The sequence below is a fragment of the Pseudophryne corroboree genome, chromosome 3, assembly GCF_028390025.1.
Source record: "Pseudophryne corroboree isolate aPseCor3 chromosome 3, aPseCor3.hap2, whole genome shotgun sequence".
Lineage (NCBI taxonomy): Eukaryota > Metazoa > Chordata > Amphibia > Anura > Myobatrachidae > Pseudophryne > Pseudophryne corroboree.
Window position 1 is genome coordinate 727,072,199 of NC_086446.1, and position 72,089 is coordinate 727,144,287.

General features: G+C 47.5%; 1 non-coding gene across 1 annotated transcript; it reads left to right on the plus strand.

Annotated features, from left to right (window-relative positions):
• Positions 1–23,714: 23,714 nt before the first annotated feature.
• On the plus strand, positions 23,715–23,835 carry LOC134899926 (U5 spliceosomal RNA). The gene has a single exon (XR_010173469.1). It is a non-coding gene; the product is annotated as a U5 spliceosomal RNA (small nuclear RNA).
• Positions 23,836–72,089: the final 48,254 nt, after the last annotated feature.

The window sequence follows — 72,089 nt, forward strand, 5'->3', positions numbered from 1 at the left end:
TCCAAGTTGTCGTGGTCACGCCTTCGGGCAGTTATTATTCATGTTACTTACATGTCCAGGGGTCTGATACAACCTCCCAGGTTCCGGTACATCTCAGCCCCTACAACTGAGGCTGCCTCCCGTCAGCTCAGGCCCTCAGTTGTGACAGTGCAAACTCGATGAACACACCAAATGACCATTACGGAACTATGATTTTTTTTTTTTTTTAAGGAAGCATAGATAAATTACACAGGATACAAATATACTATACCTACCCTGGGGAGGGGTTTGGTAACTTTTAAATTTAGTGTCAAACACAGGTAAGTGGCAAAGACACTTTTAGAAGCAACTTGAAAATGGTCAAGGTCAATAAGTGGTCAAAGCTTCTCTTAGGTGGACACAGTTCTATGCAGCCAATTATTGCAATGCTGACACTTTTCTGGGGTCCACTATGCAATGCAGGCCCCACATCTCTGATGGCTTTATAATACAGGCCACTGAAATATGTTTTGGTGTTACAGTGCAGACCCCTAAAAGGGAAACATACGATATCCTGGCTGATGGTCATATGAGTAAGTATGTAAGTAAGTATGGTTACCCTCCCCCTTAACCCGCTAACCCTAACCCTCCCTTCCTGCAGCCTAACCCTAACCCTCACTGGCAGTGCCTAAACCTAACACTCCCTTCCACACAGCCTAACCCTAACCCTCCCGTGGGGGTGCCTTAGCCTAATCCCCTCTCCCTGATGCCTAGCCTTAACCCTACCTACCCCACAGCCTATACCTACCCTCCCCACCCCAGCTTACCAATATGGAGTCCCGGCAGAGGTTGTCGGGATTCCGGCGTTCTGGATCCCGGCATTTCTATCCATGTCAGGATGACCGGCATTGGCATTCCGAGCAGTTTCGGTATTCCGGCGTCAGCATTCCGACAGCCGGAATGCCAAACGCCGGTATCCTGAATGGATCCCCTAAAATCAAATTGGATTTACAAAGCATACTGTTGTATGGGAGGTTTCTGTCCTACTTGAGGCCACCTTGGACACCGACATTATGGTTTGATAAGTGTACCACCAAGTACAATAACCCACCTGCAACTGTCCATGGAATGGGTGGTGGTTTTTAACGTAGACAATCCCAAATCTGGAACTTACAAAATATAGACCCTTTTCCTCTGGTAACTATACAATGCTGACAATATCCGGTGGCTATACAATGCAGACCCCAGGCTCCACCTCAATATCTCATAGCAACACAATGCATTCCCTAGATTTCTGGGGGTGCCACGATGTAGACACAATTTGCCAAGTCAGTTACTAGAGATCAAGTTGGTCCTGTGCCAGGGTGCCATCATACCCAGAGTGATCCTGGAACTGTAATTGTTACTTGGTTATGACCATTCACAATTCAGCATGTTTTGCTCTGGTGAATAAGCAGCACCATCCATCAGTCACTGGGCCTGGAGCCAATAAGGATGTCCTGCTTAAACCAGCTATTGGGCCAGATAGCAATAAGAAATACTTTGTGGTAGTGCTTTTCCCATGCACAAAACTCTGGTGCATGGCTTGTAACCTAGCTATAGTAGTTTGCTATTTACCAGTCCATGTCTTCCAGCGTATGACCTGGCTTGTTTCTGACCAACTTCCGCTTGCTTTCTGTTGCTTTGGATATCTCTCTGTAGGGGGAATGTTTCAAGCCCTGGAGAGAGAAAAAGTGGAGAAGTTGCCCAAATCAACTTCAGCTTCTATCTGTAATTTATTTAGCACATGCTATGAAATAAACCAAGATGATTGGTTGCTTAGGGCAACTTCTCCACTTTATCTCTCTCCAAGGCTTGATACATCTCCCATTGTGTATAACCCTTGGTTTGTTAGGTACCAATCTCAGATTGTTCCCTGTGGCCTCTGATATCCCTCCATGTATGACCCTTGGATTGCCAGTGATCAATTTCCTCTTGTTCCATGTGGTTTCCAATATCCCTCCAAGTATCTCACCTGGTTTCCCTCTGACCATCCTCTGATATTTCCCCGTGGCTTCCAAGATTGTCTTGTGTATGACTCAGGGACATCTTAATAGCACTGTAAGCCCTGGGCAAAGCAATATACTGGGGCCCATTCCCACCAACTCACAGGAATAAATAAAAAAATAACTTACCACCTTCTGTGGCCTCTCTCCATCTCTCCAGATGCTTCCATACAGTGAATGGCTGTCAGCACTCTGACTGGTGGATAGCTCCAGCCATCCACCAATCAGCCATATACTGTCTGGCTGCAGGCTGGGCGACAGGTAGAGATGGCTGCCTGGTCACTCTGCATAATTCACAATCAGAATGGCTGGCAGGTTTCTGTACCTGACTCTAAGAAGCTCCAGAGGCACCAGTCTGTGGGGACAGAGGCCCCACCCACCCCTGCTCAATGGTCCCTAGAATAGTGGGGTCCTGGGCCGCTGCCCAGTGTACCCATATGTTATGATGGCCCTGTATAACTTACAGCAGGCCTGACATGACTCTGCTCAGCTATTTACATGTGGCAATATCGTGGCGCTGACTTATTATTGCTTCTACGCATTGCTCCTTACAAGCCTATCACGCTAGTAACCAGTGCGCATAGCCGCAACCTGCATTCTGGTTACAGCAAAGACAGTACCTTCTTGTGGGGGTATACCTGGTGTAGAGCACTGGTGTGTTAGAGGCCACGCCCCTGCCTCTGGTAGTGCTAATCCTAGCTGATGGATCAATAACCCTGAGTCCTTCGCAGATTTTGGCAGCCATAATATGCTGCCCTATATGCAGGGGTAGGAACAATCCTTTGCTAACTATTACACTATGATAATAAAAAATGCACTTGAATTTTGAGGATTGCTTCTATTTAAAACCCACGGGATCTGGTGACAGTTTAAGGGTTATTGGTGCAGAGATTGAAAATCCCTTCAATACTGTGATGTTATAAAGGAGTTTACCTATGTTATGTAGAAACATTTAGGGGCCTATTTATCACCATCCACATCCATGCGGATGTGGTGTGATAAAAATCGTCCGAATCCGCACTGCGATAATTGATTGCATTGCACGGAGATATCAATTATCGCATGCAGGGACAGAGCTTGCGAGCGAGCTCTGTCCCTGCGATGACAATCTGCAGCATCGGGGTATTTTTCTGAAAATATACCCCGATGTTCTGCTGCGCATGCGCCGACATCGTGACCCCCCGGTAAATATACTTACCAGTCCACAGAGCCGGTTATCGCTACTCCTGCAGGGCTGCTGGGCACCGGATCCTGTGCACTGCTGTGACCCCCGGTGCTGTAAAGTGAGCTGCCGTTTTGCAGCGTCACTTTACTGCACAAGGGGTCACAGCGCAGCACATGGAGGACCCGGCACCCGGCAGCCTACATCGGGGCACCAATCGCCGGCTCCCTGGACTGGTAAGTATGGTTTGTTTGTTTTTTTACTTTTTTTGTTTTTGTTTTAACCAGTGATCAGCTTGTGTGACACACAGAGCTGACAACACTGGCCGGTCCCCACACAGCTTTCTCTGCCTGGGGGGCAGAGAAAACTGGGCAGAAGTAGTAATCTCGCAGTGCTGCCCTGTGACTTCGCCAGGCTGGGCTGGCGTTAATATCACAGGGCACACTGCAGTGTTTTTTTACACATTTTTTTTAGTAAATTTGTCCACATCGCATTTCCTATAATAAGTATGAGAAATGTGATGTGGGTTTCTTCAAAAAATGACAATAAAGGGTTTGGAGCAGACAGTTTTCAAGGGAAACTGCTCCAAAAGCCCTTTAATACATTTCAGTGATACTAAAATAATGTGAAAGGGGTGTGAAAACACCCTTTTTCCTAATTTGTTTGTGAAAATAATGTTAATAAATTGACCTCTTAAAGAGAAAAGATCTTTCAAAGTCTAACACTGTGACATTTTCTGCACAAATAAGATACATTCTTGTTTAATACAATTTGCAGAACAGACTTTCCCAATCTCTGCAAAAAGATTTGCAGTGAATATTGATCAGCGATGCTGGGGGTGAGGACCATCTGGTCATTCCTCTGGTGAAGACCCAGCGCACAGTCAGTAGGGTCGTTTCCTATGCAGCAGGCTGTGTCATTTTGATGTTTTCACAATCCCTCATCTCATTACCTAATTTATTACAGGAAATTGAAGGGTTCAGAAGCCTCTCTGGAATTAAAGTCAATTATGACAAGTCTAATATACCTATATAAATCTTTCTTTTCACAGAGGAAAGTGCATACAAATTAACATTGTCTATAAAATATCTAGGGATAAATAATATTAATCCTCAGCCCGCTTTATGTGGCACTAATTTCTGCCACTCTGTCATCACGCCTGGCAGGGAATTTCTGGAAGGTATAATTCTAGAACACTGAGGAATGAGACAGCAGGGTTTGGTTACATAGAATATTACAGATGTTTTATTTTGTTTTCTATATTTTTTATTTTTGTTAATATTGTTAATTAAATCATTGTTTATTTTGTTTTCTCTATTTTTTTGTTAATATTGTTAATTAAATAGTTGTAAAAGTCACTTAGTTATCTTGATGTATTCAGCTTTTTCAATAAATATTTTATTACTATAAATTAACTTTTGAAACGTCTAAATATTAATTAATATTGAAAGTTTAATAAAAATTATAGATATTAAAAAAGCAGTAAAATATAATACATTGTGGGGAATTCAATTAGCCCCACAAAAAATGTATGGCACGAAAAACTAGTGTTTTTTTTTTTAGATTTATTTATTTTATTACTTTATTTTTTTATTTTTTTCAGGTGAAAACAGAAGATAAATTCCTAGACCTATGTGTTTTTGTAAAAAAAAAAAAAAAAAAAGGGGTCTTGTAGGGCTGATTATTGGAGATTTCTGGCAGCACCGGGGACAAGTTGGCTAGTTTCACAGGAGTCTGGGGGTGGCTTAGAAGGAGTGTGATGCCTTATGCTGAGTCCTGGGTGCCACATGGGGGCAGATGTATTAAGCCTGGAGAAGTGATAAAGCAGTGATAAACCAGTGATAAGTGCAAGGTGATAACGCACCAGCAAATCAGCTCCAATACGTAAATTGACAGTCAGGAGCAGATTGACTGGTTCGTTATAACCTTGCACATATCACTGCTTTATCACTTCTCCAGGCTTAATATGATACATCTGCCCCCATGGTGACTTATGCACATAGTGCTGCCGGTCACCAGAGGAATCAGCCAGCACATATAATACATACATCAGAACATGTATGTTTGTATGTGCTAAGCGGTTCCCCCCTGCACTATATGGCCAGCGCTGTAGCCCAAGTGATGTGAACACTTGGATCACATCAGGCCACCTCCCAGTCACAGCCCAGCACCCCACCACCCTTAACTGTCCTGTCCCCGGCTCCCCTTCACCTGTATAGTGCTGGCCACAACATGTTGGGAGGTATGGTGCTGCATTATTCCAAGAATGAAGCATTAAAAAATATATATATGTTCTGATAACATACTGCACATGTGGATGGTGTTACCAGAACAAGACATACCACCTTGATGGTTGAAAGGGGCTACTTTAAGGATCGGCTGATTCTTATGGGCCATTGCTTTTTGCCCCCCTGGGCTAATATTTGCCAGCCAGCCCCTACCTGGAACACCAGTCACTTCATGAAGCGTCAGAACATAAAACCTTAAAACTTCCATTCCATTTATGTCTTGTCCAGGCAAATAATTCTGAATGCTGTGATCAGCTTCCCAGACTAAATGCATGATTCTTATACCCTGCATGAATCAATGGGTTCTATCTGTTTGAGGAAGACTCTTTTACATGCAGATGGATCTTGTGTTATATTATAACGAGTCCGAAAGTTCAGATGGCAGGTAACTATCCTTTATTTATATGGCGTCTTAAAGAGAGTGCATAAACAAACAGCAGAGCCGGCCATAGGCATAGGCAAACTAGGCAATTGCCTAGGGCATTTGATATGCCTAGGGGCATCATCGGCTTCTGCTGATTAACATGATATGCGGCATGCCTATATTCTGTATGTAGCATTTCATATGCAGACACAGCCACAGTCTCACACAGTATATAGGCATGCTGCATATCAGTTTAATCAGCAGAAGCGGCTTGTGCATCCTAGCCACATAGCAATGCAAATAAGATGCGTTTTCATTAAAAAAAAAGTGCCCGACGTTAGCATTGATGCAAGATTTGTGAGGGCACATCTGTATCCAAGCAGAGGCAGAGGTCACAGTGTTAGTGAAAGTGTGAGTGCTGTGTGCATGTGAGTGGGTTGGTTGTGCAGTAGTGTTCAGAATATGTGTAAGGAGCATTATGTGTGTCATGTAAAAATGCATTAATAATGTGCAACATATGTGTAAAGGGCCACTATGTGTGTCACTATGTGTATAAGGGCATTAATAATGTGCAGCATATGTGTAACAGGGTACTACTGTATGTGTGTCATTATGTGTATAGGGGCACTAATAATGTGCAGCAAATGTGTAGGGGGCACTATGTGTGTCATTATGTGTATAAGGGCATTAATAATGTGCGGCATATGCCTAAGGCATCATATTGGTTAGGGCCGGCTCTGACAAACAGTATAATAAAAACAAGAAAAAAGTGAATCACAGTACAAAACATTGCAGGACATGGACAAGGTGTATAAACATTTCTGCAGCAGCGGTCATAATACCCAAATGAGCAGCGGGGCAGTCAAACCCAAATGCTTGGTGCCGTTGATGGCAATGGGAAGGAAATTATGGTATACCCAGTGGTGCAAGTAGAAAAAATGTCTCATAGGTACTGTGTGCGCACGCTCCAAAAATGGGTGTGACCAACTGCCACATGGGGCGTGGCCAATGGAAATGGGGCGTGATGCACATATGGGGGGAGGGGCAGATACACATATGACCCCAATAGTGCCAGATACACGTTACCCCACAGTGCCAAATATATATTGCCCCACAGTGCCAGATATACATTGCCCCACAGTGCCAGATACACATTGCCTCATAGTGCCAGATACACACTGCCCCACAGTGCCAGATACACAAATGGAATCAGTACTAAATGCCGCCGGCCGGAATCCCGTCGGTCGAAATCCCGACGCCGGAATCCCGACCACACAATCCCGACAGGGGTGGCGAGCAGAACGCAGACCCTTGCGGGCTCGCTTCGCTCGCCACGCTGCGGGCACGGTGCCACGCTACGCTCGGCACACTATTATATTCTCCCTCTATGGGTGTCGTGGACACCCACGGAGGGAGAATATGTCGGGATTGTGGCGGTCGGGATTCCGGCGTCGGTATTTCGACCGCCGGGATTCCGGCCGGCGGCATCTTGACCACATCCCACACAAATGCCCCCAGAGTGCCAGATATACATTGCCTCACAGTGCCAGATACACAAATTCCCCCGAGTGCCAGATATACATTGCCTCACAGTGCCAGATACACATTGCCCCACAGTGCCAGATACACAAATGCCCCCAGAGTGCCAGATATACATTGCCTCACAGTGCCAGATACACAAATGCCCCCACTGTGTCAGATATACATTGCCCCCCCCCCCAGTGCCAGATACAGAAATGCTCCCAGTGCCAGATACACATGTCCCCCCAGTGCCAGATATGCCCTCAGTGTCAGATATGCCCCCAGTGCCAGATACACATGTCCCCCGCAGTGCCAGATATGCCCACAGTGCCAGATACACATGTTCCCCCAGTGCCAGATACACATGTCCCCCCAGTGCCAGATATGCCCCCAGTGCCAGATACACGTGCCCCCCCAGTGCCAGATATGCCTCCAGTGCCAGATACACATGCCCCCCCAGTGCCAAATATGCTCCCAGTGCCAGATATGCCCGCAGTGTCAGATATGCCCCCAGTGCCTGATACACATGTCTCCTGCAGTGCCAGATATGTCCACAGTGCCAGATACACATGTACCCCCAGTGCCAGATATGCCCCCAGTGCCAGGTACACATGTCCCCCCAGTGCCAGATATGCCCCCAGTGCCAGGTATACATGCCCCCCTTCCCCTGCTGCTCACCGCTGCTGCTGCCTTGACCCTGTGTGTGTGAGGGGAGGAGAGCGCAGCCTGTACCTCTCCTGCCCCTCAGTTGGTGCGGGTGTCACTGTCTTCCTTCAATTCTGCGCCATCTGTGAGCCAATCAAAGCTTGCGGTCCGGCAGCCTTGGCTGCCGGTCCGCGAGCACTGATTGGCTCACGGGCCGGCGCTGACTTGAAGGAAGACACTGAGGGGCAGGAGAGCGAACGCTGCGCTCTCCTACCCTCAAGCAGCAGCGGCGCTGGTGAGCAGCAGGGGGAGGGAGGGAAGGGAGCGCTGGCCCGTCGGCGTGGGTACGGAGTACCCACGGCTAAATTCTTAAGGGTACGCCATACCCACCCGTACCCACCCACTTGCACCGCTGGGTATACCCATTTTAGGATCTGGTTAATGAAGGGCTACACCCAGCATCTTGAACTTTCTGTGGAGCAAGTTCATTTCACCCATACCCTTAGTATAGTGGTAGGACATGCTTTGGGTCAACCGAAAGGACGTTGACGCCAGCGGCAGCTCCTTACCTACAGTGGTGGCAAAAAATTGTGGACACTTTTTGAAATTGTAATGTTTTTCAACTTTGAATGCTTATAAAAACTGTTACACTTCATGCAGTGCAATGATTCATATATCAAATAAAAGGAAATTTAATGCTGAATTTAACACAATAAACAGAGGTCAAATATTTGCATTTGAAGGGAAGTTATGCAGTGATAACAACACCTAGGGTGAAAATCCCTGAGTACTTATGATGTCACTGTCCTATCAGTATCCTTTATTTTTCAAGACAGCAGCACAGCGACGTGGCATTGAGCCAACCAATGTTTGGAGCTCTTCCTTCTTTATTATGTGGTGCCATGAGACAATTATAGCCTCAATTAATTCTCTTTTGTTGGATGGACGCTTCAGATATACCAGTTTTTACAAACGGAACCACAAATGTTCTATGGTGTTCAGGTCTGGGCTGTTTCCTGGCCATTCCAGCACCTGTATGTCATTCTATGTGAACCACTATTTGCATATCTGTGCAGTGCGGCAGGGAGCTGAATCCTGCTGGAAAAAAATGGGGCATTATCTGGAAAAAGATCCCTGATAAAAGGTAGAAGTTTTCATTGTAGGATGGTGTCAATGTACTTTCTGCTGTTCAGTGTGCCATCTATGACATGAAGGCGGCCTACAGCATCTGCTGTCACATATGCCCAGATCATTTCACTTGTAGGATTCTTTGTTGTTGCTTGTGGCAGCATCCGCAGTCTTACCTCCGGTTCTGGTCCCTGCGGCCTTCCTGTTAGCCGGCTGGTGTGGTTGCGGCGGATGAGAGCAGCGGCAGCAGGGCCGGCTCCAGGCCTACTAGCACCCTGAACGAGAAAATTTAAAAGCCCCCCCCCCCCCCCCCATGCGCGCAACGAAGGCGCGCGCTCCCGGAAAAGTGGGCGTGGCCTCTGGAAAAGTGGGTGTGGCCTCGTAACTTCATATCAAACTATAAATATATTTTCACACAATTAGCAGCCTTACACATAGCCACAGTAGTGTTCCTTACACACAATGTCTCCAGTATAGTGCCAGATACACATAATGTGCAGTGCCAGATAGACATGACATGCCCCCCAGCAGTGCCAGCTACACATGACATGCCCCGCAGCAGTGCCAGCTAGACATGACATGCCCCGCATCAGTGCCAGCTACACATGACATGCCCCGCAGCAGTGCCAGCTACACATGACATGCCCCGCAGCAGTGCCAGCTACACATGATAGTGTTCACTTTTTAGGGCATGGTGCTGATCACAGGGAGGGCACATTTTTAAGTTAGGGGGGCAAAATGATGTACATACTGCTTGTTGTTCCCATACCTACATGCCAAAGCATGGACAGTGCGCGCCGAAGGCGCGCAGCAAAAATTAAGGGGAGTTACTTCGTGGGGAAGGTACGTGGCCACATAATAGTGGCAATTTGTATTACACCACACAGTAGTGCAGCTAATACACACTGCACCAGGTAGAACCTCCTATACACTTTGCGCCAGGCACAGCACTGAGACACATTGCACCAGGGAGAGCACTGAGACACATTGCCTAGCCACAGACGCCTAGCGGGAACACTACATGACATGCCCCCCAGCAGTGCCAGCTACACGTGACATGCCCCCCAGCAGTGCCAGCTACATGTGACATGCCCCCCAGCAGTGCCAGCTACACGTGACATGCCCCCCAGCAGTGCCAGCTACACGTGACATGCCCCCCCAGCAGTGCCAGCTACACGTGACATGCCCCCCCAGCAGTGCCAGCTACATAAATGGCCACACAGTGCCAGATATGCACCCACAGTTCAGATACAAAAATGCCCCCAAAGTGCCAGATACATAAATGCCCCCACAGTGCAGATATGCCCCCCACAGTGCCAGATACATAAATGCCCCCACAGTGCCAGATACATAAGTGCCCACACAGTGCCAGATATGCCCCCACAGGGCCAGATACATAAATGCCCCCAGTGCCAGATACATAAATGCCCCCAGTGCCAGATACATAAATGCCCCCAGTGCCAGATGCATAAGTGCCCACACAGTGCCAGATACATTATTGCCCCCCACAGTGTCAGATACATTAATGCCCCCCACAGTGTCAGATACATTAATGCCCCCCACAGTGCCAGATACATTAATGCCCCACAGTGCCAGATACATTAATGCCCCCAGTGCCAGATATGCCCCCACAGTGCCAGATACATTAATGCCCCCAGTGCCAGATATGCCCCCACAGTGCCAGATACATTAATGCCCCCAGTGCCAGATACATTAATGCCCCCAGTGCCAGATATGCCCCCACAGTGCCAGATACATTAATGCCCCCAGTGCCAGATATGCCCCCACAGTGCCAGATACATTAATGCCCCCAGTGCCAGATATGCACCCACAGTGATAGATACATTAATGCCCCCAGTGCCAGATATGCCCCCACAGTGATAGATACATTAATGCCCCCAGTGCCAGATATGCCCCCACAGTGATAGATACATTAATGCCCCCAGTGCCAGATATGCCCCCACAGTGATAGATACATTAATGCCCCCAGTGCCAGATATGCCCCCACAGTGATAGATACATTAATGCCCCCAGTGCCAGATATTCCCCCACAGTGCCAGATACATTAATGCCCCCAGTGCCAGATATGCCCTCACAGTGCCAGATACATTAAATCCCCCACAGTGCAGATATGCCCCCACAGTGCCAGATACATAAATGCCCCCACAGTGCCAGATACATAAACGCCTCCAGTGCCAGATAAATAAATGCCCCCAGTGCCAGATATGCTCCTACAGTGCCAGATAAATAAATGCCCCCACAGTGCCTGATAAATGAATGCCCCCACAGTGCAGATATGACCCCACAGTGCCTGATAAATAAATGCCCGCACAGTGCCTGATAAATGAATGCCCCCACAGTGCAGATATGACCCCACAGTGCCTGATAAATAAATGCCCGCACAGTGCCTGATAAATGAATGCCCCCCACAGTGCAGATATGACCCCACAGTGCAGCCCCCACATAATGCCATCCATAATGCCCCCAATACCTGCTGCGCTGGGAGGGGGAGGAGTGCTGCTGTCTGAGGGAGCAGGGCCGCGGGCGGTGTGGCGGCGGTGCGGGTGGTGTGCGCTATGTGCGCTGCGCTGGCGTCTGACGTCAGATGCCGGCGCCGCACAGCGCACAAGGACACAATAGGCCGGGCAGCGCAGCACAGGGCCGGCTCCAGGAACGAAAATGGCGGCGCCAGCGCGCGGCGCCCATTAAGGGTGGCGCCCCGCGCGGCCGCTCAATTCGAACGTGCCTGGAGCCGGCCCTGAGCGGCAGTGAGGTCCTCCAGAGCGGCTGCCGGGTGTTCCTGTAGGCCGGGGTCGGATCCTGGGGAGTGGAGCATGGCAGCCAGAGGTGTCTGTTTCCAAGTGTTCTGTTGCTGGAGTGCGGCGTCTGGGAGGCTGAGGCCTGAGGTAGTGGCTGTGTGCTGGTTGCACATGTGTCCTCTGTGCAGAGAGCCGCCACGTTGGAGACCAAGCCAAGCCAATAGGTATCCCAGTTCGCATCCAGCTAATCCGGTGCAGTCTTCCCTTATAGAAAGGGGTTGATGCTTAGTCATTATGCCAGTGCTGCAAGTTACTTGCTGCTGTAAGGTGCTCAAACTGTGTGCTCCCAGATTAACCCCTGGTATCCTGGTTCTGTTGTGGCTGCCCGGTGGTCAGTACTGTTATTGCAGTCCTTTGATCCCAGTCCACCTGCTCTTGCTGTTTAACCGCTAGGTCCTCTGTCTGGTAGAGGGTCTCCGTTTGCTGACGGTGCTGACAGCGATCCTCTCTTCAACATCATTCTTCAAGTCGTCTCTTCATTCAGTGTTCTTCGGCATCATTTACAAATCACAAGTCAACTCTTCATTCAGTGTTCTTTAGCATTGTTTAAAATCACAACTCATCTCTTCATTCAGTGTTCTTCAGCATTGTTTACAAATCACAAGTTATCTCTTCATTCAGTGTTCTTCAGCATTGTTTACAAATCACAAGTTATCTCTTCAGTGTTCTTCAGCATTGTTTACAAATCACAAGTCACTTCTTCATTCAGTGTTCTTCAGCATTGTTTACAAGTCACAAACATTTTGTCTTTCAGGATTCACTCAGACTTATCTCCTAGTTGTTGTGTATGATTTAGGTCTCAGTAAAGCTGAATTAATCTTTCTTCAGTGTATCGTTCTCGTTCCTTGTCCTCATTGCCTACCCCTCTACATCTTCCGGCCTAAGTCTTCAATCCATGAGTAAGAACTACATTCAGCCATCTTGTTTCCTTCCTTTACCGAAAGCTGCTCCCTCATTCAATTGTCAGTCGTCAGATCCTCAACTCAAGCCAAGCGTGACAGCTTAAATGCAATCTGAATGTACCTCTTCCTCGATGCGACGTCTCACATATTTTCTCCCATCACTACCAAATATTGATATCTTAGTTTCGTCACTCCATATCACTTGTTTCCACTGACCATCGGTCCATGCTGAAGCCACAGCAGTAGTGGCAAAAATCTGTCCCAAAATGGCCACAGCGCATGCGCAGTAGGAAATTATTCTCCGGACCATGGCGGGCACCATGTTTCCGGAGACTTGCGCATGCGCATTAGCCTCTGGCTCATTGCTGGAGCCTACAGCGCCGTGGAAATTAGGGGGCCCAACCGGAGTCTGCCCATGGGGCCCTTCCTCTCTTAAAACGCCCCTGTCCGAATGCACCAATAAAAGGTACTATGTGTGGCTATCGTGGTTGAGAGGCCACCTTTCACATGCCTCTCTGCTAAACACAGCAAGCAATGAATACCCACAGTGGGGGGAGTGGGGGTGTTGGGAGGCCCTGAATAGATGCCATGCACATGTGCACAGTTTCTATCCACTGAAAAGAGTAACTGGGGTCATGCCCGGCAGCTCGCTCCCGCTGCGCTGGGCATGCCCCCAGTGTGCCTAAAATAGGGGGTGTGCTCATGGGCTCAGTATTTCACCCAAGGCCACATCGCTTGCCCCAAGGCCATGCCATCTTTTCTGGGTGTTCACCTTTTGCACACATAAAGGTCCCAACCTGAACTACAATAAAGTTGGGAAGTATGTTCAAGTACCACCAGCAGGTCATGTTTCCAGGATTTCTATCTATGGAAATAGGAGGGGTAATTACTGACCCAGCAAAATAGATTAACTCACCTGTGCATGATTAAAGAGATCCAGAAAACATGACCTGTTGGGGACTGGAATTGAGAACCACTATACAATACACAGCACCAGTGAATTATGCATTAGATAACTTAGGCTGGGTACACACTTGACGATGTCAGTGACATCGTGCAAGATCCCCTCACAAACAATATCGTTCATACACACTGAACAATATCGTTTGCGTCTCGTCAGTGACGACATGTACCCACATCTGATCCAGCTGCATGCTGTCTCGTACAATATCTTTAGATTTCAAGTTGAAAAGTAAGTATATTGCACAACGTTAATGACCCACGGGAGCGCACAATCGCCCTCATTCTGAGTTGTTCGCTCGTTCGCAATGTTCGCAGTGCGTCTGCGCCAAGTAAATTTTCCAAAAAGTTAGGTATTTTACTCACGGCTTAACGAAGAAATTTCTTCGTTCTGGTGATCGTAGTGTGATTGACAGGAAGTGGGTGTTTCTGGGCGGAAACTGGCTGTTTTATGGGTGTGTGCGGAAAAACGCTGCCGTTTCTGGGAAAAACGCGGGAGTGGCTGGAGAAACGGAGGAGTGTCTGGGCGAACGCTGGGTGTGTTTGTGACGTCAAACCAGGAACGAAACTGACTGAACTGATCGCAGTGGCAGAGTAAGGGGCCCTACTCACTGGCCGACCCGCCGCCGAGCTGCCCGACGGCGGATACGGCCGACGAGCGACCCGGCGGCGGGGGGGCAGTGACGGGGGGAGTGAAGTTTCATCACTCCCCCCGTCACGCGGCTGCATTGAAGTGCAGGCAAATATGGACGAGATCGTCCATATTGGCCTGCATGCACAGCCGACGGGAGACCAGCGATGAACGAGCGTGGGGACGCGCATCGTTCATCGCTGGAGTCTCCACACTGAAAGATATGAACGAGTTCTCGTTCATTTATGAACGAGATCGTTCATATCTTTCTGAAAATCGGCCAGTGTGTAGGGCCTATAAGTCCCGAGCTACTCAGAAACTGCAAAGAAATTTATATATGCAATTATGCAAATCTTTCGTTCGCAATTCTGCAAAGCTGAGATTCACTCCCAGTAGGCGGCGGCTTAGCGTGTGCACTGCTGCTAAAAGCAGCTAGCGAGCGAACAACTCGGAATGAGGGCCCTTGTTAACGATATTTGGGTGGGTTATGTTGTTTCTGTGCAGGGTAAATACTGACTGCTTTATTTTTACACTGCAATTTAGATTGCAGATTGAAACCACCACACCCAAATCTAACTCTCTCTGCACGTTATATCTGCCTCCCCTGCAGTGCACATGGTTTTGCCCAACTGCTAAAAAATTTCCTGCTGCGATCAACTTGGAATTACCCCCGTAGGGTATACACACTTGCCAATGTATATGATATATCGTCTGATCCGCCGGTTCGGATAATATATCGGGTGCTCATCGGCAAGTGTGTACCCAGCCTTAAGAATGCTTAAATCTTTCATCGCTAAATAATCTTGAGGTGTATATAATAATCCCTTCATAATTGCTCCCCTAAAATTACATTTTTCTTATTCACCACCAAAAATACAGCACTAGCCCCCACAATATACACAGGAGATACTCTGCTTTACAGAGGCATCAGAAACTTGTGAAAGTATTTGTTCCTGTAGCTCTAGGCAAACAAAAGAGGGACAGAAGAGAAATGCAATGAATTAGTCAAAATAAATCCTAGAAAGGCGGCTGGAGTTTCCCTGTGCAGCTGTACAGGACATCAGGGGTTAATAGTGATCCTCTCCCCCCTCCCTCCTCCATGTTGCTATCTGTATCTGGCTGTAGCTAATGACATCACACGGAGCCCGGGGATTGGTGAGAAGGCAGCGGCCGGGCGATTCTATGTAACACTGTACAAGGAAGGATGTGTGTGTGCTGGGTGCATGGGCGTGGGGACAGTACTGCACCCAGCAGCGGGCACAGGGAGACACCTATACCCTGCTGGCTGTACTGATCGGCCGCCGGCTCGGGTGGAGAGGAGGTAAGGTGCTGCTGCAGAATGAGGTCCCGATGTGAAGAGTGCAAAGTGGGTCTGGCAAAGTGGGCAAGTGCTCTTGGGTGCAGTGTTCTTCTAGTATCGGGAGTGACTGAAATAATTGGCGGGCAATGTCTGCATTGCATTCTCCAGTCGCTGTGGTACCACAAGTCCAAGCACTCCACTTTGCAGGACTGGTGTTCCACAACTGACGTGGATCCCAGAAGTTGTCTAGGAAAACATCTGAAATGCAAGTTTTCTCCCAGCAGATGTACTGTATATAATGAGTCTATGGCAGGGGTAGGCAACTTGTGGAGTTTAAGCTGCTGTGGTACTACACTTCTCAGCATGCCCTACCATAGTTTTTTATTTTTTCTTAAGGCATGACAAAACTGTGGCTGGGTATGCTGGGATGTGTAGTTCCACAGCAGCACATATTGGCCACCCTATATAGGATCAGTGGCTGCCTTGCACTACGCGATAGCTAACGTCTGATTTATCAGCACTTCGAGTGCACGCGTCCTAGTATTAGTTAATAATCTGTATAATTTCTGTACTGCTATACCCTGACTTTAGCTGGCCATACACTTATGTGACTTGGTGGGGAGAAGTTGATATGATCACCCTTGAACCGCCCGGCAGCTTCCCAGCGGCAGGATCACATATAATACATCGTATGCAGTCCGTTTGCCTACAATGTATCGTATGCGACCCCAGCCAAGGCTGCCGCTACGATATATCTATAAGGCAGTACTTCAGATCTAGGGGCTCCGATCTGATGGTCACGGGATCGCGCATCGGAACGGAGGTACAACACATGCGACTTGGCAGTTTTCATCCGCTTTTTCGGACCGAAACATCGGAATCGGATGAATTTGCACTAGTGTATGGCCACTTTTACTGTGATCCGTCATTCCTTCTATTGTGGAAGAATTGGCGTTTTTTTCTTTATTAGCCTTATGGTAAAGCACGGCTGCTGTTTATTTACCGAGTGGTGACCATTAAAGAACCAGTATAGAAAATAATACCCCTTTTCCACTAGCTCAAAAAACACGGGTAAATGCACGGGGGCGCGCATTTACCCGTGTTTTTTGCAAGTGGAAAAGGGTAAACCCGGATCAAGTGACCCGTGAATCCTACCCGGCTATTTACCTGGGTAGGACACGGGACTGATCCGGGTAGGGTTGTAGTGTAAACGGGAGCCGTGTCGATGCGACACGGCTCCCATTTACACTGTATGGAAGGGCGGCGCTGGGAGATCATGTGATCTCCCTGCGCTGCCCCTGCCGCGTCACTAGAAGCGTCACCAACCCGGCATATGCCGGGTTGTGACTGCTGATGGGAAAGGGGCCGAGCACGGGTCGCAGCAGGGGGCAGCTCCCGTGTCAGGCTCCCGGCTGTGACCCGTGCTCGTAAGTGGAAAAGGGGTATAACACAGGTCCCAAGAGATCTGAACAAAATCATAGTGCAGTGTGATTCATTATATACCAGATTTGTTCAGATACGTCCTTTTTTATTTTATTTTCTTTAATAAAAGTTTACTATATAAACCCCCCTCCCCCCAAAAAAACCCCCACAAAACAAAAAAAATATTTTTCTGTCTAAGATGAACCTTATGAAAGTGATGTGACCTCTGCTACACATGATAATAGAAGATAAAGCTTAAGTACATCCGCCCTCACTGGATCAAAGTGCACCCAGGCGATATCTACGGTAACCTCTTCTAGTTCACGTTCTAGAACTCAGTGATGCCAGGACGGCAGAGTGAGAGCATGTTCATGTAACCCCAACACTGTATAGATAACATATGGCCGCCCATAATTCATCTACTAGTGACAGTCCGCACACTGAAGTCTGTGTTGTCCAGCATTGAGTAGAATAAACAGTCCTCAGTAACCCCATTCTCACAGCTGTTTGCAAAAACGGAGACTTGGCAATGGTAGTTGGTCTTGTTGAACGTGGGCCATCTGTGCAAATTGGGTAGAATGGTAATTGTGCTGGTATGTATTGTGAGCCAGCGCATGGCATGACTAGCAAATACCTTTCGCAGCGTTTGCTAGATAGGGCTGAGAGAGGACGCAGTAGCCAATTTGCAGGCAGTGAGCTAGTGAAGTCTCACGTCAAGCTATTTAGTAGCCTAAGTGACCTGGGGGTTATGAAGAGAGCTGGGGGCCTATTTAGTAAACTTAATATTACTCCTTATTGTTCTTGCAGCCTCCATAGGAATTAATAAGGGGTCTTGTTTTTTCATCTGAACATGCGTAATGCCATCTCTCGAATGGGAGAAAGTTGTCCTGGAAATCACAGTGTTCATTGTGATGGTGGATCCTGTGACGTCTGGTGAGAGAGCACCATCCCTTCATCCGTAATAGCAGAGGAACTCTGTACGTGCGCCTTGTTGGTCTGTTGTCTTTGGCGTTTTCGGAAGATGTCGGGACAGCCCTTTTCTGCGTGGACTGTGGCAACATACATGGGCGATATGAACGATATCGCTCATAAGTGAACGATCTATTGTTCATGTTGTTTAGTGCGTAGGCGCCATCAATGAACGTTGCGCGTCCCCGCGGTCGTTCATCATTGGTTTTCCCTCGTTTAACATAGCAAGCCAATTTGGACTGTGGTTGTTAATCATTGAAAACGAACATCGTCCAAATCATAAACATGGCAAAGTGTGTAGGGCCCATAACTTTTAAATAAATATTGTTATAGTCATTAGGTGAAAATTTACAGTATTTTTCTACTACCTAGGACCCATACTCATCGCTCTTTGTTTTGCATTAAGCATAAGTACTTCTCTAAAAAAAAATTTTCATTGCGCTTAGTAGGTCCTTATAGTCGAAAAGTCTTGTGCAGTCCGTTCACCTGTGGTAAATGATATGACAAGGAAATGGAGAAAGCAGCGCTTGGTCGGAATGCAGTGTAAAGTGACAACACAAGTGTGTGAGGGGTCATTGGAAGCGGATTTACCTTTATGAAACGTTCAGTAAAATGCTCGTACAACACACAGAGCGGACAGTATGCTTCCTCCAGTTTTGTTTTCAGCACTTTCAACTCATTTAATTGCAAATGGCATTAACCACAAAATTATTGTGGTTGAGTAGGTACCAACAGTGTTTAATAAATAGTGTTCACTCTAGGAGTGAAAAGGGGCAGGGCGCCGGACTCCGGGGGCACACGAGCGCGCGCGTCCGAAATGGGGGCGTGGTCATGCAAATTAGGGGGCGTGGCCACGCCTCCATCATTTTAAGGGGCGGTGCGGCCCACAGACGCTACTATAGAGAGCGTCTGTGGCCGGCGACGTCACTGTTGGGGGCGTGCCCAGCACCTCCGTCGGTGCTGGGCTTCCCCCAGCCCTCTCCCAATGCGTGAATGGATGCCGCGCACATGCGCACGGCATCTATACACGCCGGGAGGGCAGGGAGCGGGCGGCTGTTCTAGCAGGGCGCCGCAAAAGGGGCAGGGCGGGTTTTGCCTGGTAAAAAACGGGCAGGGCGCGGCGCCCTGCTAAAACAGCCTAGAGTGAACACTAAATAAACATGCCACGCATGTATCAGAAGTACCCAACATTACCAATCTTGGCCCAGAAAATGGCATTCCTATTAACAGCTGCTGTAGTATTGAGCTAAAGGAGCTATGGGGAATTCTGTTCTGGCGTAGCTGGTGTGACATCTGTAAACTCTTGTCCATTGTGCCCTATCCCTTGGTACGTCAAGCTCTAAGGAGTTGTTTCACAAACAAGTTGGAGTACCGGGAGTTCGAGCTTGATTGGCATCCTCTGCTAGTATTGTCGGCAGGACAGTGCTACTATCGTCCTAAACACCCAAGGTCACCTAGGCACATTTTGTAGACTTGTTTACTTGAGTCGTGCAGCTTTGGATTAAAGTGGTCTTGCTTCCTATCCCTAGCCAGGAGAGAGTCCTTTTGTGGGCTGCACCAACGTGCATGAATATTCTCCTGTCCACTCACTAACAACCATTACCTCATGACTTGAAGACTGGGTACAGGAGTGAGGGCCTTATGCTGCATATGGGTGATTTTAAGACTGGCCTCATGAATATTGGTAGCGTCTAGTTACCCTTCGTGGAGAGGACCTTTCCCATAAGCCCTTGGGTCCATGTCGCAAACTATTTGGAATAGTAACCTGTGGTGAGTGAAGCGAGCCCATGCGGGGACAGTAGTGCAGAGATAAAACAAAATAACCTCAAACGAATGGAGAATGGATAAAACATTTAGGTGCTATAAGGGCGGAAGTTATCTACTGCCGTCTCCTGGTCGTGATCGCGAAGGGAACATAGACACAACCTATGAATATTAGTCAGGACTTACCTTTGGTGATGCCACTTGTTTCTGCCAAATTGACAGGCTACACTGTGTTTGATGGGCCTACTTTAAGATGAGTATGCAGTTAGCTCCGATCATTTCGTAGCTGTTGAATTCGACTCCATGGGTATTCAATAGCCGCCCGTTTTTTTTGCCTGTTTTTAAGGTATTTTCACCAATGCCTTTTCACCTTTTTGTTCTAAGTGAAAAGCATTGGTGACAAAAGCCTCAAAATAAGCGAAAACAGCCTGCATTTTCGCCGATCCACATGTTTTCTGCTCCTGCCGAATGTTTTGCCTAGACGAAAATAAGTGTCCCTGCTATTTGCCCTAAAAATAGCATAGACCTCCGTTTTTTTTCGCCTAGGCAAAAAAAAAAAAAACTGAGCTAATTGCATACCCCCCTAAGTCTTTATGGGAATGAACCGTCCTGCTCAATATTTCCTTATAGGGTCCTAGACATGGCAAAACAGGGACATTAACCTATTATCACTTGTTCTATTAATCAGGAGTCCACTACACCGTATCTTACCATTCATATTCGGAGAGGAAAAGTGATGGGAAAAACAGGATACATGGTAGCTTTAAACTGTTAGCATGTTGTGTTTTAGCTCATGTATGTCTTTTTTTCACAGGAAAGATAATGTTTTTATGTCACTGAGTTTAACCTGGGAGTTGCTGCTTTACTAGTTAAAATGGTAACTATTTAACCCTTTGGTGTCTATAATGCTCTTTCCTGATGCAGGGCCACCAAAAGTGACATGGAGGTATGTGAAGACATGACAGTTGATCTAGAGGTGGTTAACGTGAGGAAACGGCAGTGTATGGATGGAGTTCTAGATCATTCGAACAATGTACGTTCTCTTATGTTTTTTTTTTTGTGTTTTTATTATGACCCAGGCTTCCCATTAGTTAAACGACACTGCAGCCAACCTTTTTAATGTATAAAGTGACCTTTAATAATGAACATGTAAGGATAGCAACAAGACTACTTATTCAAGATCTCTCCCACCTCCCAATATGGTCTGTGCAAGATGTGCGTCTCTCATCTAGTGTTCATTATAGCACCCTGCACCTTTTAAAATCCGTGCAGTTCCTCTTTCCTGCCTGGGGTGTCGCTCTCTGCTCTGGTGCTTCTCAGCACACTCTGATCTGTTACTCCAGGCATGTCCAAACTGCGGCCCTCCAGCTGTTGAGAAACTACACATCCCAGCATGCCCTGACACAGCTTTAACATTCTCTGACAGCAACACTGTGTGTCCGGGCATGCTGGGATATGTAGTTTCACAACAGCTGGAGGGCCGCAGTTTGGACATGCCTGTGTTACTCAGTGCTGTGATACAGACCTGTGTGTGCTGTGAAGCACCAGAGCAGATAGCGACACCCCTGGCAGGAACAAGGAACTGCACAGGATTTGGAAGGTGCAGGGTGCTAGAATATAGTCTACTCAGCCACACTCATTACCTGGTCCCATTCAGGCTTACAGGACTTGTTTAGTGCTGCCCCATGTCTGTGGAATGACCGCTCGCGCACAACAGGACTTTGTTCTAGCCTCTAAACTTTCAAGCGTTCCCTGAAAACTCACCTCTTCAGGCGGCTCATCATATTCCCGAACCATCCACGTAACCGCCATAAGCCTTTCTGCTCAGTTACCTCTGTACTACACAGTTGACACACAATTTACACATTTTATAAATACATAATTATTTTAATTCAACGGATACCGTAAATTGTTTAAAATTGAAATTTCTTTATCATCCACTAGGGGTGGGGTCACTGGAGTACTCTTGGGATATGGACGGGCGTAGCCGAACAAAGGCACTGAATATTCAAATTTAGGACTCTCCCCCCTCCATATCCCCGAGTACCTCAGTGTACTTTGTCAGTGTTTTTTCGGTGCTCACAGCATGAACATCGGCTTGTGGGAATGCCCACATTTCAGAAGATTTTATTAATTTTTCATTTTACTTTTAATTTTTTAATTTTTACACTTCCCGTCCCAGTTTCTGGAAAAACATGGGTCCGGGATGGTGCCGCTGCAAGGCAGCGTATGGCGTGTCGGTCCTCACAAAGAGCACCCTCACAGCCACAGGCGCTATAAGCGCATGGCGTGTCGGTCCTCACAAAGAGCACCCTCACAGCCACAGGCAGCCACTGTCTCCTGCAAGCTGAACGGAGCTTACAGAAAGAAGCTCCGTCACAGCCAGGATGAGACAAAGAGCTGGAAGGAGCTACAGCTGCAAGGAGCTTACAGGAAGCCCCGTCACAAGATGAGAAGCTGGAGGCTGAAACGGAGCTTACAGAGAGAAGCTCGTCACAGCCAGGATGAAAGCGGCACAAGGTATGGGGGTCAGGGCGGTCAGCTCACGCTGCCGCCCTGCTGTGTGAAAGTGTGATACTGTAGCCGCCGCTGAGCACGCCGCTGAAGGGGTCCCGCTGAACTACGCGCAGAGCGGCCGCACGTCACTCAGACGCCGGCCGCTCTCACTGTGCTGATTGCCCGGCAACACTACAGAGGCGCCGCCGAGACTCTCCGTGTGCTAAAGAGCGGCCGCACGTCACTCACGGACGCCGGCCGCTCTTCCAGTGAGACACAGCACGCCGCTGATGCCGGACACAGGGAGACTGTGTACTACTGTAGGAAGGTGCCGGCCGCTCTTCCGGACGGCTCCCCGGCCCTATATACAGCGCTCTCCTGCTCTCCCTGCACCCGATCCCCGTACGCTGCAGGTAACATGGGGATGCAGGGGGGGGGAGGGGGAGTAATGCCCATAGCAGCAGCAAAGGCTGCATGGGTTAAAAATAGGCTGCTCAAACTACCTCACAAGCAGCGCAGCGTTTTAAACAGTGTCATGGGCTATAACATCAGTATAAAACTGTAGACTGTAATATCAGTGGGAACTGTGATTATAGGTTTCAGCACATTTTATATATATAATATATAATGAAGCTTTTTGCTGCCAGGGACACTGTGTATAATATCAGTGGGAACTGTGATTATAGGTTTCAGCACATTTTATATATATAATATATAATGAAGCTTTTTGCTGCCAGGGACACTGTGTATAATATCAGTATGAACTGTGATTATATGTTTAAGCACATTTTATATATATAATATATATATGAGGCTTTGGCTGGCAATAGGCTATCAGTGGCATAACCTATTGCAGGTTTAACCATGTTTTCTGTTATTTTATGTTAAGGCTGCAAGATAATAACATTCACTGCAGCCAGTGTTCATATTAATGGAGGCTAACTAAATGCATGTATTTTACTGTATCCTACACCTGTGTTATCACTGGATAATAGGATATTAAGCCTATATTAACTGTATAATAGGCTATTAAGCCTATATTAACACTGCAGCAGGTAACCTGTACTGTGATTTTCTGTGAAAGCATGGCATGACGGCCATTTTAATCATTGCTGTTTTTCCAGTTTATAATTCCAGAACATTCCGGCCATACACCTCTACTCCACAAGGAGGCGCAGGGGTGTTGGTGGGAATTTTTGGTCAGCATAAGTTAGCCATGTAAACTGTATTTCTACATAATTCTAGAACATTCCTGCCCTACATCTCTAAGCCACCAGAGGCGCAGGGGTCTTAGTAGGAATTTGGTTCGGGTTTCATATGCCAACTGCTTTTCATAAAGATTACTCTGATTTCTCTTCACAGCGAATAAATCTTTCGTTTTTTACTAAAGATTTCCGTAGAGAGAAACAACCATGCGTTTAATATAAATATGCTGTTCAGCAATAAAATATATATATGACATAATAACGTCATAGGCGTGCAATGTCTGTCCGTTGCCTATTGGGGTGTCTGTCTGCATAGCGAGTAAGGCTCTAGCGCAGACCAAAAATAATTTTAAAGTCCTATTTTAAGCATTGGCAATTCAAATAAACATAGGAGTCTCGGAAGTTATTCCGCCAGCTCTAACAAAAGACAGTCTTTCCAAAGGGCCAATTTTCCCTTTTGGGTATCACAGTGTTTATTTAACTGGTCTTATAATTTAATGCACGATTCTATGTCAAATCTCACACCGATAACTACGAGTGAGAAGGCTACATTAGACCAGCACTCAGATAGTGCAGGGTTGTTGCCAACATACATTGCTAAATTACAGTGAGTCAAGGTCTCCATTTTTACACTTAGTACACTTTGACCACTTTTTAATCGTTTCCAAGATGACGCCATCCGCCATTGCTAAATGCGTCTGTGTCAAAAATTATAAAGACCCAAGAAACATTTGGGTCACTAGACTATGTATGGAAACAATGAGATTACTGTTAAAAGAAGCTGCAGAGTATATCTGTAAAGCTTCTTCTAACGACGGTACTTCGAATCTCACTTTTCATTGTCGCTAGTTCAGCACGACAAGGCCACAGCTTGTTGGTCCTAAATTTGATATTCAGCCATTACCGCATCCAGTATCAAAACGGAATACTTGGGCCGGCATTTAATCCCTTTAGACTTCAGTTTCAAGGCGTTGGTACAAAACACTCACGCCTTGTAACGACAGGACGCTACGGTCAGCAAGCCAGTAGTTTGATGACCTCTTTTCCAATTGTGGAAGCGTGTCTTTAAATGTTACTTTTGAGGGGTTTCCACACTTCAACTCAAGTTACAGTTAAAGGACATGACTGCCTCAGTCGAACGGTTTGGCAGGTGGCCATTTGGCCTCTGCTGGGTTTCAGCTGTCTTTATAATACAGGCTGTAGTACAACAACAGAGTCAGGGTTGTTTATTCCCCTCTGTTTGGGGTAACAAAACCATACAGCTCCGTCGCAGTTTCAATCAGCAAGTCACTTACTGCAGTTTGAAAATGGATTTGCTGCGGTTGGTATTGGCATATTGGAGCCACAAAATTGCATACTTGCACTTGATCTTCACAATGCATATATACCCATTCCGGTTTGCTCATCACAGGTTTTAGCGTTTGCAAATCGCCACAACCATTAACCATTTCAGGTCTACCGTTTATTATACTCTGGTATTTACCAAAGTGATGTTGGAAGATGATAGTTCATCTCACATAAGAACTCTGTCGCAACAGAGTTTCTCTATCTTAGATGATCTGCTCATAAGAACTCTGTCTCAACAAAGTTCCTCTAACTTGCGCTACTAATGTATACTGCGCTAGCAGATCACGTTCAAAATACAATTCCGTCTAAACGATGTCAATTCCTAGGTAATATTATAAATACGGTAAATCAAAGCATTTACCTACTACACCAGCAAGAACAAATGTACATCTAGTAATTAGTGCAAATCACGCACACTAACGGTACATTGGTGTATTCACCTAGTTAAGATAATAATGCGTTTTAAAGCGATTTATTTCGCCGCCCTTCACTCGCCGTTCCCACAGAGGGGCGAGGGTGTATAATACTCTGGACGAGAGTCGCAGAGGTTCAGGAGTTGTAGTTTACAAAAGATCAGCGACAGAGGTTCTAAAACACGATAGTTTGCTGTCGATAAATGTTCTGGAACTACGTGAATTTTACAATGCACTACATGCTTCGCTTTCAGTCTGACCACGGCCAGTCAGACAACGCAACGGCAGTTGCATACAGAGACAAAAAAGCCGCATGGCAATGCGGCAGGTAACTCCAATTCTCAATGGCTCAGAACACTATTATGTGAAAGTGTCAAGAGATTATTCCGTGCGTGGACATCTGTTAGACAGATGATCTCACCCGTCAGAATTTGGATCCTGAAAACTGGACATTAAATCCAGAGGTGTTTCTTGGGGTTACCCTCAACATGATGGCATCTCGCCACAATTACAAAAGCTCAGTATGTGTACAAAACAACAGATCACAAGGGCAGTGGCGGTGGAGTCTCTCACATTCATGTGGTCATTCAGCATCGTGTATCTGGCTCCACCATTTTCCGCTGCTCTCTCCGTTGTCAAAACGGATCATAAGACAGTTCGTCACAGTCATACTGATGGTATCTCATGTGTGTTGGAGAAGTTGCTTCTCGAGTTTCCAAGGAATACTTGCACACGATCTTGGGGCGCTCATAATACGTCCAACCTGTTACATCAGGGAACGTTCTTTTACCCATATTTACCTATGTACCTATTACCTATGTACCGCAGCTGCGGTTGATGGGGTGAGGGTTCAAACGCCCTCTTAAGAAATAGAGCATTACAGTGTCGGTTATACCAACCATGTTACGAGATAGTAGACCGCTTAAGGCAGCTCATTATTACAAAATTTCGTGTGCTTACATAAGTCGTAAACCTCGGAAGTTTCCAACATCATCCTTCAAGTTACCCGTATTCTGTTAAACGGGGTGGTATGGAAAACTGCGTTTACTTGCACGGAGGGTGCAGGTATCTGTGTAGTAAACTTATCTTCAAAGACGTTTGTCTTTATTGCGTCTGTACACACCGTTATACAAGGTGTCACCAAAGTTCAGACTCTATTTATCTCACCTACAGCGCCAGGCGACTGGAGGTTGGGTTCAGATTTCTTACAGTTTCATATTTTGAACACTTACAACACATGGGGATTAAGTTTCTCAGTTTGGAAAACATTTTTCTTCTAGCCTTGGCTTCGGCAAGGGTTTTGTTTTCATATTTGGGTGCCTTGTATTCCAAGCCACCGTATTTGAGTTTTCTCATGACAAAGCAGATCTTCCGACGAATTCCGCTTTCGTATCCTTCACATCTATATACCAATAGTGGTTCCTGTGTGGACAGCACATTCTAGAATTCTGAATGTGGTACACGCATTACGCGTTTATATATGTCCCGAACGTCTACAGTACGTGATATGAATACGTTGTTTGTTCTCTATGATACTGCCAACTGGGGTTAACCAGTTTCTCAGCAGACATTATCCAGTTGAATAATAATAATGACTACAAGTCAGGGTTCCTTTAAGGCTAAGTTACAATCGCCTACGTCAGTAATAGCTCATCCCACAGGTTCTGTGGGAATGTCAGACCCAGCGGGTCGGGGAGCGTCTACGACGCGGCTACATAGCCTTCAGTGCACCACGTTTGTGCACGTTTACATATAATGGTGGCGCCATCAGCATCTAGCTTTGGTCTGCCTACTGTTACAAGTATCAAACAGCTCTCCCGCCCACGAGGGAAGCTTTGGTACGTCCCAAGAGTACTCCAGTGACCCCTAGTGGATGATAAAGAAAATAGGATTTTGGTACTTACCAGGTAAATCCTTTTCTTTGAATCCATAGGGGGCACTGGACGCCCACCCAGAGCAGTTTTACCTGGGTTGTTTTAAGCTCAAGGGAGCTTAGGGTCACAAGTTTTACTTGGTTTGTATTAAGCTCAGAGGAGCTTGTGGTAACACATTTTCACCGATTGGTTCAAAGTATAAAGTTCTATCGGTTAAGGTGTCAACTGTTTAGTTGACAATAAGGTTATGGGTCAACTTTGTTGTTGTCCGTTATGTTATAGGTATTCTCCATTGTCAACCTCTCTATATCCTGTTCGCTCAGTAAAAAACACTGACAAAGTACACTGAGGTACTCGGGGATATGGAGGGGGGAGAGTCCTAAATTTGAATATTCAGTGCCTTTGTTCGGCTACGCCCGTCCATATCCCAAGAGTACTCCAGTGCCCCCTATGGATTCAAAGAAAAGGATTTACCTGGTAAGTACCAAAATCCTATTGTCTTATACATGAAAGCTTAAAATGATTAGACATGCATTACTGTAATTAATATCAAACAGTACATTGAAATATGGATGATAAGAAATATATAAATGTAAATATAGAAGAAAAAGAAGTAATCCTTTGCGTGCAGGCTGAGAGAGCTGCTGTAGGGAAATCTCTCTCCTCTCTGGAAGGTCTATTTAGTGCATGTCTGCAGATGGTGCTCTTGGTCCCAAAAGTTTTTTTATAAACGCTGCAGCGGGTGGGGTGAGTGGGTTCTAACAGTAGGGTGAATCAGGTGTGCACAGTACAGTGTACAGTCTGGGTGCATAAGGTACCTTTGGGTAACTGTATCACAGCGGCACGCATCGAGGCGAAGCAGGAAGGGACATCGGCAAGATGTAAGAACATCTTGCCTGCTGATGCGGGGGAGCAAAAACTCCCCCCTCCGGTGATGTCCTCCTGAGCACACAGCGCATCAGCTTAGTGCTGACGCGCTGTGTCTCCTTCCCGGCCGGCTCCTCTGCGCATGCACGGGATCTCGCTATTCACGCGAGATCCCCAGTGCAGTCCGGAGCTGGCACCCGCCACAGGCAGGGAGTGTTGTATGGGTATCGCCATCTGCAGCTGTCGGCAGTTTCCCAAGCATATTTGCCTGCTATCCTATAGATATCGGCACGGATATGGACATGGGCACATAGCGCCCCTCTCACTGAGCCGGCACCGCTGCCATAATACACGGGAGAGAAGCGGTATAGCACACATAACGTGTGCTGATACCGCTTCTCCCCCATAACGACGGGTAGTACATTTACCCCCTTAAGTGGTGAGTGTTCCCGCTCCTTGTCTGCGGCATTAGCCTCTCAGCTTAGTGAGTTTCAATTGGTTCCAGGGTGGTGTCCGCTTCTCTTCTTTCTACGAAGCCATCCAGCACATTAGAGAAAGATATGAGAAGTAGTCACCACACTGGAACCAAGTGGGGCTCACTAAGCTGCGAGGATATAACTGCGGACAAGGCGCAGGAACACTTACCACTGCCTAAGGTACCTTACACACACACAGACAGTCTAAACAACAGTTCAGCCCACCTACCTGCTGTCAGTGCTGCACACGGCGGTTACTCTGGCTATTAGCTGGTGGTCATAATTATGTGACTTAACCGTGTATATGCAGTGGCGCCGAGAGGGGGGGTGGGGGCAGGTACTCTTTAACCGGTCATATTGGAGGGTCCTCCTGCCCTCTCCCCTCCCCGTTGCTGACCGCTGCACATGACGTCAGGTGGGGAGAGAGGCCTCGGCCAGTCCTCTCTCCCATGATAAAAGTAAATGGAGTGATCGTACGGACACCGGTGCCCTCCCTCCCTGCGCAGCATGTGGCCGCGTGTCAGTTGCCCCTCATTGGCCACGCCCATCATGTACTGGTTCCCGGCAAATCTGTTGGTGCCCCTGTGCATATGATGCTAATACAGAATGTCTTTTTATATTAGTGTTTCTGCTGCGGGGTAGACTGGGCTCCACAAGGATAGACATAGGGGTGTAGAGTAGGATCTTGATCCAAAGCACCAACAGGCTCAAAAGCTTTGACGTTCTTCCCAAGATGCATAGCGCCGCCTCCTATATCACCCCGCCTCCGTGCACAGGAGCTCAGTTTGTAGTTGGTGCTTGCAGTGCAAGCATGTAACAGGAAGAGCTGCTCACAGCAGCTCTATAATAGCTTTTTCTGAGGAAAAAAGAAGACTACAAGGGCTGCAGCAGAGGCACAGATTGTGCTGGATGTCAGTAGACATTGCCTGCTGCAGCTCCATCTCTCCCCCAGCGGCGCTGTACACTCCCGAGCCCTGGTTGCCGGGTACCTACAGCGGAGGCTCCGGTTTTCTTCACGTTAGACACACACGGCTGGGGCTCTACAGGATCGCGTGGCCGCGCTTCGGGAGGTGGTAAGTGGGTCCTGCTTGCGGGACCCGGTCTTTATTGCGATCCGGCGCGGTCAGTGGGTGGCGGGCCGCACGCGCTGGCGGTGGACACTGTGGCAGTACAGGCGATCCCACTAAATCACCAGGGCATGGGCGCAGGTCAGGTTTTCTCTCTAAACCAATTCTTATATCGCCTACAGTACCCGGTGGTTTTGCCAGCAGAGGGGATAAGGCTTAGACCTGAAGCCCCTCCCCCAGCCCCAGGGCGCCATTTCTAGCAAGTGTTCCCGCCCTGGAGCTGCATATCTGTCTTTTCCTCACTCCCTGTCAGTATCTGCGGCGCCATTATCCCTCAGCTCACTGTTCCTGGGACTGCTTGGGCAAATCCTCCTATGTAAAGCCGCCTGGTTGTCAGCGCTGTGCCTTTACATGACACTTAAGTATTCTACCTGCCTTTTTAGACAGTGATAGTTAAGAAAGAGTACATTTAGTCAGGGTTTTATAGAACAATTACCCTGTGATATACATCCAGTTCTTACTGTGTACTGTTATATCTATTGTTATATAGCTGTGTAAGCTAGTCCAGTGCAGTATTATTGTCAGTAATAACCTCTGCATTGTACAAACTGTGACTATCTGTGTGTGCATTTGATAGCTGAGTGGTGTCCATTTCGTGTCCTTCACTCAACCTGCTATCCCTATATTCTATAACCTGAGGGGGCTTGGTGCGTCAGGTGTTGTCTAATATAGGATTTTCACAAAGATATACTGTATTACGTATTTTTCTCTGTGATTTAGTCACCATATCTCTCCTTTATCTCTGCTAGTGCTGACTACACTGCGCAGAGGTTTGGGTTTAGAGATATAGTGCTGCTGATAATTGTACTGTGTTACCTCATACTGCAAGTTATATCATGTCTGCTTCTGAGGGTAACGGTTCTGGGGCTGAACACACTGCCGGTGTTGCTGAAGCCGCAGATAACTATGAGGAAAATATAGCAGCTTTGGGCTCTGGTTCTGGGGGCTCCTTGCCCCCCAGTGGGATGGGGGCAAATAATGACCCACCGTGGGCCGCTATTTCCACGCTTCTGCATACGCTAGTTCATAAACTGACACCCCCTATGGGACCCCCAATGCCGGTACAACCGTATGTGGTCCCTGCAGCTAACCCGCCGTGGGCGGATGATATATCTGCTCAATTAAAGAAGTTGAACCAGTCCTTGACTACTAAAAAGTCAGACCAACGCTCGCCTAAGTCCAAGAGGTCCTCTAAGCGAGCACTTATCTCCTCACAATCCACTGCTGTCACTGACACCTCGTCTGATGAAGACGGCACATATACTGACCCCTCAGGTTCTGGCTCAGATACGGCTGATGGGGAGGGTAGTTCACATGTGGATGTTCCTGATCTTTTGGAGGCTATTAAGTTAATTCTGCAGATTACGGATGATCCCGAGCCATCCGTCCCTCCTAAGAAACCAGATAGGTTCAAGCGTCAGAAGGTGGTAAAACAAGTTTTACCTCACTCTGACCACCTAGTGGATATACGTCAGGAACCCTGGGAAAACCCGGGTACGAAGTTTGTGCCTTAAAAGAAGATGCTGGCTCGCTATCCCCTCGTGCCAGAGCTGTCTAAAAATTGGGAAACTCCTCCTCCAGTGGATTCACATGTGGCTAGGATGGTGGTTTCCTCAGCTCTACCAGTCACTACCGTCACGTCTCTAAAAGAGCCTACGGATAAACGTGTGGAAGGTTGTCTGAAAGCGACTTACACCCTCACGGGTGCTGCACAAAGGCCCACTACTGCAGCTCCATGGGCTGCAGAGGCTATTGAAGCATGGGCCTTGGAGTTAGAAGCTGAAATCTCTTCTGACCATGCTAGACAATGCTTGTCATATATTGTCACAGCTTCTCGATATATTAAAGAGGCGGCTTCTGATGCCGGTATCCTAGCAGCCAAGGCCTCTACTACGTCAGTCCTGGCTCGCCGGATATTGTGGCTGAGATCCTGGTCTGTGGATCTGGACTCTAGAAAAACCCTGGAGGTACTCCCTTTCAAGGGAGATATTCTGTTTGGGGAGGACTTAAATAAGATAGTGGCTGACTTGGCTACTGCCAAAACTGCCTGTCTGCCTAATACCGCTCCTTCTGTGTCGAAGGCTAAAGGTACGTCCTTTCGCCCCTTTCGTCCTTCAGGTAAAGCAAAAGGTCAGGCGTACCATAAGCAGGCCCGCACTTCCAAACCTGGTAAGCCGAAGCCCAAAAGAGCCTGGGCTGCCCGTCAGCCAGCTGCCAAGACCGATAAGCATGCTGCATGACGGGGCGGGCCTCCCCCTGGGGTATCCCAAGGTGGGGGGCCGGCTTCTAGGGTATACCCAGGAATGGTTGAGGACCACCTCAGAGGCCTGGGTACGGGAAGTCATCACTCGAGGTTACGCCATAGCCTTCAAAAACCGACCCCCTCATCGATTTTGTTGGACCAGACACAGGCAAACACTCTGCATTCGGTGGTACAGACGCTCCTGGATACAGGAGTTGTAGTACAGGTGCCTCTTGTTCAGAGGGGCAGGGGGTACTATTCTCCGCTGTTTCTAGTCCCGAAACCGAATGGGTCCCGTCGGCCCATTCTCAACCTCAAGGCATTGAACAGGTTTGTGAAGATTTCCAAGTTCTGTATGGAAACCCTTCGCTCTATAGTTCTGGCCTTGGAACCTGGGGACTACATGGTCTCCCTGGACATACAGGATGCTTATCTGCATATTCCTATAGCAGTGTCACATCAGCAATACCTGAGGTTTGCTATTGGCAACATCCATTACCAGTTTCGGGCGTTACCTTTTGGTTTAACAACGGCTCCGCGAGTCTTCACCAAAGTTATGGCAGTGATGACGGTGGTACTCCACCGTCAAGGGGTCAGGATACTGCCGTATCTGGACGACTTGTTAATCCTGGCAAATTCCCCAGATCTTCTCCTGCGTCATCTGGATATGACGGTCCGGTTTCTACAAGCCCACGGGTGGATCATCAACTGGAAGAAGTCATCCCTGATCCCTGCTCAGAGCATGGTGCATCTGGGAGCGCTATTGGACACTCACAACCAGCGGTTGTTCCTGTCTCAGGAGAAAGTCCTGAAACTTCAGGACCGGATTCGTTGCTTCCTATCTCGTTCGCAAGTGTCGATACATTCGGCGATGCAGGTGCTGGGCCTCATGGTGTCAGCATTCGACATGGTGGAGTACGCTTCATTTCACTCTCGCCCTCTCCAGAGGCTGATTCTAGCCAAATGAGACTGCCTGCCTCAACGGATCAGATCTCAAATGATCTTATTGACTCCGGAGGTCCGTCTGTCGCTACTCCGGTGGCTTCGGGACCAACAACTGTGCAGGGGCAGTCCGTTCTGGATATCCGACTGGGTCCTGTTGACGACAGATGCCAGTCTAAGAGGTTGGGGCGCGGTGCTGGAGCAACACTCCCTTCAGGGGCGGTGGACCAAGGAGGAGTCCCTCCTTTCGATCAATATTTTGGAGTTGCGGGCGGTCTTCAATGCCTTGAACCTAGCCCAGCATTTAATTCAGAACCGTTTTGTGTAAGTGTAGTCGGACAACGCCACCACTGTGGCTTACATAAATTATCAAGGCGGCACTCGAAGCCGCCTAGTAATGAAGGAAGTCTCACGGATTCTACAGTGGGCAGAACGCCATCTACCGGCTATTTCGGCAATATTCATTCCGGGAGTCCTGAATTGGGAAGCGGACTTTCTCAGTCGTCAGGACGTGCATGCTGGCTAGTGGGGCCTCCATCCAGAAGTGTTTCAACTCCTAGCGGAAAGGTGGGGCCTTCCAGACGTAGATCTGATGGCGTCTCGATACAATCACAAGGTTCCGGTCTTCGGAGCAAGGACAAGGGATCCTCAAGCAGCATTCGTGGATGTGCTGGCGGTACCGTGGAGGTTTCGGCTGCCGTACGTGTTCCCTCCGGTATCACTCCTGCCCAGGGTAATTCGGAAGTTCAAATAAGAAAAAGGGATTCTGCTTCTCATAGCTCCAGCGTGGCCCAGACGGCACTGGTTCTCACACCTGCAAGGCCTATCGTCAGAGCGTCCAATTCTACTTCCGCAACGCCCAGACCTTCTCGTTCAGGGCCCTTGTGTCTACCAGGACCTAGCCTGGCTGTCTTGGACGGCGTGACTCTTGAAGCTTCCGTCTTGATGGCTAAGGGTTTTTCTGAAGAGGTCATTAAAACTATGTTGCGGGCCCGGAAACCGGCTTCTGCTCGGATTTATCATGGGGTCTGGCATTCTTACTTTGTTTGGTGCGCATCTAACAATTATGACGCTTCCAAGTTTAGTACAGCCAAACTTTTGGCTTTTCTGCAGCAAGGCCTAGATTTAGGCCTGCGTCTGGCCTCCCTCAAGGTTCATATTTCTGCCTTGTTGGTGTGGTTTCAGAAAAAAATTGCGACTTTACCAGATACTCATACTTTTTCACTCGGGGTGTGTTGCGTATCCAACCTCCCTATGTCCCACCTGTGGCTCCTTGGGACTTGTCGGTGGTTTTGGAGGCGTTGCAGAGCCTCCATTTGAACCACTTGGTTCAGCTGACCTTAAGTGGTTTTCCCTTAAGGTGGTGTTCTTGCTGGCTATTGCCTCTGCTAGAAGAGTGTCGGATCTGGGTGCCTTGTCTTGTAGTTCCCCATATCTGATTTTTCACCGTGACCAGGCGGTTCTTAGGACTCGTCCTGGATATTTACCTAAGGTGGTTTCTTCGTTCCACCTTAATGAGGAGATTGTGGTTCCGGCCTTTGTCTCTCCTGAGTTGTCTCCCAATGAGCGGTCTTTGGATGTGGTACGGGCTCTCCGTATCTATGTGAAGAGAACTGCTTCTATTAGGAAATCTGATTCTCTCTTTGTGCTGTTTGGATTTCACAAACGGGGCTGGCCTGCTCACAAGCAAACTCTGGCCAGATGGATTAGAATGGTGATTGCACATGCTTATGTGAAGGCTGGTCTCTCTGCTCCTGATCACATTAAAGCCCATTCTACTCGGTCTGTTGGACCTTCTTGGGCGGCCCAACGTGGTGCGACCCTTGAACAATTGTGCAAGGCGGCTACGTGGTCCTCTGTGGACACGTTCATAAGGTTCTATGCCTTCGATACTGCAGCGTCCCAGGATGCTTCCATTGGACGCAGGGTTCTTGTGCCCGCTACAGTGCGTCCCCTCCCATAAGGAACTGCTTTAGGACATCCCCTATGTCTATCCTTGTGGAGCCCAGTGTACCCAGCAGCAGAAAACGAGAACTTACCTTTGTTAAATCTTTCTGCGAGGTACACTGGGCTCCACAAGGCGCCCACCCTGACGCACTTAGCTTCTTTGGGTTGGTATGGCATTAGCCGCTGACACTTCTCCTGTCGGGAGATTGTGGTGTTTGTGGCAACTGGCAGTTGTCGTCTCTTTTACTTGCTACTGCATTGGGCTGGTTAACAAAACTGAGCTCCTGTGCACGGAGGCGGGGTGATATAGGAGGCGGCGCTCTGCGTCTTGGGAAGAAGGTCAAAGCTTTTGAGCCTGTTGGTGCTTCGGATCAAGATCCTACTCTACACCCCTATGTCTATCCTTGTGGAGCTCAGTGTACCTCGCAGAAAGAGTTTTAACAAAGGTAAGTTCTTACCATAAAACTCGTTTTTTATTTGGGTAGATATTTAAAGTTACTAATGTTTTTTACCATTCATTTTCCTGCTACAATATGCCATATAGAAATGGGGCGGGTGGTATTCAGTATGCCGGCTGTTGGGATCCCGGCCCTCAGTATACCGGCGCTGGAATCCCGACACCCGGCATACCGACAACTATTCTCCCTCTTGGGGATCCACGGCCCCCCGGGGAGAGAAAATAAATAGCGTGACGTGCCACCATGACCGCAGCGTGGCGAGCTCAGCGAGCCCATAATGGGCTCATTTGCGCTCGCCCCGCTGGTGGTCGGGATCCCGGTGCCGGTATACTCTGCACCGCAACCGCCGGCATAACATACTACGCCCAAATGGGGCTTGTAGCTGAATTGTTTGAGCTGTGTATTTGTTACTTGTATCTGCTTAAACCAGGCACAAAAGATATACTTCATTATACCTTCTATTTAAAACTTGTGTTCTTCCTACTAGTGTGGAGGTAGCAAATAATAGTTTGTTAGTGACACCTTTTATAACGGGCTAGCGGCATATTGTAAGTGCAATGACAAGCTTAATGTTTAAGTGTTCCAGACCCTTTTTTAAAACTCCTAGAGGTTTGGGGTTTTTTTTTTTTTTTTTGACACTTTTACAGTATGTGCGTTCAGAAGTATATATTACTTGTTAGGCTCAAAGTTCATATCTTAGCACTTTCACACACACTGGAATTCTGGTTTCCTTAGTGTGAAAATCTATTGCATTTAAGGTGAGAACTTGCAATATGATGATGAGAGAGAATGGTGCAGTTTTTGTCAAACTTCTTTCATAAGTCTAGGCAACGCCTGCGACTAAGAAGTGCACTCTTGTCTCCGGAGCAAATCCACCTTTGCATATAGAACTATTCTCTACTTGTCGGATTTCTAATACAAAGCACAACGTTCTGTGGCATGAAACAAAGGCCGCTGCATCGTAGCACTTTGTATGCAGATTCAGACTCGGTCGCACACAGATACAATTGCCCTATATCAAATGGATCAGGGCAGTCTCGTGAAGCAGTTTTGTCGCATTGCGGATAAGATGCACGAAAAGACGCTCTGTACGAAGTCGCACTGGTGCTGGGAGAGGATGTTTGGTGTGACCGTGGCAATTGTGTATGATGACACATTGTAGCAACTATAATATAATGGTTACAGATCAATAGGGCTACAGTAAGAAGGTCAACACCATTTGGTCAACAGTGAAAAGGATTTTAGGTCGACCTATGAAAAGTCAACACAGGAAAAGGTTGACGCATGCAAAGGTCGACACAGCATTTTTGCATATATATTTCTGCAGCGGGGTACACTGGGATTCCACAGGGAATACATCGGGGTGTAGAGTTGGATCTTGATCCAAGGCACCAACAGGCTAAAGCTTTTACTGTTCCCAGGATGCACTGCACTGCCTCCTCTATAACCCCGCCTCCGGGCACTAGAGCTCATTTTGTAGGTTGGTGCCTGCAGAGCAGCTCACTAACAGGCTGCGCTAGGCAGCCCTGAAAAGAGCTTTTTAAGAAGACTTCAAGGGCCGCAGCACTGTTTGTCATTCTGACATTGTGCTGTGGCTCCATCACCTCCCCAGCAGCGCTGCATACTCCCGCGGCCGGGTTCCCGGGTACTTGCAGCGGAGGCGCAGCAGTCATCAGGCACACCACCACTGTCGCTCTCCAGGATCGCGTGGCTGCACATCAGGGAGGAGGTAAGAGCGTCCCCCGGGTGGGACCCGCCGGTAAATTGCGGTCTGGTAGCGGTCCCAGGAGACAGACCGCGCAGCTGGCGTGGACACTGTACTGCACAGGGACCCCACTATATCCACCCGGGCAGAGAGCACAGGTCGGATTTACTAAAATCTGTTTAACATAAGCTCCATAGTACCCGGTGGTGAGGACCAGCATAGTGGATAAGGTGCTGACCTGTTGCCTCTCTCCCGGCGCCGGGCGCCATCTACTGCTGGTGTTCCCGCCCTGGAGCTGCATTTCACACTCCCTGACTGAGATTTTGGTGCCATCCTCACTACTATCTGGGCTGATCTCCGGGACTGCAGGGCTCTGTCTCCTCTGTAAAGCCGCCTGTCTCATCAGCGCTCTGCATTTACAGGCACTTAAGTGTTTTACATGTCATTTTAGACAGTGTTAGTTAAGAACAAGTGTACTGCTATCTGAATATTTAGTACAAGTATTCTGTGATATACATCCAGTTTCTAATTACATTGTTAGATCTATATGCATACATATATATACATATATATATATATATATATATATATATATATATATATATATATATATATATACATCTATGTGCCGTTCCATGTGAGGGCACCCAGCGCTTTTTGATCTTAATGGGAGAGCCGGACCTGCCTGCTGTATGTATGTATGTATGTATGTATGTATGTATGTGTGTGTGTGTGTGTGTATATATGTATGTGTATATATATATATATATATATATATATATATATATATATATATATATATATATATATATATATATATATATATATATATAATGTATATGTATATGTGCATATGTGCTACACAGTATATACGGTTTGATATTTTTTTGACTGTGTATTTCAGTCACCTCATACCGCTTAAATTCTCTGTTTGTGCTCTGTATTTACTGTCACATAACAACACAGGGGATTATTTGCAGGTATAGTGTTTGTCTGGCTATATTGTACTGTTACGTTCTAAGGCTACATTCCCTATAATGTCTGCCACACAGGGTGGGAAATCCGCTGACGCTTCTGCATCATGCAGTGCTGGGACCAAGGATTTACTTGAGGGAGAAGTTTTAGCTGACGATTCAGGCGCTGGGTGCCATACACCTCCCAGTCAACCCGCAGCACCTGTGGCCAATCAGGACCCACCTTGGGCAGTGTTCTCAAGTATGCTGAGTACGCTTGTGACATGTCTTGCGCCCCCTGTGGGACCTCCTGTGCCATTACAGCCACATATTGTCCCTGTAGTTAATTAGCCATGGGCGGACACTCTGTCTACCCAATTACAACAATTAAATCAATCTTTGGTTAGACAAAAGTCTACCCCACGCCCCTCTGGGGCCAAGGGGTCATCTAAGCGGGATATTTCTTCCTCACAATCCAATAATGTTTTGGATAAATCTTCTGATGTGGATGGGGAATATACTGATCCATCAGACACTGATATAGTCGCTTCTGATGAGGAATTTACAACCCAGGATGATGATCATGACCTAATGGAGGCTATTAAGCTGATTCTCCAAATAGATGATGAGATCGAGCCCACTTCTGCGTCTAAGAAACCTGATAAGTTCAAACATCAGAAGGTTACTAAAGTAGTTTTACCACATTCTGACCATTTAATTGACATACGTCAGGAATCCTGGTCGTCTCCAGGAAATAAATTTTCCCTGTCTAAAAAGATGCTAGCTCATTATCCTATCCCTGCGGAGTTGAGTAACAAATGGGAAACTCCACCGCCGGTCTCGTCGCCCGTCTTGTGGTGTCCTCTCTGCCTGTCACCACTGTCACCTCACTGAAGGAACCAACGGATAAGCGTGTGGAGGGATGCCTGAAGTCTATTTACTCTCTTACCGGTGCTGTACATAGACCCACTATGGCAACCTCCTGGGCTGTGAAAGGAATTGAAGCATGGGTTCAGGCGATTGAGGATGAGCTGCCTCAGGATTTTTCTGACACTGCCAGACAATATCTGTCTTATATTACCACAGCCTCCCACTATATTCAGGAGGCGGCCTCTGAGGCAGGTGTTATGGCGGCCAAGGCATCTACTGCGTCTATCCTGGCTTGCCGAATTCTGTGGTTGAGGTCCTGGAAGGTGGGCCTGGACTCCAAAAAGACCTTGGAGGTGCTCTCTTTTAAGGGAGACATCCTATTTGGGGAGGATCGGAAGAAGATTGTGACTGACCTGGGAGAAATGCAGTCTTGGCAGTCGCCAAGTACTAATCTTTCTGCTCCGAAGGCTAAAAGTACCACTTTTCGTTCCTTTTGACCTCCAGGGAAAGCGAAAGGTCAGGCGTACCCGAGACAGGCTCGTGCTTCCAAATCCACTAAGCCCAAACCTAAACAACCCTGGGCCGCCCGTCAGCCTGCTTCCAAACAAGACAAGCCTACTGCATGACCCCATGGTGGGAGGCCGACTTCACCAGTTCGCCCAGGCCACTTCGGATGCCTGAGTGCAGGAAGTTGTCTCTCATGGGTACGCAATCTCTTTCAAGAGACGTCCCCCTCGCCATTTCTGCTCAATGGTTATCCATTCGGATCTGTTGAAAGCGCAAGCTCTACACCTGGTTGTACAATCCCTCCTGGACACAGGAGTGGTAGTGCCGGTACCTCTGTCCCAGAGAGGCAGGGGATACTATTCGACCCTGTTTCTAGTTCCGAAGCCATATCGGTCCTTCCGGTCTATACTCAACCTCAAATAATTGAACAAATTTGTGAGATTGTCCAAATTAAGTATGGAAACTCTGCGCTCTATTGTACGTACTGGCCATGGAACCTGAAGACTATATGGTATACCTGGACATACAGGATGCTTACCTGTACATACCTATTGCCTTATCGCATCAGCAATATCGGCGGTTTGCTATTGGCAGCCTACATTATCAATTCCAAGCCCTGCTATTTGGACTTGCCACGGCCCCTTGGATCTTCGCCAAGGTTATGGCTGTGATGACAGACCTTCTCTGCCGTCAGGGAATCCGGATCCTGCCGTATCTGGACGACTTGCTGATCCTGGTGAATTCCCATGATGTTCTCCTCAGTCATCTGGAACTGACTGTCCAATTCCTACCAGCACACGGGTGGCTCATCAACTGGAAAAAGTCCTTGCTGGTCTCCAGAGAAAGTCCTGAAACTTAAGGACAGGATCAGATACTTCCTCCCTCGCCCAAGAGTGTTGATGCACTCTGCGATGCAAGTACTAAGCCTCATGGTGTCGGCGTTTGACATGGTAGAGTACGCTCAATTTCATTCCCACCCTCTGCAGAGGTTAAACCTCTCCAAGTGGAATGGCCTGCCTCATCGGATCAGGTCTCAAATGATCTCCTTGACTCCGGAGGTTCGTCTGTCACTGAGCTGGTGGCTACAGGACCAACAGTTGAGCAGGGGCCGTCCCTTCTGGATCTCCAGCTGGCTCATCCTAACAACGGACGCCAGTATGTGAGGTTGAATGTTGGAAGTATACAAAATCCTCCGTTGGGCAGAACGCCATGTGCCGGCAATATCTTCATTCCCGAAGTCCTCAACTGGGAAGCGGATTTCCTCAATCGTCAGGACATTCACACCGGAGAGTGCAGTCTTCATCCGGAAGTCTTTCAACTCCTAGTGGACAAGTGGGGCCTACCAGATGTAGACCTGATGGCATCTCGACACAATCTGCGCAGGATACTACGGAAGTACAAGCAAGAAAGAGGAATGCTACTTCTAGTTGCTCCAGTGTGGCCCAGATGGCATTGGTTCTCGGCAGTGATGTGCGGTGGGATGAGGCAGGGGAGTCAGATCCTTTCCTGTCATACTTACGTTTAAACTAGAGTTTTGACTGAATAAAGTATATGGAAAATACTAATAATATGTTTGAAATATTTTCTTTGCATTATTCTAATAATTTTTATAGCCCAAACTCTGGAGTAAAAAGTCTATGGCAGGTGAGGTAGTGCCTCACTTTCTTATCTTTGCCGCACATCTCTGATCAAAACTCACCAAATTTCCAGGAGTTTATACTGCAGCACCTGTGTATAATGCCCAGATGTATGCTTTGGCTCATATATTGCATGGAAATCTGGCTCTGTGGTTAGCCAGTGCCTCCTGAGCCATTTAGCTCACCGCACGTCCCTGCTTCTCGGACCTACAGGGTCTATCGATAGATCATCCTCTTCTACTTCCTCAACTCCCAAACCTCCTTGTTCAGGGCCCTTGTGTTTATCCAGACCTGGCCAGACTGGCTTTGACGGCGTGGCTCTTGAAGCTTCACTCCTGAGGGCCAAGGGATTCTCTGAGATGGTTATTCAAAGTATGTTGAAGGCCTGCAAACCGGCTTCTGCACGGATTTATTACAGGGTCTGGAATTCTTACTTCACATGGTGTGCTGCTAAAAATGATGATGCCTATTCGTTCAGAACTTCGATTTAGGCCTTCGTCTGGCCTCCCTCAAGGTTCGTATATCTGCCTTGTCTGTGTGGTTTCAGAGAAAAATTGCGTCTATTCCTGAAGTCCATACTTTCACTCAGGGAGGCTGAATCCGTAAAACACCCTATGTCCCTCCATGGGATCTGTCTGTTGTCTTAAATGCCCTACAAGAGTCTACATTTGAACCTCTTGAGTCTGTGGACCTTAAATGCCTTACGCGTAAGGTTGTGTTTCTGCTGACTATCGCTTCTGCTAGGAGGGTGCTTTGTCCTGTCGTCCACCCTTCTTGATTTTTCACCGTAACTGGGCAGTTCTTAGAACTCGCCCCGGTTATCTACCTAAAGTGGTATCTTTCCATCTTAACCAAGAGATTGTGGTTCCGGCTTTCATCTCTTCTGGTTTTGTCTTCCAAAGAACAGTCTTTGGATGTGGATACGTGCTCTACGTATCTACGTGGAGAGGACTGCCCCTATCAGTAGGTCAGATACCCTTTTTGTACTTTTCTTGTTTTTCACAAACGTGGCTGGCCTGCGAATAAGCAAACCTTGGCCAGATGGATTAGAATGGTGATTACACAAGCCTATGCGCAGGCTGGACTCCCAGCTCCTGCTGCTATCGAAGCCCATTCTACTCTGTCTGTTGGACCTTCCTGGGCGGCCCACCGTGGCGCGTCCGCTGAACAATTGTGCAAGGCGGCTACGTGGTCCTCAGTGAACACATTCATTAGATTCTATGCCTTTGGTGCTTCCGCCTCCCAGGATGTTTCCTTTGGACGCCGGGTTCTTGTGTCCACTACGGTGCATCCCCTCCTGTGAGGAACTGCTTTAAGACATCCCCGATGGAATCCCAGTGTACCCTGCTGCAGAAAAGGAGATTTATGGTCGACTTACCATGGTTAAATCTTTCTGCGAGGTTCACTGGATTCCACAGGGCGCCCACCCTGACACACTTAGCTTCTTTGGGTTTGTATGGCATTACCCACTGGTCCCTTTACCTGTCGTGAGAATGTGGTTCTATGTGCCTAACATCTGCCGCCTTTTACCTGCTACTGCATTGGACTCGTTAACGAAACTGAGCTCCAGTGGGTGGAGGCGGGGTTATAGAGGAGGCTGTGCAATGCATCCTGGGCACAGTCAAAGCTTTAGTCTGCTGGTGCTTTGTATCAAGATCCAACTCTACACTCCCGATGTATCCCCTGTGGAATTCAGTGTACCTCGTAGAAAGAGATTTAACCATGGTAAGTTTACTATAAATCTCCTTTGGTGTCATTTTCACCATCTGAGCACGTGGGCCCTCAATTAGTGCACGCATCCCATCGCATGACTTGCTTTGCTCGCAGGTTACTTTTCCCAATCATAATGCACGTTGATGATAAAGTATGAAAAAGTGGGGAGAAAAAAAAAAAACACCCTGCATGTTGACCACTTAAACTTGTTGACCTTTTGTACAGGTCAATCATATGGTGTTGACCTAGTGACTGTCTTACTAGACACTGTAGATCTATGGACCGCATACCAGTATAATATGGGTGGGTTCACATGATAGCTATAAGTACGAGGGGATACCCAAAATAAAAAGGAATATTTGAAACTGCAGTCACCCCAGAGTACTCTCCACTTGAATAAATACATTAATTTTTTTTCCATTGCTCAAAACATTTTTTTAAACTCCTTTTTATTGGTGCCTTTTAGTACTTTTTGCCTTTTTTTTTTTTTTTTTTTGTTTCACCTCTTCAGTATCAGCAAAACGTTTTCCTTTTAAGGTCTCTTTTCATCCGAGGAGAAAAAAAAAAAAAAAGGAACACGGGGCGAGATCGGGTGAATATGGTGGATGAGGCAAAGGTGTCATGTTGTTTTTGGTTAAAAATTGCTTAACACTCAGCGTGGTGTGGGCAGGCGCGTTGTCATGATGGAAGAAGCAGTCACCTGTTCGTCGCAAGTCTGGAATTTTTGGCCTCAAATTGTGACGCAACCTTTTCAAAACTTCCAAATAAAAACTTTGGTTGGCAGCTTGACCCTGGAGTGCACAATCCCCCTCACATCAAAGAAACACGTGAGCATTGCTTTCACATTAGACTTCACAAAAAAAATAGGAAAAAAAGTGAATAACTCATTGGGGGGGGGAAATCACTGCAGTCAAACGCTACCTTCCCCTGCAATGTCAGCGCAGGTACTGGCTCAGAAGGTTTCTGCAAACATTCACCCAGCGGTGGAAGCCCCTACTACAAGCACCCCGCCTTCTAGAACACGATTCCTGTTTCTCTTAGGTACCCCCTCAAATGTTATTGTTGGGGCCACATGGCTGTAGAGATTTTGGTAATGGAAGCATAGACTTTGGTGGCAGATAAGACCATCCTGGCCCATCTAGACTGCATCCCTATTTGTTCCTTATTTCTTATTTGTTCCTTATGTCTATCCCATACATGTTTAAATTGCTCTACTGTCTTAGCCTCTGCCACCTCTGACGGGAGGCTATTCCACTTGTCTACTACCCTTTCTGTGAAGTCATTTTATTCAAATTTCCCTTGAGCCTACCTCCCTCCAGTGTCAGTGCATGTCCTCGTGTACTAATACTTCTCTTCCTGCACCTTGGTAAAAGCCATGGTATATTTGAAAGTTAAGATCTTTTAGTTTTTCCAGGTAAGTTTTGTGATGTAGGCCATGCACCATTTTAGTTGCCCTTCTTTGTACAGTCTCTAATGTATCTATATCCGTCTGGAGATATGGCCTCCAGAACTGGACACAGTTTTCTAGATTAGGCTGTACCAATGACCTATACAGTGGCATTATTACTTCTTTCTGCTGCCGATTCCTCTCCCTATGCAACCAAGCATCTGACTTTCCTTTCTCATTGCTCTGTTAAATTCCTTACCCGTCTTTGTCTCCTGAAATAATAACTCCTAGATCCCTTTCCTCCTCACTAGTTTCCATTATAGTATCCTTGAATCTATATTTAGCCTTTGGGTTTTTGAGACCAACCTGCCTGATTAAATTTGTCTCTTTATGTCTCAGATTCTCAAACTCGTTCCTCAGGACCCCAAGCAGTTCATGTTTTCCAGGTCTCCTCACAGAATCACAAGTGAAATAATTAGCTCCACCTGTGAATCTTTTAAAGTGTCAGTGACTTATGAATACACCTGCGCACTTGCTAGGTGACCTGGAAAACATGAACTGTTTGGGGTCTGGAGGACAGCGTTTGAGAACCACTGCTCTACATAATTGACCAAGGCTGAATGTTGGTCAGTAGCTAAGTATATGGTGTGTAGTTCGCTGCCCATGGAATGTCCTAGAAACATTGAATATGATGGCAGGTATGAACCACATGACCCATCTAGTCTGCCCATGCACACCTATACACTAGGGCTATTTTTTCTCTGGAGCCAGTTAACCTACCAGTATATTTTTGAATTGTGGGAGGAAACCGGAGAACCCGGAGGAAACCCATGCAAACACGGGGAGAATATATAAACTCCACACAGTTAGGGCCGTTGTGGAAATTAAAGCCATGACCTCAGTGCTGTGCGGCAGTAATGCTAACTATTGCACCATTCTACATCAAGCTTATCAATGTAGGGTGAAAGGGTTGGGTAGCTCGCTGTATGTTGATTAACAAGTGAGCGCGAGTCACGGGAAAGAAGGCAATTCAGCAGTCATGAGACTATTCCCAACAAAGGGTGAATACACAGGATCAGAATTACTGAAGGGGACTAGGAGACAAGGGACAGGAGTGCTGGAAGCTAGAAAAGTGCTGGGGAGGAACTAGAGGAAGGAGGGCCCTGCCTGTGAGAGCTTACATGAACCACACATAGGACCTGATTCAGTAAGCATTGCAAGTTCTGCTAAGTAGCAGAATTTGAAATCCTTTGGACCACATGCTGGGGGGTCGCCCATCGCAGGGGAAGGCCGCCCAGCATGCTATCAGCCGCCCACCTCCCTGAGACCCTGCTGAAATTGCGGTGCGACCGCACTTTCGGCGTGATCGCTAAAAATTAGTTAGCATCCTAAGGAGGCCTACCGCCATTTTTCTGATCGCAGTGGCTGCGTGTAACGTCAGACAGCCGCCCCCCGATCACGCCCACCATTTATCCGTCACCGCCCCTGCTATGCTCCGTCTTGGAAACTGAGCGTTGCCCGCCCTGCCCCGCGAATGCCTCTGTCTGTTTGACAGGCAGAGGTGATCGCAGAAAATGTGGGCGCATCCTCTTAGCAATTTTTGCGGTTAGATCACGTATTGCGATCCAACCTGAATTACAGATGTAGCCATGTTCATCTTTGCTGTGATGCAGCATGCTGCAACATGGCTTGCTGCATGGCATGCCAGGCTGAGACTGTTTGCAGCCAGCGATCGCTCCATTAATTCCTAATGAAATAATTGAGCAATCGCTGGCTGCGCAAAGTCACAGCCTGGCACTACATGTAGCATGGCACAATGCAGCAAGATGAGCATGGCTATGCCTGTAGGCCCATACTGTAGTTCAGCGTTATGCTGACTTTCTACTCCAGCTGTGCTAAAAGTAAAGTGATCGCCAAACTCCATTGCAGGGAACTGGCATTCCTTCTTTATCTTGTCTTTAATAGGATTGGTTCAAAAGGTCAAAAAGCAAAGATTGCAGGCGGTTCAGCTATTGCTTAGTACAGAGGTTCCCAAACTGTGTGCCGTGGCTCCCTGGGGTGCCTCGGGACACTTGCAGGGGTGCCTTGGGTTGGTGGTCCAGGTGGACCCTCACCACACAACTGACCCTAAGGATGACATATAAACGCGATCTACTTAATGTAATATTTCTTTCTAAATTTCTCAATAAGACATTTTTGGCCTAGGGGTGCCGTGAAAACAAAATCTGATATTCTAGGGCGCCGTGATTCAAAAAAGTTTGGAAACCACTGGCTTAGTAGAACATTTCTGCACAGCAAATCTACAAAGCTGTCACTCCAACTAGGCCTGTTCAGTCAGAGAAGCACCTTTTATACTAATATTGCAAATGGATGCACAGCAGTGAAAGTACACCGTGAACATAACTATTGTAGCCAATTAACCCTCATATCGAGTATGTGCTCTTTACACTATAGAAATTACTGTGGTCCTTGAAAATTAATGCCAGCTTGTGCACCCGGAAAGTATTCACAGCATTTCTCTTTTTCCGCATTTTGTTATGTTACAGCCTTATTCCAAACTGGAATAAATAAATAAAAATTCCCGTCATAATTCTACACACAATACTCCATAATGACAACGTGGAAAAAGTTTTTTTGTGATTTTTGCAACTTATTAAAAATAAAAAAACTAAGAAATCACATATACATAAGTATTCATTGCCTTTGCCATGAAGCTCAAAATTGAGCTTGGGTGCATCCTGTTTCCACTGATCATCCTTGAGATGTTCCTACAGCTTAATTGGAGTCCACCTGTGGTAAATTCAGTTGATTGGACATGATTTGGAAAGGCACACACCTGTCTATATAAGTGCATGCCTGAGCACAAACCAAGCATAGAGTCAAAGGAATTGTCTGTAGACCTCCGAGATGATTGTGTCGAGGCACAAATCTGGGGAAGGTTACAGAAAAATATCCGCTGCTTTGAAGGTCCTAATGAGCACAGTGGCCTCCATCTGTGCAGCAATCCACCAATCAGGCCTGTATGGTAGAGTGGTCAGACGGAAACCACTTCTTAGTAAAAAGCCCATGACAGCCCGCCTGGAGTTTGCCAAAATGCACCTGAAGGACTCTCAGACCATGAGAAACAAAATTCTCTGGTCTGATGAGATAAAGATTGAACTCATTGGCGTGAATGCCAGGCATCATGTTTGGAGGAAACCAGGCACCGCTCATCACCAGGCCAATACCATCCCTACAGTGAAACATGGTGGTGGTAGCATCATGCTGTGGGGACATTTTTGCAGTGGCAGGAACTGAGAGACTAGTAAGGATAGAGGTAAAGATGAATGCAGCAATGTCCAGAGACATCCTGGATGAAAACCTGCTCCAGAGCGCTCTAGACCTCAGACTGGGGCGGCGGTTCATCTTTCAGCAGGACAATGACCCTAAGCACACAGCCAAGATATCAAATTAGTGGCTTCAGGACAACTCTGTGAATGTCCTTGAGTGGCCCAGCCAGAGCCCAGACTTGAATCCGATTGAACGTCTCTGGAGAGATCTGAAAATGGCTGTGCACCGACGCTTCCCATCCAACCTGATGGAGCTTGAGAGGTGCTGCAAAGAAGAATAGGCTAAACTGCCCAAAGATAGGTGTGCCAAGCTCGTGGCATCATATTCAAAAAGACTTGAGGCTGTAATTGCTGCCAAAGGTGCATCAACAAAGTATTGAGCAAAGGCTGTGAATACTTATGTACATGTGATTTCTTTAGTTTTTTATTTTTAATAAATTTGCAAAAATCTCAAAACTTTTTTCACGTTGTCATTATGGGTATTGTGTGTAGAATTTTGAGGGAGAAAAAATTAATTTATTCCATTCTGGAATAAGGCTGTAACATAACAAAATGTGGAAAAAGTGAAGTGCTGTGTATACTTCCCAGATGCACTGAGTGTCCTAGTTTAAAGGGATAGTATGGTAAGCTTAATTAAAGGCCTTTATGTAATTGTACAAAGACATCACCATGTGATTAAGATACCAACTTAATCTTGGTTGCTAATGAGCATTATCTTCTGTGCTTGCGTTGTACATAACATAATTAAGGTTCCCAACTTCTATTTAAATTATTTTTGACAATGTGTCTGCATAAGTTACTGTACAAGAATGTGGTCACCAATGTTCTTGACAAATAGTATAGCTAAAAACCATTGCGTCGCTTTTCATAACCTAGAAAATTAGTGCCTAATTGTGTCCAATTAGTGTACTGGTAAGTCTCAATATATGAAGTCTACATTTATGGAACTGCATTATTATACTGTTAAACGATTCAGATTTGTTGTAATAAATTATCTAAAATGAGAAACTGTTTAAAAAACGTACAGACATCCTTCTCTGTCTGTCCCTCAGCAACAACTTGGCTATCGCTATCAAAATACTTCCAAAACAAGCTTAGAGGAAGTAAATACACTGATTTCTGTATATTTGTGTGTTAGATGAGCTAAATGATTTATCTGAAATCAGGGGTTCGGTATGGAATGCCAGCGGTCAGAATACCCACCGCGGCATCCCGAAGAGCAGAATCCTGACAGGTGAATGTAAGTGTACTTACCTTCCCCACATGGCCCCCTAACCCTCTCTCCCCGCAGCCTAAACCTGATACCCCCCCCCCCCCCCCTTCTCGCAGCCTAAACCTAGCCCTCCGCACCTGTACCCTAACCCTAAACCCCCGGGCAGGGTGCCTAACCCCTCCCCGCAACCTAACCCTAACCCTCCCCCCGCCGCGCTAGCCTCATTCTCCAAAAGCCCCTTCCACCCCCCCCCCCCCCCCCCCCCCACGCAGCTTACCTGTCCAGAATCCCAGCACTTGCTTGTTCGGGATTCCGGCGGTCAGGGTTCCGGCATCTGGCAGGTGACTGAACACTGCATGTATCCTATGCTCTCATTAACTACAGCATATTTTGTTGTGGGAGGTACTTGATCTTGCTTTGAGCCAGTCAAATGTGAGTGACTGACTCCTTTTGTAGAAATGTTCCATGTGGATTTTGCCGAGCAAGTGATGTCACAGCAGCTCAACTGACTGTAATGTCTTTTATTTATTTATTTATTTTTTATTTATTTTTTTATTCTATTTTCCTCAGCTTCTTCTACAGATGTGGGCTGCAACAAGAGCAATATACAATGGAATTACTTTTTTATATAGTAACCTGGATAACTTGTTAGGATGCTGATCAGTCTTTCCTCTTGGTATATGGGTGGTCATTCCGAGTTGTTCACTCGTTGCTGCGATTTGCTGCTAAATGTGCATGCGCATGGTACGCAGCGCGCATACGCTTAGTTATTTAACTAAAAACTTAGCAGTTTTGCTGTTGTTCGTGCGGCGCTTTTCAGTCGCACTGCTGATCGGTGAGTGATTGACAGGAAAGGGGCGTTTCTGGGTGGTAACTGAGCGTTTTCCGGGAGTGTGCTAAAAAAAAACAACGCAGGCGTGCCAGGTAAAAACGCGGGAGTGTCTGCAGAAACGGGGGAGTGGCTGGGCGAACGCAGGGTGTGTTTGTGACGTCAAAGCAGGAACTAAACGGAATGAGGTGATCGCAATCTAGGAGTAGGTCTGGAGCTACTCAGAAACTGCAAGGAATTATTTAGTAGCAGTTCTGCTAACCTTTCGTTCGCTATTCTGCTATGCTAAGATACACTCCCAGAGGGCGGCGGCCTAGCGTGTGCAATGCTGCTAAAAGTAGCCAGCGAGCGAACAACTCGGAATGAGGGCCATGGTGTACTAGTTTAAAGCTTGTAGAGTTGATCTTAGTAGTGAATGCCCATTTAGCACTTGCACACGTGTAGAGGCATTCAGTGTCGAGCTTTAAACTATTTGTTGTATTTATTTTGTTTAATTCCACACAAAAATGTGGGGAATGTTTTCTTTTGCTATGCTTGTGTGACTATTGGCAGTGGATGAGATGCATTTAAAGATGTATTGAAATGCTGATTTGAGGTTTTCGCAAAACAAAGCGCACAGCCTGCTCACCTAATGAAGTTTCCTTGGATACAAAATCTCTTTCTGCATAACAATCTGTTTTCTTTTTTTGGATTATTTTACAAGTAGTACAGCAAAGAAAAATAAAATTTCACTGATTTCTCATAAAGTGAGTTTTGTGTTAGCATTCAGGCTGGTGTAAAACAGGACTGTTTGGTTTTATTGTTTATAAATCTATTTGGAAGGTGGAAACTTGGATAATTTTACAGCATTTGGGAGAGTTTGCAGAACAAGGGCAGGTGGGGACACGTTAGTAAGTATGTGTATTTCGTTGCTGTAGAAGTAGTTATTAAGTTGTCAGGAAACATGTGGCCTTGTAATTCTGGAAGCATATGTGGATTTGGGCTAAGAATAAAGAAGTGAGAACTCTTGCTCTAGATCAGTGGTTCTGGACTCAAGTCCTCAAGTACCCCCAACAGGCATGTTTTCAGGATTTCTGTCTGAGGAAGTAGGTGTGGTAATAGATCAGCTCACCTGTGCATGATTAATGAATTCTAGAATACCTGACCTGTTGGGGGTACATGAGGACTGAAGTTGAGAACCCCTGCTCTAGATCAATGGATTTCAGAAAATAAATGCCCTTGCTTCTCCCCTGGTGTCCCTGTCAGCTGCTCCACGTTGTGTCTACCAATAGATTGTAAACTCATACATGAGCAGGGCCCTCTGCCCTTTATGTTCTTCTCAAAATAATGCTAACTTTATGTATCTATGTCGGGGGTGGCCGGACTTTTAGGACCTGGGATCTACTTTTTGTTAACTTACTTACCGGTGATCTACTGGCGTCAAATAACACCAGTAATAACGCTCACATTTAAAGATCGTATTAAGAATGACATCATCAAATAACCTCCATCTGTGCAGATCCCCCCCCCCGCCGCTTGTGCAGATACCCTACCTTCCACTCCCCTGCATAATAGCCCCCTGTAAAATACCCTTCACCCTTTGCAGATACCCACTTGTGTAAAAAAAAAAAAAAAAAAAAGCCTTTACCACGTGAAGACACCACGCTCTGTGCAGATCCCCCCACCCATTTGCAGATCGTCCCTCCCCTTGTGAAGAAACCCCCCTTAGCATAACTCACCTGACAAGTTGTCACGCTACCTAGCTTCAGTCCTCCCTCTCCCCGCAGTCACACTCCCGCTTTCACGCTGCATGGCCTCCGCTGGCTGCTTCTCCTGTCGTCGCCACTGCCGGCTGGATCAAACTGGAACCAACTAGCGCCCAGGCTCCTCACATCGCGGGTGACGTTATTACATCGCCCGCACATCTGCACACTGCATCCCTGGGAACTGTGAGGAGAAGCAGCGGCGGCAGGCTCCGTACAGTTATTTTCTTTTAAGTCTGTCGCAATCTACCGGCGGATGCTCCGCAAGCTACCGGTAGATCGCAATCTACCTTTTGGCCACCTCTGATATATGTTAATGTATATAGGGCCTTAATCAGAGATGGACGCAGCCGCTGCGTTCGCCTGCAGCGGCCACATACATCGGGTCTGCGCCCTCACACTGGCCATAGTGCGCTTGCCCGACACTTCACCATGCGGCCATATCCCAGAAGCATGTGGCCGTATGGTATTTGTCAGCAGTGGCCGTCGGGAGGCGGCGATGCGGCACTTTGGGGGGGGGGGGGGGGGGGGCCTTGTCCATACAACGCAGTCGTGTCCGGACTGTTTTTACACGCAGCTGCTCCAAGATGAAAAAAATTGTGCTGGACCGCCTGTCAGTGCAGCCAGGGGACAACCTTAAATTGATGTGCGAACGCATCGCGGGGCAGCGCCACCCACATGCTGAGCGAGCCCCCAGCATGTGGTTAGAAGGACGCAGATCTAGCTGCTAAAGCGAAATCTGTATCCATCTCTGAATAACCCCATTACTCTCTGTATTACTCTGATTATTTTAGCTCATGGGTGGGGATTTTTCCAATGTGAAGACTGAAATATTGCTAGTCTGTAAGGATGTTGGTTATTTTGTACTCCTCTTGCTGATAAACTGCTTTATTGAAAAGTTTTTCTTGGGCAAAGCTATCCAGAGCCTCGCCTGTCCTACTCCATTATACGTCAGAGTTTTGACTATAAAAATGATAGGAAAAATACAAATAAGATATCTTCTTTGTGTTATTCTTATCATTTTTTTTTTAATGTCAAAACTCTGTATACTGGGGTATTAGAGGAGAAGCTAGTGTTCACTCTAGGAGTGAAAAGGGGCAGGGCGCCGGACTCCGGGGGCACATTTGCGCGCGCGCTGCCACGCAAATTAGGGGGCGTGGCCACGCCTACGTCATTTTAGGGGGCGGTGCGGCCCACAGACGCTACTATAGAGAGCGTCTGTGGCCGGCGACGTCACTGTTGGGGGCGTGCCCAACACCTCCGTCGGTGCTGGGCTTCCCCCAGCTCTCTCCCAATGTGTGAATGGAAGCCGTGCCTGCCATGTCCGCACATCTCTGCTCAAAACTAACCAACTTTATGGGCCTCATTCAGAGTTGATTTGCCATGACTGTGGTTGCGCAAACGTCAGCCTTTAGGCCATCTGCACAAGCGCAGTGGCCGCAGTGTACGTGCGCCATCAATCATTATGCCGGAGGATGCGTGCGCATCGTGATTGACAGGCGACTGGCGTCCGAGGGGGGCAATGCAGCGTTGGGGGGGGGGGGGGGGGGGGAGGGGAGGCGCACCAGGAAACACAGGTATGTCATGGCCCTTTTTGGTGCTGGCCAATGACGTCGCCTGTGTTTCCTGCGATAGGAAACATGGCGGCGGTGCTTCGTCCCTGCAAAGGCAGGGGTCTACCTCCTATTTGAGGTTTTTTGCAATGCAATTGAATTGCGATTGCGGGGTGGTGCCACACATGCTCCCCCTATGTACTGCTACACCTTTGTATAATGTCCGCATGAACCCTTGGGTTCATATATGGGTGTGTAAATCTGGCTCTGGTGCTAGCCAGTGCCTCCCCAGGCATTTACCTCACTGCACGTCACTGATATAACTATACTTTGCAGATAATAAATATGAAGGACAGTGTGTTCTCCATACCGACTTGTGTTTAGAATTGCTTGACATTTAGATAAAAAAAATAAACTTCTTATTAGCAAAGTATATTTTGTCTTTAAATCTGATTTTATTCCCTAAAACATCCGTGTTTAAAGTGATCAGAATTTTTTTTTTTTGGTTTGTTTTGTTCATGTAATTCAGTTGTTACGTCTTTATTCTAGACTCAAACACAGGTTTTTTTTTTCTCTTTAATAAGATGTTTTGCTGAGCTTGAAGACCGGATACGTTTCTGCTATGGTCACAGCGGTTAGTAGACCAGAATTAATTTCGATGGTATCTCTTAAAGCATTTTTCAATGCTAAGTGCAAATGTATAGTCCATTAGTGCTTGCTGTGGGAGCTCAGAGCTACCAGTGGATTAAATGATTCACATCTAATCCCGGGCAGAAGGGGTCACCTGTCCAAAAAGAAGACGGCTCCTTTTGGATAATCCTGCTTGAATACTTTCAGTATTATTAATATATTTTACATTTGCTACTGCTTGGATGGCTGCGTGGGATAAATATACAAAGTCGCTTCTGTTCACCTTGACTGTGTTGCGTGTCGGCTTGTACAACCTCATTAATAGGATATGGGAGCATGAAAGACTGATTGTGTGAATTGATCGGTTTCAGAGGCATCTGCTTTGGCGTTGTCCCAAAATGTGCAGATTCTTATTTTTATGTTTTTGTTCTCATCAGATAGCTGTACAACTTTCTTCCTTTATATCTCCAATATGTAACCAGTGCATTTTCTGCTGGTAATGTTAAATATTTTTAGAGGCACCAAGTTCAAGGTACCACATTCTATGCAGAATCATTTTGTTTGAAAGTATGTGCCATCCTATTGTGCGCCCTATAGTTCAGAGGTTTCCAAACTCTGGGCCCGCTTCAGACCTGATCGTTGCTAGCGGCCGATTATTGATTGACCGCTCATGCACCACAATGCGCACGTGCGTTGCCAAACAGCGACAAGCTGGTGCGGAAATTTCAATCGCACAGCCATTCGCAAGCGGATTGACATGAAGAGGGCGTTTGGAGGCGGTAACCGTTTTCTGGGAGTGTCAGGGAAAATGCAGGCGTGCCCAATCGTTTTCAGGGAGGGTGTGTGACGTCGCGCCGTAGGAGTAAATCCTGGGCAGCGAACAGACTGCACACAGTGGAAAAATCATTTGATGGTGAGTGAGGTGCGGATGGATTTGCAGCTGTCCGAGGACTGAGGGATATTTGTAGCACGGCGTACACATGCGATCACACACTTGCACGGGCGAAAATGCACTTCACTTGGGCGGCGACTATCTGATCGCAGAACAGCAAAATTAGCCGCACAGCGATCAGGTCTGAATCGGGCCCTCTGTCCTCAAGGCACCCTAATAGTCCAGGTTTTATGGATATCCATGTTTGGCCACAGGGAACTTAATTATTACCTCAGTCAACTTGATTTAACCATCTGTGCTCAACCATGGCTAGCAATAAACCCTGGACTGTTAACGTACATTCAGCTTGTGTCATTTCAAAGACTGTGCTAGATAAATGACCATTAGGGTGGAAATAAATTGTTTTGGGGGACTCCATGGGTGATATTGAATTGTCTTGCCAATGGGCACGAGTACAGCAGGTGGCCATTATTTCTGATCACCCCCCCTCCAGAAGTGGCAAGCAAAAATCCACCCAGTGTCTGGCTTTTGAGTGCCCGAACACAGCACGCCCAGTACTTTGCACAGGTTTAGCCGTTTTACACGTATAAACCTGGTACAATTGGGCGCAATATGTCCACCGGGTGCACAGTGCACACTACTTACAGGGACCCAAAAACAATTGAATTCCCCCACCATAGAAGCTGGTTAGTTGCTTAGGGCAACTTCATCACTGTATCTCGCCGTATCTCTCTCAAGACTTTTATACATCTCCCCTTCAAAGTCTTAAAGCGTCCAGAAGCCGCAAGATGACCGACGCCGGCCCGAGTCGGCAGCACTGCAGTCAGGGACATGAGGCAGGTGACAGTCAAATGGCATTAGTTCCTTCAGTGCGCTGCATCCCACGACACTGACCCTCTAGCTACCCTCCAATCAAAAAATATAATACACTTGATCCAGGCACCAACAGGCTAAAGCTTTAGACTGTCCCAAGATGCATTGGGGCCTCCTCTATAACCCTGCCTTCAGGCACTGAGAGCTCAGTTTCGAGTTGGTGCCCTGCAGAGCAGGTCACTTAACAGGTGGGCTGCACTGGGCAGTCCTGAAAAAGCTTTTATTGAAGACTTCAAGGGCCGCAGCACTTACATGTCAGGGTGACATTCTGTGCTGCAGCTCTGTCACCTCCCCAGCGGCGTCGCATACTCCCGCTGGCTCAGTTCCCGGGTACTTGCGGCAGGGATGCTCCAGCATTGGGCACACGGTCGCAGCTCTCTCCTGGTTCGCGTGGCTGCTACGAAGGGAGGAGGTACGAGGGTCTCCCAGGTGGGAAATTAAATCGCGCTCCGATCGCAGTCTAGGGAGACGGACTGCGACGCTGGCGTGGACACTGTCACCGAGCAAGGACCCTACTATAGGGTGAGGACCAGCATAGGGGAGACCGCGCTTGACCTGTAGCCCTGGCCGAGGGCGCCATCTACTGCTGGTGTTCCCGCCCTGGAGCTGCCTCACACTCTTCCTCACTCCCTGACTGTTAGGATCTCCTGCTCTGTGCTGCCACGTCGCCATGGCAACCGGGAGGCAAGTGTTAGCGAAGTAACCTGAGCGCAGCTGATACTCCGGTCCGGGTTTTTACTGTGCAGTGGTTACAGGCTCTATGCACGGCAGGGAATCCGGCGCTGGTTTTGTGCTCAGTCTGTGAGGTCTGAGTGGGGCGTGGACAGCACCTGCTATATAAACCATCCTCTCAGGCTAGGCAAATGCTGCTGAATCTTTGTTTGTTAGTCAGTTCCAGAGAGTTAGCTAGTACTGTGTGACTTTGTATTTACTTGTTGCTTACTGCAAATAGGCCTTGGGATTCGGTACTTCATTCTGCCAATCCGGACCTAGCAGTAAGACTGGAGTCAGTTGTTTAACCTGCTGGGGTTCTTTTGCTATTCTGTGAACCCAGCAGGTTTGCGGCTGTACTCTCAGACCTGCCTGCTTAATCCTCTCTCACTGTGCAGGGCGTCCAGGTGTTAGTTTAGTGGCAGTAAGCTGAACCTGTGCCCTGCAAGTGGGGGTTAGGATTGTGGATACTCTCCTTGTGTCTATATTTCTATCTCTGACCAAGGAGTTTATTTCCACACCCGTTGGTAACCCTTTAGGGTTCTTTCTGTTGCTCTTAGCAACATCATTTCGGGTGCTCCACATGTTAAATCACTACATCTCGCCTCATTGTCCGCTCTATTCCATCTGAGCATTCCTGACACTAGGGAGACACCCAATTCCTGAGCCTTTGGGCTTCTTCGTTCACTTTGCGTTTATTAGTTATTTCATCACCTTCTGTGTATGTTATGTTATACTCCCAAGTCTGTCTGTGAGTTCGTTTGCTTTGCATCCCTCTCTGTTCATACACCGGTATACTCTTGTCAGCACTTGTGTGCGTAACATATTCAGCAGCCCCACTCCTGTTGAAATTTTGTGGGAATATGGAGCATACCCCTCAAAATACTTTGCAACAGGTGGTCGATCAGGTGCAGGTCCTGACTCGACAATTTAATGAGATGTCCATTAAAATGAACACCCCGCAGGCCGCTAGCGGAGCTCCCGCAGCAGCAGCGGCAAGTACAGGGGTTAAGGAGCCGAAAGTAAATCTCCCGGATCGTTTTTCTGGAGATCGCTCGCAGTTCTTTTGTTTCAAGGAGAGCTGTAAGCTATATTTCAGGCTTAGGCCCCAGTCTTCTGGGTCGGAGATTCAGCGGGTGGGCATAGTGATTTCCTTGCTACAAGGAGACCCACAGGTCTGGGCATATGGGTTGCAGCCTGACTGTCCGTCGCTTAAAAGTGTTGATGCTTTTTTTACGGCACTGGGCATTTTGTATGATGACCCTGACAAGATGGCTTCAGCCGAGGCTCAGATTACGGTCCTTAAGCAAGGGCGACGGCCAGCTGAGGTTTATAGTCGGAGTTTCGGAGGTTGGCTCATGATACCCAGTGGAATGACCCAGCCCTGAGAAACCAGTACCGAAGGGGCCTTTCTGACCAGATAAAGGGTCAACTGGTACAATATCCCTCGCCTGATAGCTTAGATCAGCTCATGCAGTTATCCATCCGGGTGGATAGACTGCTGAGAGAGCCTAGGCTTGAAAGGGAGACCGCAGTTTCCTTTTTTCCCAAGGGAACCTCAGACTCTGAGGAATATTCCGATGAGCCTATGCAGATTGGGGCTACCCGCCTCTCCTCGCGTGAGAAGACGCGGAGGAGACAGCAGGGGTTATGTTTGTACTGTGGGAATAAAGGTCATGTTGTAGTATCATGCCCAGAAAAGCCGGAAAACTTCAGGGCCTGAGGGTGATGGGAAATATCCTGTCAGGCCAGAAGTCAGAATTTCCCAAAAAGACTTTTCGCATTCCGGTGACTTTGGAGATCCTCGGCCAAACTGTCAAGACTGAGGCCTTTGTTGACAGTGGGGCCGATGGGGTTTTCATGGACCATCAATTCGCCCTGGAACACTCTGTTCCCTCAGTACCTTTGGCATCAGAGATTGAGATCTGTGGGTTAAACGGGAAACCATTGTCCCAGGGTAAAATTACCTCCTGCACCAGCCAAATTCCTTTGTTTATTGGAGCCACACACTCTGAAAAATTGTCTTTCTATGTGACTGTCTGTTCTTTTGCCCCATTGGTTTTGGGGTTACCCTGGTTAAGGGCCCATAACCCTCAATTTGACTGGGTCTCTGGGGAGATTCTTAGTTGGGGTAGTGATTGTTTCAGGAGTTGCTTGAGCCTTCCAGTCAGGCTCTCGCAGCTAAGTTTGCCAGGATTGCCAGGATGTTATGCAGATTTTGCGGATGTGTTCTCCAAAAAAGTTGCGGAGGTACTACCTCCCCATCGCCCCTATGACTGTGCCATTGATTTGTTGCCGGATGCTAAGCTTCCCAAGAGCAGGTTGTACTCCCTGTCACGTCCTGAGACTCAGGCTATGGCAGAGTACATTCAGGAGAACTTGGCTAAGGGATTTATCAGACCCTCACAGTCCCCAGTTGGGTCGGGGTTCTTCTTCGTGGGTAAAAAGGACTGTTCGTTGCGACCCTGCATCGACTTCAGGGAATTGAACCGTATCACGATTAAAAACTCGTACCCACTGCCTCTCATTTCGGTTTTGTTTGACCAGCTTCGTACTGCCACCATTTTTGATTGACCTACGCGGTGCTTACAATCTAATCCGAATAAGAGAGGAGGATGAATGGAAGACTGCCTTTAATACCCACTCAGGGCATTATGAATATTTGGTGATGCCTTTTGGGCTCTCTAATGCCCCGGCAGTCTTCCAGGAATTCATGAACGATGTGCTCAGGGAATATTTGGATAGATTCTTAGTTGTTTATCTTGATGACATCCTAATCTTCTCCCATTCCCTGGAGGAACATCGGAAGCATGTACGCTTAGTCCTCTAGAAACTCAGAGACCACCAGCTTGGGGCGAAGCTGGAGAAGTGCGAATTTGAAGTCCAGCAAATCGCATTTCTAGGGTATATTATCTCCTCAGAAGGTTTCCAAATGGAGGGTTCTAAGGTACAGGCAGTCCTGGATTGGGTGCAGCCCACTAGTTTGAAGGCGCTTCAGCGTTTTCTGGGCTTTGCGAATTTTTATAGACGATTTATCGCTGGATTTTCGTCTATAGTGGCCCCCTTGGTGGCACTCACTAAGAAAGGGGCGGATGTTGCTCACTGGTCTTGTGAGGCCAAAGCGGCCTTTGCCCGTCTCAAAAGGGCATTTGTCTCGGCCAAGGTGCTGCGACACCCAGATCCAGAGCATCCTTTTGTGGTGGAGGTGGATGCCTCTGAGATAGGTATTGGGGCAGTGCTCTCTCAGATGGGGGTGTCTGATAATCGCCTTCATCCCTGTGCTTACTTTTCACGTAAATTTTCGTCTGCCGAGATGAATTATGACGTGGGTAACCGGGAATTGTTGGCTATAAAGGATGCACTCGGGGAGTGGAGACACTGGCTTGAGGGGGCTAAGTTTGTGGTCTCAATTCTCACTGACCATAAGAATCTGGCATATTTAGAGTCGGCGAAGCGGCTCAATGCCAGGCAGGCACGATGGGCTTTGTTTTTTGCTCGCTTTAATTTTTTGATAACATATCGCCCTGGGTCAAAAAACATCAAGGCTGATGCGCTCTCGCTGAGTTTTGCTCCAGTCCAAGAGACCACCGAGGAGCCATTGCCCATTGTGTCCCCATCATGTATTAAAGTGGGCATTACCCAGGACCTCTTGTCATTAGTCCTCCAGACCTTTCCGGTAGGTCTCTTGTTTGTGCCTCCTAGGTTAAGACAGCGAGTGTTCCTGGAATTCCATTCCAAGAGGTCGGCAGGGCATCCGGGTATTGCCAGAACTCGGGAGTTGCTGTCTAGGGCGGTGTGGTGGCCCTCGGTGGCTAGGGATGTGGATCAGTGGGTTCGGGCATGTGACGTTTGTGCCCGAAATAAAACTCCTAGAGGGGTTCCTGTCGGCCCATTACATCCACTCTCTATTCCATGTAAGCCATGGACCCACATTTCCATGGATTTTGTGGTGGACTTGCCCAAATCCTCGGGGATGACAGCCATTTGGGTTGTCGTTGACAGGTTTTCGAAGATGACGCATTTCGTTCCACTGTTGGGTTGCCATCGGCCAGACGCCTGTCTGAGTTATTTATGCAGCATGTTGTGCGCCTCCACGGGTTGCCACTTCATGTGGTCTCTGACCGTGGATCCCAGTTTGTGGCCAAATTCTGGAGGGCATTTTGTTCTGATCTCCAGATTTCTGTGAGCTTGTCGCCAGGCTACCATCCACAGTCTAATGGGCAGACTGAGAGGGTGAACCAGTCCTTGGAGCAGTTCCTCAGGTGTTATGTCTCCAAGTGTCATACTGACTGGGTTGCTCATCTGTCCATGGCGGAGTTTGCCTATAACAACGCGGCTCACTCTGCTACAGGGATCTCTCCCTTCCTTTGTGTGTATAGGCATCATCCTAAGGCCAATTCTTTTGACCCCTGGATTCCACGCCTGGTGGTTCCTCTCTGGTTTCGGCCCTTAGGGGTATTTGGAGGAAAGTGAAGAAAGCCCTTGTGTCTGTGTCATTAGTGACCAAAAGGGGTTTTGATAAGCGGAGAAGACCCTGCAGCTTCAAATTAGGAGACTTCGTCTGGTTGTCCACCAAGAATTTGAAGTTGAGACAGCCATCTCATAAGTTAGGCCCCCGGTTCATCGGCCCTTATAAGATCTCCAGGGTTATCAATCCGGTGGCATTTCAGTTAGATCTGCCCCGTTCATTGGGTATCAATAAAACATTTCGTTGTTCCCTTTTAAAACTGGCGGTTAGTAATCCTTCTTCCAGTGGAAGACCTTCTCCTCTTCTGATACGGGGTCAGAGGGAGTTTGTTGTTGAAAGGGTTCTTGACTCCAAGATGGTTCGGGGTCGGCTGTCATTTTTGGTGCACTGGAAGGGGTATGGCCCGGAGGAGCGGTCGTGGGTGCGCAGTTGTGATCTTCATGCCCCCAGACTGATACGCTCTTTCTTCTCGCAGTTCCCCGATAAACCCGGTGGTAGGGGTTCTTTGTCCCCTCGTCAGAGGGGGGGTACTGTTAGGATCTCCTGCTCTGTGCTGCCACGTCGCCATGGCAACCGGGAGGCAAGTGTTAGCGAAGTAACCTGAGCGCAGCTGATACTCCGGTCTGGGTTTTTACTGTGCAGTGGTTACAGGCTCTGTGCACGACAGGGAATCCGGCGCTAGTTTTGTGCTCACAGTCTGTGAGGTCTGAGTGGGGCGTGGACAGCACCTGCTATATAAACCATCCTCTCAGGCTAGGCAAATGCTGCTGAATCTTTGTTTGTTAGTCAGTTCCAGAGAGTTAGCTAGTACTGTGTGACTTTGTATTTACTTGTTGCTTACTGCAAATAGGCCTTGGGATTCGGTACTTCATTCTGCCAATCCGGACCTAGCAGTAAGACTGGAGTCAGTGGTTTAACCTGCTGGGGTTCTTTTGCTATTCTGTGAACCCAGCAGGTTTGCGGCTGTACTCTCAGACCTGCCTGCTTAATCCTCTCTCACTGTGCAGGGCGTCCAGGTGTCAGTTTAGTGGCAGTAAGCTGAACCTGTGCCCTGCAAGTGGGGGTTAGGATTGTGGATACTCTCCTTGTGTCTATATTTCTATCTCTGACCAAGGAGTTTATTTCCACACCCGTTGGTAACCCTTTAGGGTTCTTTCTGTTGCTCTTAGCAACATCATTTCGGGTGCTCCACATGTTAAATCACTACATCTCGCCTCATTGTCCGCTCTATTCCATCTGAGCATTCCTGACACTAGGGAGACACCCAATTCCTGAGCCTTTGGGCTTCTTCGTTCACTTTTGCGTTTATTAGTTATTCCATCACCTTCTGTGTATGTTATGTTATACTCCCAAGTCTGTCTGTGAGTTCGTTTGCTTTGCATCCCTCTCTGTTCATACACCGGTATACTCTTGTCAGCACTGGTGTGCGTAACACTGACTAAGACGCTGGGCGCCATCTTCTATTTAGTCTAGTGCAGTTTTATTGTCTTACTAAAATAATTATCTGCATTGTCACTGTGACTGTGTGTGCCTGTATCTGCTTTGTGGATTTCACTTTCAGTGTATCCCAGCTTTGTCTATTACTGTACTCTGTACCCAAAGGACTAGGTGCATCTGGGTCACATATATAGTGCTTCACAGTATTTACCGATTATAGTGTACTCAGTCGCATAATACCGCACTTATTCGCTGGTGTTGTGTACTGTGTACGCGGTCACATACTAGGGAATTTATTTGCAGGTATTGTACTTTGTCTGGCTGTATCGTACGCTCTTTTGTTGCATAACTGAAAATGTCTAACACAAAGGGCGGGAAATCCGAGGACGCTCCTGTACCATGCAGCGCATGCGCCAAGGCTTTGTCTGAGGGGGAAGTTTTGTATGATGCTCTGTGTACTGTGTACCATACATCTCCCAGTCAGTCCGCAGCTCCTGTAACCAATCAGGAGCCACCTTGGGCGGCGTTCTCAACTAGGTTAAATACGCTTGTGACACGCCTTACGCCCCCTAATGGGACCTCCTGTGCCATTAGTCACATCTTATCCCTATTTGTAAATCGACCTTTGGTGGATAATTTGTCTACCCAGTTGCAGCAATTTAATCAATCTTTGGTTAGACATAAGACTGCCCCAAGCCACTCTCATGTCACGGGGTCATCTAAGCGGGCCACTTCCTCCTCACAATCCACTAATCTCTCAGAAGATTCTTCTGAAGAGGATGGGGAGCACACCGTCAGACACTGACACAGCTGCTTCTGACGAGGAATCTACAATTGTGGCTGATGTCTCTGACCTAGTGGTTGCTATTAAGCAGATTCTGCAAGTATCAGATGATGAGGATTCCACTACGGTGTCTAAAAAAACCTGATAAGTTTAAACGTCAGAAGGTAATTAAAACCTTTATTACCGCATTCTGACCATATAGTGGACATTCGACAAGAACCCTGGATTACTACAGGGAAGAAATTCTCCCTGTCTAAACGGATGGTAGCTCGATATCCTCTCCCTACAGCGTTGTGTAACACGTGGGAAAATTCACCGCCGGTGGATTCCCATGTCACCTGTCTGGTGGTGTTATCTACTCTGCCTGTTACCACTGTCACCTCCCAGGGTGGGAGACAGACTTCTGCGATTCACCCAGGTCTGGTTAAAGACCACTTCAGACGTTGTCTCTCACGGGTACGCAGTCTCTTTCACGAGACGTCCCCCTCGCCAGTTTTGCACCACGGCTATCCCTTCGGATCCGTTAAAAGTGCAAGCTCTTCAATTGGTTGTGCCTTCCCTCCTGGATACAGGAGTGGTGGTGCCGGTGCCTCTGTCTCCGAGAGGAAGAGGATACCACTCGACCCTGTTTCTAGTACCGAAACCCAATGGGTCCTTCCGGCCTATACTCTACCTCAAATCACTGAACAAGTTTGTGAGAGTGTCCAAGTACCGTATGGAAACACTGTGCTCAATTGTACTGGCCACGGAAGCCGGAGACTATATGGTATCCCTGGATATACAGGATGCTTACCTGTATATACCTATTGCCATATCGCATCAGCAGTATCTGCGGTTTGCTATTGCCAACCTACACTATCAGTTCCAGGCTCTGCCGTTTGGACTGGCCACGGCTCCTTGGATCTTCACCAAGATTATGGCCGTGATGACTGCTCATCTCCGTCGCCAGGGTGTCAGGATCCTGCCGTATCTGGACGACTTGCTGATTCTGGCAAACGCCCACTATGTAACATAGTAACATAGTAATTGAGGTTGAATAGAGGCAAAATTGCCCATCATGTTCAACCCATATTAAGTTGTGATGATTCAACATACCCACTGAATAATGTTTTAGGACTAGTTAACTACTATAGCTCATATTACCCCAGGATTAACCATGTAGATATTTTAAATATTATAACCTTGGATATCATTTTCATTCAGAAATGTATCTATTTTTTTTTTTTTTAAATCCATTTACAGAGTACGCCATTACCACCTTCCCTGGCAGGGAATTCCAAATCCTTATTGCCCTAACAGTGAAGAACCCTTTCCTCCGTTGCGTTCGGAACTTTCTCTCCTCCAGCCGTAGCGAGTGCCCACGTGTCCTAAACTGTTCTTTTAATAAATAATTCCTCTGATAACTCTTTGATGTCCTCTTCAGTCATCTGCAACTGACAGTAAACTTCCTCCAAGCCCACGGGTGGCTCATCAACTGGAAGAAGTCCTCGCTGGTCCCAGCTCAAAGCATGGTGCACCTGGGGGCACTGCTGGACACACACAGCCAACGGCTGTTTCTGTCTCCAGAGAAGGTCCTTAAGCTTCAGGACAGGGTCAGATAATTCCTTTCTCGCCCAAGAGTGTCGATACACTCGGCGATGCAAGTACTTGACCTGATGGTGTCGGCGTTCGACATGGTAGAGTACGCTCAATTTCATTCCCGCCCTCTGCAGAGGTTAATCCTTGCCAAGTGGGACGGCCTGCTTCATCGGATCAGTTCTCACCTGGGGATAAATTTACTAAGATAGGAGTTCTATTTAAGATGGGATGTTGCCCATAGCAACCAATCAGATTCCAGATATTATCTTCTAGAAGGTGCTAGATAAATGAGAAGTAGATGCTGATTGGTTGCTATGGGCAACATCCCATCTTAAATAGAACTCCCATCTTAGTAAATTTACCCCATGGTCTCCTTGACTCCGGAGATTCATCTGTCGCTGACCTGGTGGCAATAGGACCAGCAGTTGAGCAGGGGCCGTCTCTTCTGGGTCCTATTGACTACGGACGCCAGTCTTGAGGGGTTGGAGCAACAGGGAGGAATCGCTCCTCCCGATAAACATTCTGGAATTACGGGCAGTGTTCAATGCTTTGTCTCTCATCCTGCCTCTGATACAGAACAGGCCTGTTCAAGTACGGTCAGACAACGCCACCACGTGGCATACATAAACCATCAAGGCGGTACTCGAAGCCACATGGCAATGATGGAAGTGTCAAAAATCCTCTGTTGGGCGGAACACCATCTGCCAGCTATATTGGCAGTGTTCATTACGGGAGTCCTCAACTGGGAAGCGGATATCCTCAGTCGTCAGGACGTGCATGCCGGAGAGTGGAGTCTTCATCAGGAAATATTTCAACTCCTAGTGGACAAGTGGGGCCTACCAGATGTAGACCTGATGGCGTCTCGACACAATCACAAGGTTCCGGTCTTCGGATCAAGAACCAGGGATCCTCAAGCAGCGTTCGTGGACACACACTGGCAATTCCATGGAACTTACGGCTGCCCTACGTGTTCGCTCTGGTGTCACTCCTGCCCAGGGTACTGCGGAAGTTCAAACAAGAAGGAATAATACTACTTCTAATCGCTCCAGCATGGCCCAGATGGCATTGGTTCTCAGACTTACAGGGTCTATCGATAAGAGCGTCCTCTTCTACTTCCTCAATGGCCAGACCTTCTCGTTCAGGGCCCTTGTGTCTACCCGGACCTGGCCAGACTGGCTTTGCGGCGTGGCTCTTGAAGCTTCACTCCTGAGGGCCAAAGGATTCCAAAGGGCCCAGGCGGTTATCCAAACTTTGCTGAAGGCCCGCAAACCGACATCTGCGTAGATTTATTACAGGGTCTGGACTCCTTACTTCACCTGGTGTGCTGCTAAGAATTATGATGCTTACAAATTCAGTACTTCCAGACATCTGGCTTTTCTGCAACAAGGCCTGGACTTAGGCCTTTGTCTGGCCTCCCTCAAGGTTCATATTTCTGCCTGGTCGGTGTGGTGTCAGAGAAAAATTGTGTCTATTCCTGATGTTCATACTTTCATTCAGGGTGTTTTACGGATTCAGCCTCTCTGTGTCACTCCTGTGGCTCCATGGGATCTGTCTGTTGTCCTGAATGCCCTGCAAGAGTCTCCATTTGAACCTCTTGAGTCAGTGGACCTTAAATGGGTCAAGGTCCTGTTCCTACTGGCTATTGCTTCTGCTAGAGGGGTGTCCTACCTAGGCGCTCTGTCCTGTCATCCACCCTTTCTGATATTTCACCGTGACCGGACAGTTCTTAGAACTCGCCCTGGTTATTTGCCTAAGGTAGTGTCATCTTTTCACCTTAACCAAGAGATTGTGGTTCCGGCCTTTTATCTCTTCTGATTTGTCTTCCAAAGAGCTGTCTTTGGATGTGGTAAGGGCTCTCCGTATTTATGTGGAGAGGACTGCCTCTATCAGGAGTTCAGATACCCTTTATGTACTTTTTGGTTTTCACAAACGTGGCTGGCCTGCAAATGAGCAAACATTGGCTAGATGGATTAGAATGGTGATTGCACAAGCATATGCGCAGGCTGGACTCCCATTCTACTCGGTCTGTTGGACCTTCTTGGAAGGCCTGCCGTGGCGCGTCCGCTGAACAATTGTGCGAGGCGGCTACGTGGTCCTCAGTGAACACGTTTATTAGGTTCTATGCCTTCGATACTTCCGCCTCCCAGGATGCTTCCTTTGGACGCCGGGTTCTTATACCAGCTATGGCACGTCTCATCCCTTGAGGAACTGCTTTAGGACATCCCCGATGTTTCCCTGTGGAAACCAATGCACCCTGCTGCAGAAAGGAGATTTATGGTAGACTTACCACGGTTAAATCTTTCTGCGAGGTACATTGGTTCCACACGGCGCCCGCCCTTACGCACATAGCTTCTGTGGGTTTGTATGGCATTAGCTGCTAGTCCCTTCTCCTGTCGTGAGAATGTGGTTCTATGTGACTAACATCTACCTTCTCTTTTACCTGCTCCTGCATTGGACTGGTCAACGAAACTGAGCTCACAGTGCCTGAAGTTGGGGTTATAGAGGAGGCCCCAATGCATCCTGGGACAGTCTAAAGCAGGGGTATCCAACCCTGGTCCTCGAGAGCTACCAACCGTTCACGTTTTCCAGGTCTTCTCACAGAATCACAAGTGGAGTAATTAGCTCCATCCGTGGATCTTTTAAAATGTGTCAGTTAGTAATGACTACACCTATGCACCTGCTAGGTGAGCTGGAAAACGTGAACTGTTAGTAGCTCTCGAGGACCAGGATTGGCTACCACTTGTCTACAGCTTTAGCCTGTTGGTGCCTGGATCAAGATCCATCTCTACACCCCAATGTTTCCCTGTGGAACCAATGTACCTCGCAGAAAGAGATTTAACCATGGTAAGTCTACCATGAAACTTTTTTTTTTTTTCTTTTTTCTTTTCATTTGAACACTCCTCTACAGAAGTCTGTCTCTGGTGATCTTAAAGACACATGGCATTTGTATGGAGGAAATTTATTCTACTTTGAATATGACATACTAACACATGCGGTTCCACCAATATACCTGCATTTTAAACTCTTGTTTAGAGACATAGACCAGTGATCACCAACCCGTCGCTCGCGAGCCACCAGTACCTCTCCGCAGCATTTTTGGTAGCTCGCACAGGCTTGGGCAGTTACTGGCACTGGTCCCTTCATTTCTAACATGTTGCCGGCCATCAGCCAATCAGAGTTCGCGGACCGGCAGCTGCGGCACCTGATTGTCGAGCTTTGATTGGCTCACGAACCGGCGCCATATTTCAAATGACCGCCGGGGACTCTGTCACCGCTCACTGTACATCACAGGAGAGGCGCACGCTGCGCTCTGCTCTCCTCCCCTTCCGTCCCTCATACAGGAGAAGAAGAAGAAGAAGCCAGCAGCAGTGAGCGCTGTTGGGGTCATTGTATCTGGCACTGGTGGAGGCATTCTGTCACTGACACTGCTGGGGGCATTTTATATGGCACTGCTTGGTATATAACGTGTATCTGGCATTGTTGGGGGCCTTATGTATGGCACTACTGTGGGCATTATGTATGGCACTACCACTGTGTGTGCGTTCTGTATACACCTTCTGCACAGCAGGACTCGCATTTATGGATTACCTTCCCTATCCAATGAACAAGCAAGAGGCAGCAGCAGAAGAAACATTCTGTTATAAGGAAGTTTTTATTTGTAAAATGTTTTAGTAGTTCTTAGAGAGGTTTAATTTTTCTCAAGTAGCTCACACCCCAATTAAGGTTGGAGACCACTGGCATAGACCACTTTCTGTTTTTAATTGATTAGTTCCTGGTTAGTGGATTTTAACTGCAGCCAGAAATGCAATGTGGGTTATAAAGAAAATGGCACTCTAGAACAATTAAGGGGTTTAATCTGGTAACCGGATGACACGTCGACACCAAATGGTTTACATGGACAAAGGGTCAATGCGACAATGGTCAACACATGAAACGGTCAACATGAGTTTTTTTTTTTTTTTTTTTCCCCCAGGATTTTTTTATACTTTACGATCCACGTCGACTACAACTGGGAATAGTAACCTTAAAGGGGGGTACTCACGGGAGAGATGTGTGCTGAACGATCTTAACACAGACCGCTCAGCACACATCTCTCACCCCGCTCAGCACAGCGCGATGTGCTGAGCGAGGGGGAAAGCCGACGGGGGGCCGCTCACTTTACACAACGGTGAAGTGAGCGACCCGCTAGATTGAGCCTGCATGCAGCTCAATCTAGCATCGGCGATAGCGATGCGCGGGGCCGCGCATCGCTATCGCTGGAGGGCATACCCACGGCAGATCCGTGCTTAAAATCTAAGCAATCTAGCAAGATTGCTTAGATTTTAAGCACGGATCTCTCCGTGTACACCCCCCTTAAGTGTGAAGTGTAACAAGTTAATCACTTTTTTATCAAGCTGTTAAGTGAGCAAAGTCTAGATAAAGCACTTAAAAGCCCTGTAGTCCATGTAATTGTGGTGACCTTTCCAGACCAGGAAATTTCCATTTCATTAAGCAATGGGGCTAAAAAAATACTCTGCTCATTGTTCTCAGCGGATATGGGGACCCAGGTTTCTGCGGAAGACGTATACGCTGTTTCTGGAGAGAAACCAGAGGACAGATTCTGTGTACTAAACTACGTGACATTGTATGCGTTGCATAAGAAAATAAATATTCCATATAACAAAATGTTGCCATTTTTATTTCTCGCAGAAGCGCACGTGCCAAGGATTGGAAAGCTTTACAAATGGAGGTGGTGTCTTGTTGGACCAGCTGAATGAGTGTGATATGGTGTACTGGCAGATGGAGATATCTGGCAACACAAGAGAGTCTGTGAATGGCTTTGTGCCCAATGAAGGGGTACAGCAGGATTGTATGGTAGGGTACCAGCGCTAACTTTATTTTACCTTATCCTGTGTAGCCTGTGGTGACAATATACCAAGTGTCCCCATAAATGTTATTCATATACAGGAGGTACTGCAATCTGTTACAGTTAACTAAAAGGTCATTAAATGTTAGTAAATTTTACAGAAATGTACCTATGTTACACACCTGTCATCCCCACCCCTACATAGAACGCTACACACCTGTCTTCCCCACCCCTACATAGAACGCTACACACCTGTCATCCCCACCCCTACATAGAACGCTACACACCTGTCATCCCCACCCCTACCTAGAACTCTACACACCTGTCATCCCCACCCCTACCTAGAACGCTACACACCTGTCATCCCCACCCCTACCTAGAACTCTACACACCTGTCATCCCCACCCCTACCTAGAACGCTACACACCTGTCATCCCCACCCCTACATAGAACGCCACACACCTGTCATCCCCACCCCTACATAGAACGCCACACACCTGTCATCCCCACCCCTACATAGAACGCCACACACCTGTCATCCCCACCCCTACATAGAACGCTACACACCGGTCATCCCCACCCCTACATAGAACGCTACACACCTGTCATCCCCACCCCTACATAGAACGCTACACACCTGTCATCCCCACCCCTACATAGAACTCTACACACCTGTCATCCCCACCCCTACCTAGAGCCAAATTCAGACCTGATCGCTAGGCAACGTTTTTGTACAGCAGGCGATCGGGTCTAAAGTGCGCATGCACCGCAATGCGCAGGCGCGTTGCATGGGTACAAAGCGGATCACCGCTCAGCGATGGGTTTGTGCGAAGGATCCGTTCGCACAGGCATTCGCAAGGAGATTGACAGGAAGAAGCCGTTTGTGGGTGGAAACTAACCGTTTTTCGGGAGTAGTTGGAAAAACGCAGGCGTTTCCATGCGTTTGCAGGGAGGGTTCCTTACGTCAATTCTGGTCCCGGACAGGCTGATGTGATCGCAGCAGCTGAGTAAGTCCTGGGCTACTCAGAGACTGCACAAAATCTGTGTGTACAGTTCTGCTACACAGGCGTTTGCACACTTGCAAAGTGAAAATACACTCCCCTATGGGCGGCGACTATGCGAACGCAGGACTGCAAAAACTCTAGCGAGCGATCAGGTCTGCATTAGGCCCATAGAACGCTACACACCTGTCATCCCCACCCCTACATAGAACGCTACACACCTGTCATCCCCACCCCTACATAGAACGCTACACACCTGTCATCCCCACCCCTACATAGAACGCTACACACCTGTCATCCCCACCCCTACATAGAACGCTACACACCTGTCATCCCCACCCCTACATAGAACGCTACACACCTGTCATCCCCACCCCTACCTGTACATGTGTCACTACACCGCTATCCTTACTCCCTCCCCCTTCCCCATTATTTGGTCAGCCAGGACGGTGCACACACTCACCAGACAAGGATTAAGCTCCTCTTGTGGAAGTCTGGAGTGTCAGACATGGATCCCGGGAAGCAGAGAGCCCTCCCATGAGCCCTTGTGAGTTCTGTATGATGGGAGGAGCCTGTGGCGCCTGTCTGTGGGTGCTCCTCCTCCATCTGATTCCTCAGTCCGCACTCCTCATACAGAAAAGGAGCCGGGCACACTGGTAGAGGCCCGGCTGGCAATAGGGTGTTGCATGGCGGCAAGTCGACAAAGCAGGTTTTAGTTATACTAGTTATAGCCCTGGCCACGGATGGCGCCCCCTCCTTGGCTGGTGTTCCTGACAAATGCCATTTTAGCCAAGGGGGAGATACGCCCCTGTTCGGATGGGTAATAGGAAATATAAGTACATTTATAAATATTTATTATCACGAAGGTACAGTATATATTTATAAAAAAAAAAAGAATTTAAATGTGCTCAGTTGTAACTTATATTATTGGGCCTGATTCGGAAAGAACGCACAGCCACGGCGTAACGCAGTACGGGGTGTCTTGTGTAAATATTCGTCTCCTGCCCCGGCTTTTCTGATCCGCTGCGGCTTCTAGGGGCGTTGCAACGGATCCTCTGCGTGAACCTCAGGATGATCAGGGAATCCACGCTGCCGGGGCCAATGAAGTGCCATTGCCTTCTGCACACCCAGGAAAAAGGGCAGACATGGCCCTGTTTTCTGGAATGGTGGCCATGCCCATCTCTTTCCCACGTCCAAGCTCCCGCAGCATGTCAGGCTTGCTCCAGCATTTGTGGAATTGCAAGCGACATCTCAGCCCCGAAACTGTTAGGCAGCTCAGATCCAGAATCATCGGAGATACGTAAACATTGATTTTTTGATTATTTTTTTGATTATTTTTTTTTCCCCAGAAATCTCTGTATTTATATAGCACCGTTGTTTACACACAGACTTTTGCAACAGACAAGACGGTGAAATATCACAATGTTACAGTCTGTATTCTTCTGTTTCAGCCGCTGCAAAGTCCCTTATCTCCCCAACTTTGCCAGAGATGTATTGCGGGAGAGTCTGTAAGTTTTTTTTTTTTTTCATTTTATTATTATTATTTATTTTTGCTTCTTTAAATAAAATGTAATTTTACTTTCTCCAGTATCCGATCTATAAAATGTAGTTAATAAAAACGACAATTACGTCCTTGAGAAATAAGGCCTGTAAATAATAAAGGAAGATTGATAGACTTTCCTTTGGGCGAGCGGCGGGCTTTACATATAATTACAAATGAAACGGCTTTCAATGCATTTTAAGAAGCCGAGTACATTGAAATAACAAAATGGCATTTTATGTTGATTTGACTAAATAAATATTGAACACACAAATAATGAGCGTGGTGCAGGGAGACGGGCCAAGTGGATTCTTATCTTTGTATGAGTATTGATTGCATATCTTATAAATAAGATTGGAAAATGCATTATTTAGCTAACGATAATGCTCCTCCATCTATTACTTTCATTGCCCGAGTCGTCACGACGATGAGCGCTTAGGAAAGCAGTACAGGAGGCTGATAACTGATCTTGTCTGACAAGGCCGTCTGCTCTGTCATACTCTGGGAGCACTTGTTTGTTGAAATTAATTTGGGCATGTATGATGTGTGTCCACGCGATCCAGAGTCGCTGGGCTGAAACTATCTCTTCCAGTATTCTCAGTTGCTCAAAGATTTCTGT